Source organism: Ctenocephalides felis, unplaced genomic scaffold, assembly GCF_003426905.1.
Source record: "Ctenocephalides felis isolate EL2017-DRISC unplaced genomic scaffold, ASM342690v1 CF-g0.4_SCAFFOLD_03573, whole genome shotgun sequence".
NCBI lineage: Eukaryota > Metazoa > Arthropoda > Insecta > Siphonaptera > Pulicidae > Ctenocephalides > Ctenocephalides felis.
In genome coordinates, this window is record NW_020539727.1 from 20,664,475 (window position 1) to 20,736,563 (window position 72,089).

General features: G+C 26.5%; 1 protein-coding gene across 1 annotated transcript; it reads right to left on the bottom strand.

The window, feature by feature from the left end:
• Positions 1–17,012: 17,012 nt before the first annotated feature.
• LOC113389229 (tachykinin-like peptides receptor 86C) lies at positions 17,013–43,166 on the bottom strand. The gene is made up of 7 exons (XM_026626288.1): positions 43,034–43,166; positions 41,326–41,437; positions 29,222–29,323; positions 24,142–24,276; positions 22,246–22,320; positions 20,016–20,166; positions 17,013–17,213 (listed from the first exon to the last, which is right to left on the bottom strand). Exons 1-7 carry the CDS (start codon positions 43,128–43,130, stop codon positions 17,013–17,015), a joined length of 873 nt encoding a protein of 290 aa, XP_026482073.1. The 5' UTR covers positions 43,131–43,166.
• Positions 43,167–72,089: the final 28,923 nt, after the last annotated feature.

The following is a 72,089-nucleotide window of genomic DNA, read 5'->3' on the forward strand; positions in this document are numbered from 1 at the left end:
AAACAACTTTTATAAAAAATATAACTCGTTCAAAAAGTAATTTTTAAAAAAAATTCTATCCTATCTCACCTTTGTTAAATCTTTTTAAAAAATACTTTAAACAATAAACATTAATTTTCTGGAAAAATTTCATCACATTTCAACAATTTTTCTAACAAATTTATTATTAATACAAATCAAAACACATTATTTGCCCGTTGCAAAAAATACGATTCATCACAAAAATAATTTTTGAAAAATATTTTTATCCTATCTTACCTTTGTCAAATATTTTTAAAAAATACTTCAAACCCCAAACACTAATTTTTCTTAAAAAATTCAGCACATTTTAACAAGTTTTCTAACAAATTTATTATTTTTGCAAATCAAAACATGTTGTCCGCTCTTCTGTGCGTTACCGACTGACCAGAAAAATAATTCTACCTACTTATTTATCGCATAATACGATCGTAGTACAAAAAAAGATCTCTATTGGTATTGACATTGAAAAAATATTCGTATTTGGGGATGGTTTGTGTAGATAAATTTGTAGATAACAGGGCTGAATTGGGGGGAAAATGATAATAGAAAAATACTAGGGCGGAAATTAATAAGAAATAAATAGAAAATTCGGGACATTTTTTTTTCGGTTTTTGTCAAATAACTCAAAAATTTCATATGAAACTACCCCTTTTCAGTTAGATAGGGTGAAACTAGATACAATTTACAAGATTTCCTAAGAAACACTTTTTTACACTCCGATATAAAAGTTTTGAATAAAACGACTTTGAATTCGATATTACATTCTTAAGCAATAAATATTAGGTTGTCAAATATCTCCCTTCCGCTTTTTTGCTCTTGGTTTATAATACAAAAAGGCGGAAGGGAGATATTTGACAACCTTATATATAAAATTCAGGACATTTTTTTTTGGTTTTTGTCAAATAACTCAAAACTTTCATATGGAACTACTTTTTTTTAATTATACAGGGTGAAACTAGATAAAATTTACTAGATTTCATAAAAAACACTTTTATATACTCCGATATAAAAGTTTTGAATAAAACGACTTTGAATTCGATATCTCATTCTTTAGCAATAAATATAGAAAATTTGGGTCATTTTTTTGGTTTTTCTAATATACATAATATATACATTTTATTTTAGCTCCCAGAATTAATTATATATTTGATATAAATATAATTGCTCATTAACTTGAACTAAAAATAAATGTGTAAAATTGAATAACAAAATAATAAAGATATTATAACAAAAATAATGTCGCCAGAAAATCAATAGAGAGAAAAATTATTATATAGGATTTTAAAACAAAAAATAATATAGGTAGCTAAATATTAAATGTATTTAAATGTATTGATATTTTGCGATAATTATATAGGGGATGATAATAAAGCCAAAAAATGACCTTGGTGAAAAACAATTATTTGTAAAAGCATAATATTGGTAAATGAATAATTAAATTGGGTGTAAGTGGCATCGGGCTTTGAGGAAAGTTGCTCAAATCAATGACAATAATACTTGAGATTTAGTAAATTTTCATCAATTAAATTTGTATAATATTATTATATATTATATATTTTACGCATTAAAAAAAATATTTATAATATTTTTAACCACCTTAATTCTTATCAAATATTTTTAAAAAATACTTTAAACTATAAACACAGATTTTTTGCAAAAATTTCAGCTATTTTTGCAAATAGTATAGATATTTACATTTATTATTCGTATAAAAAATAGCAAAACACTCCTTGAAGTTTTTGGGTAGATTTTGGTGCAAAAGAGAGAATTCTTTAACAATAAATAGAAAATTCAGGACGTTTTTTTTGGTTTTTGTCAAATAACTTAAAAATTTCATATGAAACCAACCCTTTTCAGTTAGGCAGGGTAAAACAAGATACAATTCACAACATTTTCTAGAAAACACTTTTATACACTCCTATATAAAAGTTTTGAATAAAACGACTTTAAATTTGATATTTCATTCTTAAGCAATAAGTATAGAAAATTCGGGACATTTTTTGGTTTTTGTCAAATAACTCAAAAATTTCATATGAAACCACCCTTTTTGAGTTAGATAGGGTGAAACTAGATACAATTTACAAGAATTCCTAGGAAACACTTTTATACACTCCGATATAAAAGTTTTGAATAAAACGACTTTGAATTTGATATTTCATTCTTAAGCAATAAGTATAGAAAATTCGAGACATTTTTTTTTGGTTTTTGTCACATAACTCACAAAGTTTATATGAAACTACCCTTTTTAAGTTAGACAGGGTGAAACTAGATACAATTCACAACATTTTCTAGAAAACACTTTTATCCACTACTATATAAAAGTTTTGAATAAAACGACTTTGAATTCGATATTTCAATCTTTAGCAATATAAATAGAAAATTCTGGACATTTTTTTTGGTTTTTGTCAAATTACTCACAAATTTTATATCAAAGCACTCTTTTTTGGTCAGTTTAGAAGAAACTAGATACAATTTAATAACTAGAAAAAAATTTAAACCAATTAAATAAAACTGTTTTGTTTAAAATTTCTGGACAAAAAAACAGAATAAATGTCAAACGCATCCCATCGTTTACATTTTTTCCAATAAACAAAAGAACAAATACATGCAAAAATACACATAATTTTTTTATTTACTTACCAAATTCAGCAATCCTTTACAAAATCCTTTAAAAAACCACACAAACTACACTCGTATCGTCTTCCTTCGAATTCGATGTAGTTCTAAATACTTTTTTCAAGTAAGTTCCACATTATATATTTCTTGTCAAAAAATACTAAATAAATATTCACAGATAAAAAGACTCGTTCTTAAGTCTTTCGAATTAGATAATAAATTCTAGATAATCTTAACAAATAATTTTTTGCAGTTGTAAAACAAAAAATTGGCAGGAATTGACATTTGGGTTTGGGAATTAATTTTGGCTTGGAAAAGTTTTAATAGAAATAAAATGGATATATATTAATATTGTGTGTGTTATGTAATTTTATAAATGAGGAGTTGGTGAGGTAAATATTAAGAGGAAAATGGATTTTTTCCTAATGATAGAGCTTATTGCCTAAAGTAACATGTTAAAATATAATAGTCCTACAAAATGTGTTTTTTTTAATTAATAAAATTTATTAATGTTTTTATTAATAAGCAGAGAATACAAAAAATGCAAAATTTTGAGGCAAAAGTATTTTTTTTGAATACTTTGGGTCTATGTGTCAATTTACAAAAAAAATATGTAAAAATGTCATTTTTGGCCTTACAAGTTTATAATTTGGATATATGATACATAAAATAATGTTTTAAATTTAAAAAATATAAACTGTGCAAAATTTGAAGTCAAACATATTTTTTTTAATATTGTATGCTCATATGTCAACTTCACTATTTGTCATGAATTTTACAAAAAAATTATGTGAAAATATCATTTTTGGCCGGTACATGTTTGTAATTTGGATATGTGATACATAAAATACTGTTTTAAATTTAAAAAATATAAACGATGTCAAAATTGAATCCCAAATATTTTTTTTAATTTTTTTTAGTACTTCAAATCTTCACCAAATTATTTTAATACTTGTTGTTGGTGAAGTGAAGTAGAAAAAAATTGTTAAAATCACATTTTTGACTATAGAAAGCCACAAATTCGAAACGTGATACCTAAATTATTGTTTCAAATTTAAAAAATATAAACAATGCAAACTTTTGAGTCCAACATATTTTTTTTGCTACTTTAGGTCCATACGTCAATTTTACTATTTGTCATGAATTTTACAAAAAAAATTATGTAAAAATGTCATTTTTGGCCGTACATGTTTGTAATTTGGATATGTGATACATAAAACACTGTTTTAAATTTAAAAAATATAAACGTTGTCAAAATTGAAGCCCAAATATTTTTTAAATTTTTTTTAGTACTTCAACTCTTCGCCAAACTATTTTAATACTTGTTGTTGGTGAAGTAAAGTAGAAAAAATCGTTAAAATCACATTTTTGGTTATAGAAGGCTACAAATTCGAAACATGATACCTATATAATAGTTTCAAATTTTAAAAATACAAATAATGCAAAATTTAGAGACAAAAGTAGTTTTTTTCAGCATTTGGTAAATACTTTGGTTCTTACGACAAGTTTACTATTTATTTATCATAATATAGATGAAATTTTATTTAAAAATGTTATTTTTAGTTGTAGAAGATTGCAATTTGGATATGTGGTAAATAAAGCACTGTTTTAAATATAAATAATGCAAAATTTTGAGACAAAAATATTTTTTTTAATATATTGTATGTTCATACGTCAATTTTACTATTTGTCATGAATTTTACAAAAAAAAATTATGTAAAAATATCATTTTTGGCCGTACATGTTTGTAATTTGGATATGTGATACATAAAATACTGTTTTAAATTTAAAATATATAAACGATGTCAAAATTAAAGCCCAAATATTTTTTAAAAATTTTTTTAGTACTTCAAATCTTCACCAAATTATTTTATTACTTGTTGTTGGTGAAATAAAGTAGAAAAAATATCGTTAAAATCACATTTTTGACTAAAGAAGGCTACAAATTCGAAACATGATACCTAAATTATTGTTTCAAATTTAAAAAATATAATTAATGCAAAATTTTGAGACAAAAGTAGTTTTTTTCAGCATTTAGTAGATACTTTGGTTCTTACTTCGAGTTTACTATTTATTTATCAAAACATTGATAAAATTTTATTTAAAAACTTTACTTTCGGTTGTAAAAGGTTGTAATTTGGATATGTATTACATAAAATACTGTTTTAAATTTAAAAAATAAAAACTGTGCAAAATTTTGAGTCAAACATATTTTTTTCAATATTGTATGTTCATATGTCAATTTTCCTATTTGTCATAAATTTAACAAAAAATTATGTAAAAATGTCATTTTTGGCGTACATGTTTGTAATTTGGTTATGTGATACATAAAATACTGTTTCAAATTCAAAAAATATAAACGATGTCAAAATTAAAGCCCAAATATTAAAAAAAATTTTTTTTAGTACTTCAAATCTTCATCAAATTATTATAATACTTGATGTTGGTGAAGTAAAGTAGATAAAATCGTTAAAATCACATTTTTGACTATAAAAGGCTACAAATTCGAAACATGATACCTAAATTATTGTTTCAAATTTTAAAAATATGAACAATGCAAAACTTTGAGACAAAGATAGTTTTTTTCAACATTTAGTAGATACTTTGGTTTTTATGTCAAGTTTACTATTTATTTATCATAACATTGATAAAATTTTATTTAAAAATGTTATTTTTGGCCGTACATGTTTGTAATTTGGATATGAGATACATAAAATACTGTTTTAAATTTGAAAAATATAAACAAAGTCAAAATTAAAGGCCAAATATTTTTTTAAATTTTTATTTAGTACTTCAAATCTTCACCAAATTATTTTAATACTTGTTGTTGGTGAAGTAAAGTAGGAAAATTCGTTAAAATCACATTTTTGACTATAGAAGGCTAAAAATTTGAAACATGATACCTTAAGTATTGTTTCAAATTTAAAAAAATATAAACAATGCAAAATTTTGAGACTAAAGTAGTTTTTTTCAGCATTTAGTAGATACATTGGTTCTTACGTCAAATTTAATATTTATTTATTATAACATTGATAAAATTTTATTTAAAAATGTTATTTTTGGTTATAGAAGGATGTAATTTGGATTTGTGGTACATAAAATACTATTTTAAATTTAAAAAATATAAACAATGTCAAAATTGAAGTCCAAATATTTTTTTTTAAATTTTCTTATCTTTGCCAAATACATTCCAAAATTTATCGTAATAGAGATAAAGTAATTATTAAAAATTGTTTAAAATTAAATTTTTGACTACAGATTTGACTGTGACATACTTACAATTAGGCATTAATTGTCTAAATTTCTAAAATTTTGGTACATAAAATTTATCCTGAAAAGCTCTCAAAAAACACATGTTTGTCTTCATATTAATCGTGATGTGTTATATTTTATTAGCAATTTCTTGAAATTTTTGTATAAAAAGTTATTAATTTTGTTTTGCAATTATGGTATATACATTAAAAAATGAGTTTACGAATTTTCACAATTTTAGTATATAAAGTTTGTCCTGAAGAGCTCATTAAAAACACATACATTTGATAGTGATGGATTGTAGGTATTTTATGTGGACTAATAGGAATTTCTTGAAAATTTTGTATAAAAAGTCATCAGTCATTTGTCATTTTAGTACCAATATTTCAAATGAATAAAATTTCTTAAATCTCAAATTTAGAATAACTTTCAGTTATAATTATTTAAAAAATCTTAGATCTCTTTATTTCGCTATGAAAATTTATTAGAAAAATTATAATAAGTTTTTAATGATAAATATATAAACAATTATTTATATATATATATATATATATATTATTTAAATATATAATATTAGTTCAACTGTTTGAAAAAATTATATACGCATTAGTATTTATTTTTATAAACAACTCTGTATTTGATTTTAAATATTTATCATAAAATTTGCAAAATAGAGGTAATTATTACACAAAACAAATTCATAGAATTTAAATATATTTAAAATAAAAATTTCAAATAGTTTTGTATTACTATTTATTCTAAAAAATATTTTATTGGAAATTGATCAAGCTTTATTATGATTTGCTGAAAAAAACTATTTTTGACCTAAAATTTTGTATTGTTTATAATTCTTAAATTTGAAACAATAATTTAGGTATCTTGTTTTGAATTTGTAGCTTTCTATAGTCAAAAATGTGATTTTAACGATTTTTTCTACTTTACTTCACCAGCAATAAGTATTAAAATAATTTGATGAAGATTTGAAGTACTAAAAAATTTTTTTTAATGTTTGGGCTTTAATTTTGACATCGTATATATTTTTTAAATTTAAAATGGTATTTTATGTATCACATATCCAAATTACAATCTTCTACAACCAAAAATAATATTTTTAAATAAAATTTTATCAATGTTATGATAAATAAATAGTAAACTTGACGTAAGAACCAAAGTATCTAATAAATGCTGAAAAAAACTACTTTTATTTCAAAATTTTGCACTGTTTATATTTTTTTAAATTTGAAACAATAATTTAGATATCATGTGTCGAATTTGTAGCCTTCTAAAGTCAAAAATGTGATTTTAACGATTTTTTCTACTTTACTTCACAAAAAACAAGTATTAAAATAATTTGGTGAAGATTTGAAGTACTAAAAAAAATAAAAAAAATAATTGGGCTTTAATTTTGACATCGTTTATATTTTTTAAATTTAAAACAGTATTTTATGTATTACATATCCAAATTACAAACATGTACGACCAAAAATGACATTTTTAACTTCCCGTAGGGTAAGTTATTGTAATGGGCCGAAAATCGGAATTGAAAATTTTTACATTTCTCGACGTTTTGAAGGTTTCTGAACGTTTTGGCATACCTCAGAAAAAATGGATGTGTGTGTGTGTGTGTGTGTGTGTGTGTGTGTGTATGTATGTATGGATACAAATTTTCGTCCACGTTTTCGGGCGTACGGATCAACCGATTTGAATGGTTTAAAAAACATTCGATTCCTATTAATAAGGAGAAGAGCTGATTAGTTTTTGGCAAAGACAGGTCCAGCAGTTACGGAGATAAGGAGCAAAGAGTGCAGAAAATAGAAATCGAGTTTTTGAGAGAACGGAGCATCCGATTTGAATTATCTAAAAACATTCCATTAGTAATGATTGGGAGAAAGGGTTATTAGTTTTTTCGCAAAGGCAGGCCCAGCCATTTCGGAGATACAGAGCTAAATGTACAAAAAATGGCAGTTTTTGAGAGAACTAAGCGTCCGATTTAAATGATTCAAAGAACTTTCTGCTTGTCTTAACAAAATAATTGATTTTGGAAAAAAAAATGTTTGTACCATATTTTTTTTTTTTTTTTTTTTTTTTTTTTAAATTTTTTGTATATCGAAAATAATTCAGATTTTATTTTTAATTCTGACTATAGTTCTAATATACTTCAAACAAATAATTTCAACTCTGCAATTCAGTTTAAATAATTATTATAAATATTAGACAATAATACAATATTTATAATAATCTATTTGAAAACATTCAATATTCCTCGAACGTTTCGTTACGGTACGGGAAGTTCCAGCAATTTGCCTTAAGGCACGATGCCACCCACCCCACTAGTTACGTAATTTTTTTGTAAAATTCATGACAAATAGTAAAATTGACGTATGAACATACAATATAAAAAAAATATGTTTGACTCAAAATTTTGCACAGTTAAATTGTAAGCACTATTTTATGTATCACATCTATAATTATTTTTTTATTAGAGAATAATTTTAATTGTTAAATAGTAAAGAATCAATTTTTTTTATTTAGTTTTCAATATTGCAAACCATATTTCAAAATAATGATTGAGAAAATGTTCTTCCACAATTTTCATACATTTTTATGTATTTCATTTTTATATATTTATTTTTTAATAAAGTGCAGCAGTAAAAAGTATATAATTTTATTATCTGATATCTAAAAACCTTGTTTGAATTTAAAAAAATATAATCTACCCCTAGTTTTACCCAAAAATATTTTTTTTGAATTAAATGTTTCAACAGTAACAATTACCTTGATGACTATTTTTTACAAAAAAAATGCGTAAATAAGTTCTCGTTAAAACCAAAATTACATATTGCAATTTTTTTACAAATGCAAATTTCCAAATCGTCTTTAATTTTATTATCAATATGCAAAATGTTTTTTGAAGAAATATTTTTTAATCTTTCACGATTTTCACAACTTGTAATCAGAGTCGTTAATTATTTGTTAAATTTATCATGAAATTTTATTTATGTTAATTTTATGTCGACGAAAACATGTATATAAATTATTTTTATCTTTTGCAAAATTATGGTAAAAAATATTTAAATTTCAACAGATACGATTTTTAAATGGATATATTTATCATTGTTATTGTCTTGTAAATTATTCTGAAATTGGTAAATGAATTTTATTTAAAATTTTAATCCTGAAGGGAAAATTATGTTTTATTCCAGTCAATGGAACGTTTTGGGTTTGAATTTTTTTACTGTGCTCCAATTTGCATAAAATTTTGGAATTAGTTTTATCTTACCCTCAAGTTCAAAAAACACCCCTTCTCAGTTGTGTAATTTCATTTTTCCAAAATAACGTCTAAGAAACTAATTATAAGAAAAAATGTCTTTTAAAGTTTTTCAAAAAAACTAATACTTTTCAAGTTACTGGCAACTAAAAATTCATATAATTTTGGCGTTTTTCTTCGTTTTTTTGCAAATATCTCCAAAAATATACATTTTAACGAAAATCATGTAATGAACAAAATAATGCCAATAAAAATCTTAATAAATCGGTGTTTTATAAAGTATTCTAGGAATAATATTAAGCAAGATTTGAAAGAGCAAAGTCGTTTTTCATTTCGTTCCAGATTTAATTGTTGTATTTAAAACCATCTAGTGGCGAGGTTTTACATTTTATGCATTTCGGTGAAATTGGATTTTATAATGCTTAATATAAGCTTTAAAATGATTGTTGTTACAAGTTTTGTTCGTGTAAAATGAGTGAGCTATCATTCAAATAAGAAGCATATACGATGTTTTTTTCTTTTGAATCATATGGTTTAATGAGCGCCATTTCCACCAGAATTAAAGTAATTTACATTCCATCTAGAATTCACTTCATTATAGACATCTTGATGGATTCTTGCAGATTCACTACTTTAGTACAAACTATTTTCAGAAAATTCACGATTTTGTAAAAATATTTGTTAAAAAATCGAACTTATTTCATTATATCTCAAAAAGAATTACAAAAACGTATAAAAGCATATAAATAAAAATCAAAGCAATTTTTCTGGTTTATTATTGTTTTTTATCATTTTTCTTTCACACAAAAACTGACAGAGTTATGATTGTTTAAAGAGTGCGCGGCCGCGCAATCAGAGTCTCTCTCGAGCCCTTTAACCCTTCGCCGTTTCAAAATGAGAGGAGTTACAAAAAAAATTATAATGACAAAAGTTTTAGCCCTTTTATTTACCTTTCAAATGGTATATTACAAATTGTGATGGAGTGAAAATTGAAGGAGTTATGACCCGAAAACTAATCGCATTTTTGTCGAATTGTGTCCATATTTCGAGCAATGTGTAAGTAAGCAGTATTTGGTGCCCAAAACAATTGACTTATATATATATATATATATATATATATATATATATATATATATATATATATATCTAAATATATGTATATATTAATATATATGCTTATGTGTATTAATAATAAAAACGTATATTTTGAAATAATATGAATTTAAGGGTTTAACAAATTGTGGGTATGGTAATTATTTTCGAGAAAATGAAATAACATTCATATCATTTTGAATTTCTTAATTTTCTTTCAATTTCAAAATATTTTTTACCAAATTAATTTCCAAAACAAGTTTTCATCAAGGGTCTAAAAAGGGTTAAAAATTTGATAATCAGATAGAAAACATAAAATATTATTTACTTTATACGTAATTCTTATTATATCATACCGAAAATTATTTTTAATTTTTTCTTTCAATTTAGAAGTTGTTTAAAGGGTTTTAGGGTGTTCACGGATTTGAAAATGATTTTATTGCAAGGTAAATGTATTAAAAAATATTTTTTAATTGTATCCTTTAATATTAAAAACGTTTTCTAGCGATAAAACGGCCCAATGTCCACTTATTTATTAAGGGGTCGCAAATACAAATTGTTTTTACTTTTGAACTTGAGGTTAAGATAAATCTAATTCCAAAATTTTTGCAATTCGGATCACAGTAAAAAAATTCAGAGGTAATACCCTTACTATAATATAATAATTACTTAATATTTTTACTCTATTTGCAAAGATTTGGAAAACAAGAAACTTCCGTATATCTCAAAATATCTTTTAATTTATTGTTTAAACAATTTATAACCCCCAAATTTTTTTATGGGGCCATAAAACAATAATTGACAAAGTTAATAATTTAATTCCCGACACACGACCAAATAAATTTATTATCTTATGATAAGTTTAATCTTTTACTTAAATTGTTTAAACAAATCTTAAAGTAATAAAAGTAATAATTGACACTAAGTTGCAAAACCCAGATTTTTTCGCTTTTGGATTTTATGGAATAATTTTTATTATCGTCGTTATCACTTAAATTTTTGCGCAACAATTTAGTATAAAACTAGTGGTGTATGGCATCGTGCCTTAAGGCAATTTGCTGGAACTTCCCGTACCATAATGAAATATTCGAGGAAACGTTTCCAAATATATTATTACAAATACTGTAACTTTCATTATTTTTGCTATCTTGTTATAATATATGAGCAAATCAAATGTAAATCATAAATAAATCAATTTATCTCCGGAACATTAACAATCGTCATTTCATTTCGAATTCAATTTCAAAGAAAAAAATAGTTGCCTAATTTGCACAAAATTGAAAAAGTGCTCCCCGTATAGTCACAGTCTAAACGCATTTGCAAATAATTCTGTGCGACATTTTCACTTGTACTGTGCTTAGCTTGGCGGCATTTTCATATTTTTCAATAGTTTACACAAAATTGGAAAAGTGCTCCAGTACATAAAAAGCCTGAACACACTTGGGTAAGCATTTATACCAGAGTGGCGCTTAGACTGTGCTTAGACTGGGTAATTTTTTGAATTTTTGATCCAAAATTACAAAAATATTTTATGGAAAATAAAAAAAGATGTAATAATTTTTTATCCTCAAAAGCAATTGTTTTGTCAATACGAACAGAAAGTTTGTTTAGATCATTCAAATCCGATACTCCATTTTCTCAAAAATTCGATTTGTATTTTCTTCACTCTTTGCTCCGTATCTCCGTAACGGCTAGACCTGCCTTTGCCAAAAACTAAACAGCACATCTCCCTATTAATAGGGATCGAATGTTTTATAAACTATTCAAATCGGTTAATCCGTGCGCCCGAAAACGTGGACGAAAAAATGCGAGATGTGCTGATTAGTTTTTGGCAAAGGCAGGTCCAGCCGTTACGGAGATTTGGAGCAAAGAGTGCAGAAAATAGAAATCAAGTTTTTGAGAGAGGATTATCCGATTTGCATGATCCAAAAAACATTCAGTTCGTAATGATGGGGAAAAGTGGTTATTAGTTTTTGGTAGGCCCAGCGGTTTCGGAAATACAGAGCTAAATGCGCAAAAAATGGCAGTTTTTGAGAGAACTAAGCGTCCGATTTAAATGATTCAAAGAACTTTCTGCTTATTTCAACAAAATAATTCCTTTTGGAAAAAAAAATTTTTGTTTCTAATTTTTTTTTCAAAAAATATTTTTGTAATTTTGGATTAAAAATTCCAAAAATCACCCAGGCTAAGCACAGTCTAAGCGCCACTCTGGTACAAATGTTTACCCAAGTGCGTTAAGACTGTTCATGTACAGGAGCACTTTTCCGATTTTGTGAGAAAACTATTGAAAAATGTGAAAATGCCGCCAAGCCAAGCACAGTATAAGTAAAAATGTCGCACGGAATTATTTGTAAATGCGTTTAGACTGTGACTATACGGGAGCAGTTTTTCAATTTTGTGCAATTTTCGGCAACTATTTTTTTAAAATTGAATTCAAAATGAAATGACGATTGTTAATGTTTCGGAGATGAATTGATTTATGATTTACATTTTATTTACTCAAAATAGCAAAAATAATGAAAGTTACAGTATTTGTAATAATATATTTGAAAACGTTTAAAATTCTTGGAATATTTCATTACGGTACGGGAAGTTCCAGCAACTTGCCTTAAAGCACGATGCCGTACACCACTAGTTTTATTTTTCTTTTTCGTGTAAAATTTGTTTCAGTTTCTATTTACTAATTAATAACCAAATCATAATTTATAAAAACACCACAACTAAAATAATCAAATATTTATTAATCCCCGAGACAAAAACATGAATAAAATCATTTACAAACAAACCTTTTATTTTTTATCAACAATGAAACCTTTATCATCACAACCACTTATTTCCTCGGTCATAATTCCGTCTGCATCTTTGTAAGATTTTTCTCCAAGCAAACCGCAATTGTGCCATCACTGCTGTCCGATTTCAATCGATCTTTGGCCAGAGTTATGTCTCTGCTGAAATACAAGTCGCCATCCTGCGGAGTTTTGCGAAACCTCGAACTGCCCCGGAGATAGAAACGTTCGCTAGATGGCGACTCTGATTTTCCATTAGGGAAGAAACTCTCACGGTTGTGCAGATGCTGGTGCACATTATGACGTGGTGTATGGTTGAAATGAGGGTTGAAAATTGCTTCACCACCTGGGGAAAAAAACACAAAGATGGATTATATATATATATATATATATATATATATATCTTATATATATATAAATGGAGCTCTCGGTCAAATGATCCGCTAAAACTCGAAAACGGCTAAACCGATTTGGCCAGTCTTAGTCTTGAAAAATTCGTGTTAATCAACAGGTTGTCGGAAAGGTGAGATATTATTTCAAAATCGCGTAGACATTTTTACATTTTTAATTTGAACATTTTTGTAGAAGCGTAATTTGAATAAAACAATGAACGGTGGCTAATACGTCAAATGTCAAATGTTTTTGATCATTTCGTTTAATAGGATGTTTTACGTGAATTTTATTTGATCATGATTAAATTGTAGTAAGTAGTTTTGTTTGTAGCTATATTTATACACAAAAACGTTAGTAAACGTTTTGACGCAAAAAAATTGACGGCTTAAAATATATATTAAAAATATAAAGCGTTGTAATACAGTTATGAAATTATAGTATGTTATTTCTTAATATTCGTACTAAATTATAAAAATATAAAATCAATTATATTTCTAACAAAAGAAACTAAAAAATTGCAATACACACTTGCATACTCTATTTTTATTAGTTGCGAAACGACGGTTGGATATGATATGAGAAGTACTTTTGAAAAATGTTTTAAAAATATACAATATTATACTAGAGCTATAAAATTTTAGTATGTTGTTACCTAATATGAGTACTCAATTATAAATATATAAAATTACATATGTTTCTAACAAAAAAGCTATAAATGTGCAATTTTGTAAACAAATACGTAAATAAGTCCACTGTTTGATGGAAATATTTAAAAACATAAAACGTTATACCAGAGTTACAAAATTTTAGTATGTTATTTCTTAATATGTGTACTAAATTATAAAAATATAAAATCACACATGTTTCTTACAAAAACAGCTATAAATTTGCAATTTAGTAAAATCATGTAATAGGGCTGCAAGTGTTACTAGAAATTCAAATTATCAACTTTTTTGAAATGTTAATATGAAAATGCACTTTTTGGCGTTGTAGCACTCTTTTTTTGCAAATCATATTTTTCTCAAACATAATGCTCTGAAAGATCTCATTTGTATAATTATATACTCAATGGCATTTAAAAAACATTTTCTATGTTATTTTATTTTTGAATTGTGTTATTTAAATTCAGAACCTAAACTTGGTATCGATCAAAGAGACATTTTGTCGAATAACCTTTTCCCAGTTATATTTTCCCAGAATTTATCGAAGAATGGATAGTAATATATGAAGGTCCGGAGTTAAAAAGGTCCACCACCGATGTGTCAAAAATCAGTAAAGCTATAAGCATTGTTTAACAACATTATTTGAAAGTAGAGGGAAAAAGATGTATAACCAGCTATAACCTTGATTCTTATGATTTTGATATCGGGATCCCGAGATAAATGGTAATTTTTTAAAATCCATAATAAAAATATTTTCTTCCGTTGGTAGTTTTTTAGCATTAGTTAAAAATGTAATTATTTTGTAAAATACCTTTAAAATTAAATTAAGACATTAGACCTCTTTGCCACCTGGTCGTTCTAAGTTACTCCGTCTATAGCGTAAAAAAGTCTAGAAAACAAATTTTTGAAAGACATCAATGATGAAGTAGCTGGTAGTTTTACTGAACGTAGTCAGATAATTGTTTGTTTCATATGTGTTATTTGTTGTCATATAACTGTTATGGTTTTCACAATATAGTTTATATTTGCTTAAAGTCAAATTGGACCTTTATACATATACACTTTTTATTAAATTTACTTTAATTCATCGAATGTTACTTGAAACTTTTCAAAAAGCAGGTCAAAGAAGAAATACTTAATTCATTTTCTATCTCTCCTCGCAGAAATTTGAAAATTTTGTATAAGCTCAGTAGTATTATTTACAATTATACACAAAATCCAGAATCCAAAAAGAATCTGAAAAACTTGAAACGTAATCAATAAGTCGAAAGACCAAAAAAGACTTGGATTAGATTATACCATGTTTTTGATAGAAAGCGTATAAAACTTCCAGTTTGATTGTATTAACAAAATATACACAAACTAATGGGGTTTATTGTTTTTATAATACCTAATTGTATATATCATTCAAACAGCATATCGTTCTTATACACTTAAAGTATTAATATATTTGATTCTCTAGAAATTGTTTAGAATATACCTTACTTAGCAAAACAACGTTTGCCGGGTCAGCTAGTATATATATATATATATATATATATATATATATATATATATATACTAGCTAAATATATATATATATATATATATATATATATATATATATACATATATATATATATATATATATATATATATATATATATATTTAATTCTTTAATTGCTTACTTTGGGAGTACGAGTGAGCCCTGGCAAGTCCTCCAGGACTATCAGTATTACCAGGATCTGCACTTGTCAATCTGCACACCAGCAAGGGCCCACAAACAGCCCTTTTGAAATAAGCTCGAAATCTGTAACAAAAATTACATTAAATTCCCTCATTGTAACGACAACCTTCAATTCTTATATAATTCTTTGTGGTTACTAGGGTTTGTCAGTTTCCAAAAACCGGTTTTAAAAACCGATTTTTTGGCGAAAATTATGCAATTCGAAAACCGGTTTTTTAGTGAAAAAAGTCGGTTCTCACTGTATAAATGGAAAATGACAAATATAGCCAAATATAAAAGATAGATGAAAGCGTTTTCATTCTTAAAATCATATCATTTCTATAGCATTTGATATCTTATCAGTCTGCAATGGTCCCAGAAAGGTTTTGTATATATTAATTTAGATTTTTATACCAGTGTATATATTAATTTAAATCAGTGTGACTCCTTCTTGAAGAAGTAACTTTCTCTACTCAAACTAAAAAAAGAGTTTTAAACCCTAGAAGCCACAAATTAAAGAACAAAAAACCTAGAATTATTATATCAGGCTTTAAAAACAATTAAGCATAATTTGGTCGCAAGTATAAGAGTATTTTATATTTCAGAAAATTTTGTGAGTAAACGAAGGACACGTTTAAGAAGCAATTCGATAGACGTTCTCAGATTTTTTAAATCATATTTTATTAAACAAAAAACAATTAGAATGTTTAAAATTAATTAATTAAAACTGCTCGGAACAGAAATAAAAGGTTAGCTTAATTGTTTTTAAAACTAAAATTGATATTAACAAGTATGTATCAACATGTATCTAATATTAATTTAATGGATGTTTTTTATTTAGAAATGTAATATTTTTATTTATTCGAAAACTTTCCTTTCACTACCATGAAAATATTTTCATTTTTATATGTGAAAATGATGCATGAATAACGAATAATTATTTTCAAAGTTTTTTAATCAAGATAAACTATTATTTTTAGTTTTACTAATTAAAATTAAAATAATTTTGTTTACTATCTACAAAATTGAACAATAAATAATTTCAGTCAAATACTGCTCTAAATTACACTAAATTTGCGGATAAATTACAGAATATTCGAGCAAAAATTTTACTTTCTATATAAAATTCGAAAACCGGTTAAAACCGGTTTTTTAGTAAAATTAAAATTCGAAAACCGGTTTTCTGAAATGTCGGTTTTTGTATAAACCATAGTGGTTACCTGTTGTTCATCCAGTAATATATTATCGGATTAACCATTGCATTACCCATGGCTAACCAGTAGAAGCTCAAATACATTTGCTGGGTATAAGGCCAGTACATCAGCGATTTATCCACATGCATGTAGACAAAATAGAGCTGATAAGGCAGCCAGCAAACTGCAAAAATGCCCACGACGGCTGCGAACATCCTGACCACCTGAAAAAAAAAATAAAACGTGGTAAAATAGACACAGATTTTGTATATTTATTAACATTCCGTAGGGTAAGTTATTGTAATCGTCCAAAAATCGAAATTGAACATTTTTACATTTCTCGACGTTTTGAAGGTTTCTGAACATTTTGGCATACCTCAGAAAAAATGGATGTGTGTGTATGTATGTATGGATACAAATTTTCGTCCACGTTTTCGGGCGCATGGATCAACCGATTTAAATGGTTCAAAAAACATTCGATTCCTATTGATAGAGAGATGTGCTAATTAGTTTTTGGGAAAGGCAGGTCCAGCCGTTACGGAGATCCGGAGCAAAGAGTGCAGAAAATACAAATCGAGTTTTTGAGAAAACGGAGTATCGGATTTGAATGATCTAAAAAACATTCAATTTGTAATGATCGGGAGAAGAGGTGATTAGGTTTTGGCAAATGTAGGCTCAGCGCTTTCGGAGATACAGAGCTAAATGTGCAAAAATGGCAGTTTTTGAATGAACTAAGCGTCCGATTTGAATGATCTAAAAAAGTTTCTGCTTGTATTGACGAAACAATTGCTTTTGAGGATAAAAAATTATTACATCTTTTTTTATTTTTCATGAAATATTTTTGTAAATTTTGATTAAAAACTCAAAAAATTACCCAGGCTAAGCACAGTCTAAGCGCCACTCTGATACAAATGTTTACCCAAGTGCGTTTAGACTGTTTATGCACTGGAGCACTTTTCCAATTGTGTGAAAAATGTGAAAAAAAAACAATTTACTGACGAGCAATGTAAAACTTAATTTTTATTTTAAAAAAGGACTCTACTGACGAGCAATAGGATTTTTAATTCTCGTTTTAAAAAAGGACTCTACAGTCGAGCAAAGTAAAATTCAAATTAAAATACAAGAAAATGGACTCTACTGACAAACAAAGTGAAATTCAAATAAAAAGAGAACAAGAAAAAATACAAGAAAAGGAACCTTACTGACGAGTAAAGTAAAATCCGAACTAAAATAGAAAAAAGGGACTCTACTGACTAACAAAGTAATATTGAAATTAAAATAGAAAAAGGGACTCTACTTAAGAACAAAGTCAAATTCAAATTAAAATAGAAATGACTCTACTAGCAAGCGAAGTAAAATTAAAATTCAAATATAAAGTGAAATTGGAAATAAAAATAGGAAAAAAGGACTCTACTGATAGACTAAGTTAAATTTAAAACAGAAGAAAGGACTCTACTAACAAGCAATGTAAAATTTAATTCTCATTTGAAATAAAACGACTCTACTGACGAGCAATGTGAAATTCTAATAAAAATATAAAAGGGACTCTACTGACGAGCAAAGTGAAACTCAAAATTGAAATAGAAGAAAAGAACTCTACTGAGGAGCAAAGTAAAATTCAAATTGAAAACAAGAAAAGCAACTCTACTAACGAGCAACGTAAAATTCGAATTGAAAATAAGAAAAGCGACTCTACTGACGAGCAATGTGAAATTCAAATTCGAATACAAGAAAAAGGACTCTACTGACGACCAGAGTAAAATTCAAAATAAAACAGAAGAAAAAGGACTCTACTGACGAGCAAAGAAAAATCAAATTGAAAATAGGAAAAAAGGAAGTTAAATTTAAATTTCTTTTTAAAAAGGACTCTACTGACGAGCAATGTGAAATTCAAATTCAAATACAAGAAAAAGGACTCTACTGATAAAGTGAAATGCAAATTAAAATAGAAGAAAAATGACTCTACTGACGGGCAACATAAAATTCGAATTAAAATAGAAGAAAGGGGACTGTACTATCGAGCTAAGTAAAATTTAAATTTCTTTTTAAAAAGGACTCTACTGACAAAGTGAAATGTGAATTAAAATAGATAAAGGACTCTACTTACGAGCAAAGTAAAATTCAAATTAAAATAGAAGAAAAGGGACTCTACTATCGAGCCAAGTGAAATTTAAATTTCTTTTTAAAAAGGGCTCTACTGACGAGCAATGTGAATTTCAATTTCAAAAACATGAAAAAGGAATCTACTGACGAGCAAAGTAAAAACCAAATGGAAAATAGGAAAAAGTGACTCTACTGACAGGCAAAGTAAAAATTAAAATACAAGAAAAGGGACTTTAATGATAAATTGATTTATGATTCATATTTGATTTGCTCAGATCAATAACAAGATAGCAAAAATAATGAAAGTTACAGTATTTGTAATAATATATTTGAAAACGTTTAAAATTTCTCGAATATTTCGTTACGGTACAGGAAGTTCCGGCAATTCGCCTTAAGGCACGATGCCATAAACCACTAGTTTACATTAATTTCTACAATATTGCACATACATACCACTACTTTACAATCGTATACATCCTAGAAAATTTCCTTAACAAACTTGAGAAAGATTTATCAAAATCCGCATAATCGTTTAGAAGGAGTATACAGTGAGTGATTGTAATTTAATATGAACTTTATATAAGAGCAGTAAAGCTCAAATTAACTCTACGTTTTGTATGAGAAAAAAAGGGCTGTTTTTAGGCTTTTCCCGTCAATTAGTCGATTTTTTCTAGCCGTAAGAACCATCCTTGGACTTCAACGAACATTTTAAAAAAAGAATTGGCCAAATCGGTTCAGGTGTTGTTGAGTTATGCGCTTACCAACACATTTTGCGATTCATTTTTATATATAAGATCCACAAAACTAATTTTTTACTATCACAAGATGTTTTTTTGGGATTTTGTGGATATCTCGGCAACGCCTTAACCGATTTTTATGATTCAAAAATCATTAGATTTATCAACATTTCTATTTTTTCTGACCTTTCGTTTTCTGCAAATGGCATCAGCCTGTCTTTGTGTGTGTTCCCCAATTGACCTGCTGCCCCACAATTCTCTGCCCATTGCCCAGTAGCATCTGGACATCCCTGCTATAGGCATTAGATAAGTCACAATAAACAGGACAACCTGATAACTAGAAAAATTACCAAAAAATAAGATAATAAATATAATAGACTGATATAATAAAATAATAAACAAGATGCGGAACGATCATGCGAATTTTGATAAATCTTTCTGAAGTTTGTTAAGGGAATTTTCTAGGATGTATGTGATTATAAGGAACTGGGATGTATGTGCAATATTGTAGAAATAAAGGGAAAAAATGTAAAAAACGACATGCCATTGTTTGCATTTAAAACAGATGAAAACTATCATCTGCCAAAAATTTCAATTTACTTATGAACCTAGACAATATTAGAATTAGGGTTTGTCGGTTCTCAAAAACCGGTTTTAAAAACCAGTTTTTTGTCGAAAATTATGGAATTCGAAAACCGGTTTTTTAGTGAAAAAGGTCGGTTTTCACTGTATAAATGGAAAATGCCAAATATAGCAAAATACAAAAGATAGATGAAGGCGTTTTGATTCTTGAAATCATATCAGTACAATAGCATTTCACATCTTATCAGTCTGCAATGGTCCCAGAAAGGTTTTGTATATATTAATTTAGATTTTTATACCAGTGTATATATTAATTTAAATCAGTGTGACTTCTTTTTGAAAAAGTAACTTCCTTTACTCAAACTTAAAAAAAAAAGTTTTAAACCCTAGAAGCCACAAATTAAAGAACAAAAAACTTAGAATTATTATATCAGGCTTTAAAAACAAATTTAATTTGGTCGCAAGTATGAGAGTATTTTATATTTCAGAAAATTTTGTGAGTAAACAAAGGACACGTCTAAGTATTAATCCGATAGACGTTCTCAGTTTTTTTAAATCATATTATATTAAACACAAAAAACAATTAGAATGTTTAAAATTAGGTAATTAAAATTGCTCGGAACAGACAATACCCGAGTTTAGCTTAATTGTTTTCAAAACTAAAATTGATATTAACAAGTATATATAAACATGTATCTAATATTTTTTTTATTTTTTTTATTTAATGAATTTTTTTTATTTAAAAATGTATTATTTTAATTTATTCGAAAACTTTCCTTTTACTATCAGAAAAATATTTTTATTCTTATATGTGAAAATGATGCATGAATAACGAATAATTATTTTCAAAGTTATTTAATCAAGATCAACTATCATTTTTTAGTTCTACTAATTAAAATTAAAATAATTTTGTTTACTATCTATTAAGTTGAACAATAAATAAATTCAGTCAAATACTGATCTAAATTACACTAAATTTGCGGATAAATTACAGAATAATCGAGCAAAAATTTATTTTCTATATAAAATTCGAAAACCGGCTAAAACCGGTTTTTTAGTAAAATTAAAATTCGAAAACCGGTTTTCTGAAATGTCGGTTTTTGTATAAACCCTAATTAGAATATGTATAATAAATTTATGATTATGAATAAGAAAAATGAAATGCCTACATTATTATTGAAACATTAAGAAAAGATTTTTGTAAAATCTAAACTTTTAATGAAACAAAATTTTATTCGCTATCATTTAGCAAATTTTGCATATTTTTTTCCCATAAATGACAATTTTATATCCTACGTGTTTTTATCGCCTCTATGATGCAAAAAACTTTTTAATTTTCCAATTCATAAAGTTTTCTTTCACTAAAGAATAATGTTCGAATACTTTAAATGCAAATTTTTAGCAAAATGTGCGAATGCTTGACAATGGAGCAAAATTTGCATTGATTTAGCTTTTAAATATGGAGATTGTTAAATAAAACTTTTGTTCTGGAAAAGACTTTTCACAGACGAAAAATTAATCTATGTAATTAGTTATTGACAAAACTTTTGATAGGGGATGTATATATTTTTGGGTAATAAATAATTTGCTAATTTTATGTATTCCTGACGTTACAAGTAAAAATATTGATGTTTTTGTGCAGATTTAATGAATTTTTCAAAAAGCAAGTTTTGTGGTAAAGGGTTACTCATTTTTTTGAGAATAAATCCTTATTACATCTTCTAAAGCGTCAAATCAATTTGAACATAATTTATATGATTGTTTCTAGGATTAAATAAAATTAAATTGTAATTTTTAGTTTAATTCAGTTTAGTTAGGATTTTATTATACTTACATATAATCCATTTTCGAGACATCTGAAGATCCATCAGGCCAAACTAGTATACAGGCTGTTAAATGGTATTTTTCACTAAAAATATAATCATAATTAAAAAAATATATATTATAAATATAATAGTTCAAAAAAATTGTTAAACTTTGACATTAAAATCTTTGTATGCTGTCCAAATGGCTTTAGTTTCAACGCTTTGGTTTAAAGTTTTATTTATTTTATTCTAGTTTTTTTGTGTTCCTATATGTTATTATATATCGTTGGAAAGTCTATAAAATTATCTACAAATCATGTAATAATAAGTTAAAAAATATATATTACAAATATAATAGGTTCAATACTAAGTTCTAAAAAACTTAAACTTTTTAAATATAAATGAGTCTAGCAAAAACCTAAAAAAAATGTAATAGGAAGCTTATAAAAATCTATTAAGAACTTCAAAAGAATCTTATAAGAATTTAGCTCAAATTAAATAAGAATGTAGTCAAAAAATATTATTTTTTGTAAATATATTACAAATATAATAGTTTCAATTCAAAACTAAGAAAATAAAACTAATACAAATTGAATAGAAATCTTATAAAAAACTATTAAGAACTTCAAAATAAACTTATAAGAATTTAGCTCAAATTAAATAAGAATCTAGTCAAGAAATAATATTTTTTGTACATATATTACAAATATAATAGTTTCAATTCAAAACTAAGTTTAAAAAAACTTAAACTTTTTTAATATGAATGAGTCTTGCAAAAGTCTAATAAAAATTTAATAGAAATCTTATAAAATTCTATTAAGAACTTCAAAAGAATCTTATAAGAATTTAGCTCAAATTAAATAAGAATCTAGTCAAAAAATGATATTTTTTGTAAATATATAATTACAAATATAATAGTTACAATTCAAAACTAAATTCAAAAAAACCTAAATAAACTTGTTAAATATAAATGAGTCTAGCAAGAACCTAATAAAATTTAATATGAATCTTTTAGTTTTTATAAAAGCAAACGCACGAAAATACAACAAGAATCAAAAGTAATGTTGCAATATTTTTTTAACATTTTTTCAATATTTTTTGTATTAGAATTTTGAAATAAACATAAAATAAAATGCAGTACCAAATAATTGGTATCTAGTACATTGCAAAATTTATAATAATATTAATAATGAAATGCTCTTGCAAGTTGTTTTCTTTGTATAAGAATATGAAATTTGTTATGTCTATTTTAATGATTTTTTATTTGAAGCTGATTAAATTATCAGCAAACTATGTAATAAAAAAATAGTAAAAATGTATGTAATTTAAATTTATTGCCCCGGGTGGATTTTATCGGTTACATTTTTCATATTTAGTATAATTATGCTCCGATTTATGTACGGTCTTATACATTGCAATATATAGTTGAAAAGTCTATAAAATTATCTACAAATCTGTATCTAAAACCATATAACTGTTAGAACAAAATTATGTAATAATAAATTGTTGAACTTTAAAATTGAAATCTGTAGCGTTCACATTATTTTAACTTTAATGCTTTGGTTTGAAATTATATAAATTTTGCTATAATTTATATAAAAACATTAATGGTGTTATATATCTTTAGAAAGCTGATAAAATTATCTATAATACAGTGTATACAATTTTAAATATATTTTTTTAAAATAAACTTTTAAATATAAATAAGTCTTGCAAAAACCCAATAAAAACTTAATAAAAATCTTATAAAAATCTGTTAAGAACTTTAAAAAAATCTTATAAGAATTTAGGACAAATTAAATAAGAATCTTGTCAAAAAATAATATTTGGGCTGATGAGAATCTTTATAAGAATCTTATAAAAACACAAAATATACAATTAAAGTAATTACATATTTTTTATGTTTTTTTGTTTTTTTCTCTTACTTGTAAACTACAGTGCTAGAATACATAAGACAGGGTATTCCCAAAATCATTCCAGCAAACCAAATTGCAGCTATGGCTAATAAAGAGCATTTTTTCGACATTCTTGGTTCTAGAGGCCTCACTATGGCCATGTACCTAAAAAAATAATATATTTTTAGTACTAAATATTTTCTTATAATGTGTAGATTATATGTATTATATAACTTTTGTGGTTTCGGTGCAAATACATACAATAATTTACCTAAAGATAACATGTGCAACGTATTGAAATTTGTGGGCAAAGTTTGCACATTTGTAGATGATTTTGTATTGATAACAATGTGCTGAGTTTTGGAATTAATGGGGATGATAATTTCAAAAGTTGTTAGATGTAGATGAGAAAATTGTTGGGATTTTAATATTTATTAATATTTCAGTTTCATATTAGTTTTATCAGTTGCACTTTATTTATATTCACGATTAATTTGTTAAAAATATTTGTAATATAACAATTGTATTATATATTTTTAAAAAGCTTATAAAATTATTCACAAGTCTGTATATAACGTTTTTAAATTTTTGAAAGAAAATTATTTAGGAAAAATAAGTGAACATCAAAATTTGTGTATCTAAATAGATTTCAAAGGTTAAATTTTTTGTATTTATCAATATTTTATTCTAATTTTTTTGTGTTCTTATATGTTGTTATATATCGTTGGAAAGTCTATAAAATTATCTACAAATCTGTGTATAACAATTTGTATATGTTAGATCAAAATTATAAGGAAAAAAATCGTTAAACTTTGACATTAAAATCTTTGTATGGTGTTCAAATTGCTTTAGCTCCAACGGTTTGGTTTAAAGTTTTATTCATTTTATTCTAAATTTTTTGTGTTCCTATATGTTGTTATATATCGTTGGAAAGTCTATAAAATTATCTACAAATCTATGTATAATAATATGTTTATGTTAGAACAAAATTATATGAAATGAAATTTTAAACTTTGACATTGAAATCTTTGTATTAAATAGAAATTAAATTGCTTTAGCTGCAACGCTCTGGTTTAAAATTTCATTTATTTTGTTATAATTTTATTAAACTTATTATGAGTATTATATATGATTAGATAGCTAATAAAATTATCTACAATCACGTATATATTTCTTTAAAATTCTTGGAATAAAATTGTCTAGAAACAACTATTCAGTCATTTGCGAAGTCAAGAAAAAGAATTTTTTTTTATGTTTTTTATCCAAAGCCTCAGTGCACAATCTCATCCAATACCTAAATATGATTTTATTCTATTTCAACTTCAATTTTTCAGACAATCGTCTAATTCTTTGTGTATAAAAAATATTTTGGCAAAGTAAACAAAAGTCAAAGTAGTAAATAATTTTATACAAATGTCTTATCAAAAATATGATAGAAAAATAAATTGTTGTGCAATGTGAAAACTTTCAATATTGAAAATGATAACATAAGTATTAAAATAGCATTTTGTAACCTGAAGAATAGGAAAATAATCACTTTAGATAAAAAGTCGGGTAGATATGTCAATGAAGACAAAAGTACCATCAAATAAAATTGCTACTGTGTTATAGAAAATTGTCAAAAAAAATCTTAAAAGCAACTAGAATCTTATACCAGAAGTTTGTGCTTATTTGCATAACAAATGTATATTTCAGACAACCCAGTTAAATATTTAGTAATTTTAAAATTTGCTGTAAAAGTAGACATATTAAAGTACACTATAACCAAGTTACAGCATTTTAGCAAAACCAGTGCAATTTTAAAAAAATATTCAACATGATATCTTCATCTTCTGATACTCAAACATATATGTACAGATCTATATATAAATGTCTGGATATATTATTAAAATAATTTACAACATGTTCTGAGATGTATATGGAGTAAAATGTGCGTTAAAACTTTTCAAAGACACTTTTACATATGTTAGCAACTCCTTTATATAAGTAAAGTGCTACTTCTCATACATCTAACTTATTTTCAACTTCAACAAAATATAATATTCTGTTTGCGACAGTAAAAGTTCTTGGAAAAGTTAAAAGACGTGTGCGCAGTATAAAAAACCTATTTGAAATGTGTGAAAATTGTTTATATATTGTAAACTGAGTTGATAGTAATATTTCTTGTGACGTCAGATAATAAAATTAATGAAAAATTTATAAAAAAGTTCAAATTGTGTTAGAATATTTATTTTAAATTATGTTGTTTAAAAAATATATTTTATGTATAGTGTTAATAATAATAAAAATGCATTACAAAAGTGTCCAAAATAATTTTTTATAAAAGCAAATGTACTCATGAAAATACAACAAGAATAAAGAGTAATGTTGCAATCTTTTTTTTAACATTTTTTCAATATTTTTTGTACTAAAATTCCAAAATAATAATAAAATAAAATGCAGTGCGATTTAGTATGTCCAAATAATTGGTATCTAGTACATTGCAAAGTTTAGAATATTATCAATAAAATTACAGTATTTTTATGTATATTACAGTAATTTTTGATTTAAAGCTGATAAAATTATCAGCTACATTTTATTTGTAATAAAATAAATACAAAAATATATAAATAATTGAAAAAAATGTATAAAATTTAAAATTAGTTGCCCTGGGTGTATTTCATCGATTACATTTATCATATTTAGTATAATTATGCTCAGATTTATGTACGATTTTATACATTGCGATATATCGTTGAAAAGTCTATAAAATAATCTACAAATCTGTATCTAAAAACATATAACTGTTAGAACAAAATTATGTAAAATAAATTGTTAAACTTTAATATTGAAATCTGTATATGTGAGCGCCTGATTTTAACTTTGAAATTATATTTATTTTGCTGTTTATATAAATACATTAATGGTGTTATATATCTTTAGAAAGCTGATAAAATTATCTATAATACAGTGTATAAAATTTTGAATATTTTGGAACAAAATTGTCTAGAAAAGTGGTTTAAACTTTTGTACTAAAGCAGAATTATATGTTTTATATCAAGCCCCAAATAAGCATTACCCTGTCCACAAATGATAAAAAATCATTTAATCCAACCAAGTGAATCACAATATATATTATATTACCTATATACAAGTTATTTCCCATAGAAAGTGTTCAATCAGGCAAAAAATTGGCCTATTGGCATAGAATAAATCCTTGTATATACTTTTCTTGTTTATTTTACGTGTTTTCGATATTTAATCAATAAATACACTTAATTAGATTTGTTTGATGGACTTTTGTTTACTTTGCCAAAATATTTTTGGTACACAAAGAATTTGAGGATTGTCTGAAAGAGGTTGAAATAACATAAAATCATATTTAGGTGTTAGATGAGATTGTGCACTGAGGGTTTGGATAAAGAACATAGAAGGAAATTCTTTTTTTTGGCTTCCCAATTTTTTTCTAGAAAATTTTATTCCAAGTATTTTTCAGAATTATATACGTGATTGTAGATAATTTTATTAGCTATCTAACGATATATAATACTAATAATATGTTTATTAAAATTATAACAAAATAAATAAAACTTTAAACCAAAGCGTTGAAGCTAAAGCAATTTGGACGCGATACAAAGATTTTAATGTCAAAGTTTAAAATTTTTTTTTATATAATTTTGTTCTAACATATACAAATTGTTATACACAGATTTGTAGATAATTTTATAGACTTTCCAACGATATATAACAACATATAATAATACAAAAAAATTAGAATAAAATAAATAAAACTTTAAACCAAAGCGTTGAAGCTAAAGCAATTTGGACACCATACAAAGATTTTAATGTCAAAGTTTAACTATTTTGTTTCATATAATTTTGTTCTAACATATACAAATTGTTATACACAGATTTGTAGATAATTTTATAGACTTTCCAACGATATATAACAACATATAAGAATACAAAAATTTAGAATAAAATAAATAAAACTTTAAACCAAAGCTTTGAAGCTAAAGCAATTTGAACACCATACAAAGATTTTAATGTCAAAGTTTAACAATTTTTTTCACATAATTTTGTTCTAACATATACAAATTGTTATATACAGATTTGTAGATAATTTTATAGTCTTTCCAACGATATATAACAACATATATACAAGATCGCCAAAAAATTAGAATAAAATATTGATAAATACAAAAAATGTAACCTTTGAAATCTATTTAGATACAAAAGTTTTGAAGTTCACTTATTTTTCCTCAAGAATTTTCTTCCAAAAATTTAAAAACGTTATATGCAGATTTGTGGATAATTTTATAAGCTTATCAACAATATATAATACTATTGTTATATTATAAATATTTTTAACAAATTAATCGTGGAAAAAAACTGCAACCGATAACACTAATATGAAACTGAAATATTAATAAATATCAAAATCCCAACAATTTCCTCATATATTTTATATAAAAATATATATCATTCAACACTTTGTATCCCATACAATATCATATCTCTCATATAAGTTTTACGATTCCTAATAAAACCCCTTAAACCTTTCAACCCTTTTTAGGTCAATAGAATAGAAAATCTCATAGTACATAAGTTTAAATATTATTTATTGACAAACAGAAAAATTGGTCTTTGAAATTCTGGATTATAAAATATTATGCATTTGATATTATATATTGTATAAAAAGGGTTTAAAGGATGTTATTTACATTTTTTTCAACCCTTGTCATATGCATTAAGGACTTTCATATCAAAAACGTAAAAGATTGCTTAAGAGTGAAATATCAAATTCAAAGTCGTTTTATTCAAAACTTTTATATAGGAGTGTATAAAAGTGTTCCTTAGGAAATGTTGTAAATTGTATCTAGTTTCACCATATCTAACTGAAAAGAGGTAGTTTCTTATAAAATTTTTGAGTTATTTAACAAAAACCAAAAAAAATCCCAAATTTTCCTCCATCTATTTTCCTCCGTATATCTTCACCCCAAATACATAAATCCTCGCCAACATATATGCACACATACGTCAAATTCCCATTACATAATATGTCATATAATTTTGTGAAATATTTTGAAATTTAAATGCAAAAATAAATATAAATTCAGAAATGTGTCACCTGTCGAATGAGATGCCTGTGAGTGTGAAAATGCTCGCAGCTACCGTCACGTTTGCAATAAAGTTGTTTATTGTGCAATACCAGTCGCCGAAGATCCAGTCGCTGGAAAAATAAAAAAAAAATAGTTTTAGTTGAAAATAGTGGTTAAAATTGAGGGATAAGATAGTTGAATGTTTGTTCTAAATTCTAAAAATATTTGCTGCGCAAAAAGTTGGTTTTTAAGACCTTAAATATTAAATACAAAGTGGTAGTTACAATTGTTGGAAAAATAAAATGCTGTAATGACTTGCGTCAGGAATTATTAAAATTTAGCAAAAGTTTTAATGAAAAAATTTACCAAAACTTATTGTAAATTTTAGCTAAGATTCTAGTATAATTTATAAAAATATTTGCCTTGACAAAATGTGACTGTAACAAATTTAAAAAAATATAATAAAATTTTGAGTATTTTTTTATACATTGTCTCATATTTAAGACTAATTTAAAAAAATACCGGGTTGCCATAAAATACTATTTTGTTAGAAAAAATTATAGATTACACAATTTTCAACATATTTTTTAAAAACACGATGAACATTTAGCTCTTAGTTTGAAAGTTAAAAAAGTTGCATCGGAAAAATGTCCTATTTTGTTACGAGTGATATGTAACAAGAATAAAGACATTCTACACGATTTTAAAGTATACCGAGTTACTTTAGAACATTACTATATCAAAAAATAATATAGATTATTTAATTTTAAACAAAATTCTTCAAATGCACTATTTACTTATCACTTTTAGTTCAGAAGTTACACGTAGTGAAACAAATTATGTTTTTTTTCAAGTGCTCTATTAATAAATTCACAAATACGTTTTGTGTACTATAAATAGTATAAATTTATTACACCTATGCATGTATTTATACTCGTATATATCTCTATATATAATTAAATTTCCCCAAAGTGCCAACTTTTCCCTTATTTTCGCCCTTTGTATAAGTTTGATTGGAAAACTAAGAAGTTTTCGCGAACGATTAATTTGTTTTCTGTTTCTGGAATGTTTCTTTCAATGTTCTCTTAAATAGATTAAATCGGTAAGTCGCTTCTTTTGTTAATTTATTAATTGCATCTTTAGAAAATAACTTTTGAAAAGACATATAAAAAAAACAAGATTTCTGAGTGCAAAAATATTTTGTTATAAATTTTATATTAGGTTTTTTGTATAGATTTCCAAGAGCAAGTTGATGTTTTTCACATAATTTTGAGATATATTTGGTTACTAAAATATAATATAAATATAAAGAAAGAAAAAATATAATAAATATAAAGAGGAGAACATTATATACATACTAAACCAGGAAAAAACACAAAGAATATATATAATATTATCTATATAAAAATGGAGCTCTCGATAAAATGATCCGCTAAAACTCGAAAACGGCTAAACCGATTTGGCCAGTCTTATTCTTGAAAAAATCGTGTTAATCAGTAGGTTGTCGGAAAGGTGAGATATTATTTCAAAATTGCGTAGAAACTTTACATTTTTGTGGAAGCGTAATTTGAATAAAACAATGGACGGTGGCTAATACGTCAAGTGTCAAATGTTTTTGACAGATGTTGTTGAATTACGTTTAATAGGATGTTTTACGTGAATATTATTTAATTATGATTAAATTGTAGTAAGTAGTTTTGTTTGTAGTTATATTCATACACAAAATCGTTAGTAAACGTTTTGACGTAAACAAATTGACGGCTTAAAATATATTTTAAAAATATAAAGCGTTGTAATACAGTTATGAAATTATAGTATGTTATTTCTTAATATGTGTACTGAATTTTAAAAATATAAAATCAAATATGTTTCTAACAGAAGAAACTAAAAAATTGCAATGCACACTTGCACACTCTATTTTTATTAGTTGCGAAACGACGGTTTGATATGATATGAGATGTACTTTTGAAAAATGTTTTAAAAATATACAATATTACACTAGAGCTATAAAATTTTAGTATGTTATTACCCAATATATGTACTCAATTATAAAAATATAAAATCACATATGTTTCTAACAAAAAAAGCTATAAATGTGCAATTTTGTAAACAAATTTACTCTCGCATATCTAGTTTCCAATAGTTGCAAGTCCACGGTTTGATGAGTATTTTGAAAAATATTTAAAAATATAAAACGTTATACAAGAGTTACAAACTTTTAGTATGTTATTTCTTGATATGTGTACTAAATTATAAAGGTATAAAATCACACATATTTCTTACAAAAACAGCTATAAATTTGCAATTTAGTAAAATCTTGTAATAGGGCCGCAAGTGTTACTACAAACTCAACAATATCAACTTTTTTGAAATGTTAATATTTTTTTGATTCTCTAGAAATTGTTTAGAATATACCTTACTTAGCGAAATAATGTTTGCCGGGTCAGCTAGTATATATATATATATATATATTTATATATATATATATATATAAATATATATATAAATATAAATATGTATATATATATATATATATATATATATATATTATTTACAAAGTACAAAATTAAATTCACCCCATACGTTATTCGAGACGATCTCTCCACCATTTTTACTTTCATATATAAAAAGCGCTCAATAAATATAATAAAAGTTTTATTTGAATACTTTAGTACTTTTATTCTTCTAAGAAAGGAAACACTCTGGAAAAAAGTCGAAAAAAGTCTTTTGAAGCACACATGCCAGAAATTCCATTAACTGGCGACGGTAGGAGCCAAAAAAAGGAAAAAAATATTAAAAAAATATAAAAAACTAATAAATAGTTAAAGTCCTACAAAAATTAAGAAATGATACCAAATTTAACCATTACCCTATATTTATTTATTATTTAATTATATAGCCCACAGATTACTCCAAGAGGACTCAAAAATACAGTTATTTTACATAATGAATAACAATTAAAATATATACAAAATTACAATATATAGTTATTAACATAAAACGCTTAACATAAAATTACATATAATGCAGAATGTAACAATAATATTTATAAACAGAATAAGATAAAATAATGAGATATTTGAAAAGAAAATAAAAAGGTTAACTTGTGCACATGGAGATTATTTGATTAGGTGAAGTGTTGTGAATATCTATTTCATTATTAATTAAGTTAAAGTTAGAGGACATAAGTAAAATAGGCGAATTTAAGAGAGAATTAGATTTAGGAGTAGGATAATCGAAAAATAATTGTGAATATTAAAGGATAGTTGGTTAAGAATAAGAGGACAGTCTATAGAATTATTGCAAAATTTAAATAAGAACATAATTGTACAGATAAATCGACATGGGGCAAGGGAAGGAATACCAATAATAAATATATAATAAAATATTATTACAAATATTCAATAACTATCTCCATGCAACTATTATCCCCAAAGGTGTGTTTTTCCCCAATTTCGTTGCCGAAACGTGACTTTTTCCTTTCGTAATATTCTGATTATCCGATGGGACGTCCCTGGGACATCCCAAGGACGTGCATAGGACGTAATTTGTGTACTTTTGTTATGTCTTTGTCGGGGTCAGCATGATGACAATTGTTAAGGGACAGGGACAGGGACAATTGTCGAGAAAATAATTTTTTTATTGTCGCAGAAAATAAAGGAGAAACGTGCTTTTAGGAAAGGATAGATTTACATAACTTGCAGAAAAATAAGAAAATTATGAAACGTTATTTACATGTACCGAAAATAATCTTTAACGATCTAAAATAAATTATTGACGTGGAATGAAATGATGTTTTGTAACTTCTACAAAGTTCGTCTGATGTAAATGAAATATTTTGGAAATTTGTTCAAAATTTAATACTGAATAAAATTAAATTCTCTACAATTTTTATTAATATTCTAAAACCGTAAAGTAACTAGGTGTACTCTAAAATTACATTTGAAAATTGCATGAATTAATTTTCATAGATCGTGCTTTTAACAAAAATAGTGTTTTTGTTTACTAAAGCTTAAATAACTTTTTAAATTGTTCAGCAATACTAAATGGCGTATTTAGTTAACTTTTACAGTATTAAATTATCTATGATTTTTGTTAATATTCCAATGGCCTACAGCAACTCGGTATACTTTAAAATCACATTTGAAATCTGCATAAATTTTCTTGCACGCACTTGTAACAAGAATAGTGTTTTTTTCTACTACAGCTTCAATAACTTTTTAAATTGTTCGACAATACTAAATGGCGTATTCAGATAACTTCTACAGTATTAAATTATCTATGATTTTTGTTAATATACTAATACCCTACAGCAACTCGGTATACTTTAAAATTGCATTTGAATGCATGCAATTACTTTTACATATCATTTTCGAAGTCTTGTCTTTTGCATGGGTTTTGAGTACATTTTAGGCTACCAAACCTTAAAAACTAGCTCTATTACTATTTATTATTTACAGTAGGCTTTCTAAAAGTCTAGCCGATTCAATTTAAGCACTTTAAAATTTGTCCAGACAACAATTTCAGGCAATTCATCACATTTAAAGTCGAAAACTGACCGAAAGTTTCGTCTCTGAAAGTGAAAGCCTCTTATGGTAACATACTCGTATTTTGCATATTGGGGGATCCTTTGCAATTTGTCTGGGAAATAAATTGAGATATAAAGGACTTTGTATTTATTATACACACGTATTTGAATATTAATTTATTCGTAAATTAAAATGTCATTTTGGCTCTGGCATGAATATAAATGATAGCAACAGTAATAATATAAATGATAGCAATAGTATTAAAATAAATAATATTTTTTTTAGTTTTGGAGGCAATTTTAGAGTTGCTGTAGGTCATTATAATATTTGACAAAATTATTCATAATTATATATTAAATAAATTTTCCTAAAATTATATTTAAATTACACCAACAGTTTAGAATTTGCAGCCAATATAAGATGTGTATGTGCAAATAAATCGACAATTAGAGTATTAAAGTTTGAAACACGTTTTAGAGTATACCGAGTTGCTGTAGGTCATTACAATATTCGGTAAAATTATTGATTATTTTATATTCTAAAATTTTTCTTAACACTGTATTTAAATTACACAAATAGTTTAAAAATTATAGAAGATATAAGATGTGTAGGTGCAAATACATTGATAATTAGAGTATTAAAGTTTACAACACCTTTTAGAGTATACTGAGTTGGTGTAGGTCATTACAATATTTGGCAAAATTATTTATTATTTTATATTCTACAAATTTTTCTAACATTGTACTAAAATTACACAAACTCTTTAAAAGTTACAGATGATATAAGATGTGTAAATCATTTAAACTGTTTAAGACTTGCATGCAATTTAACAAGTAACTACATTCTAATCGTGTTTCGAGAAATTTTGTGTTTTTAATTACTATTTTGAAGTATACTAAGTATAGTATAGTTGCTGTGAAGTTTTATGTTATAAACAAGCTGATTGATTTTTTAATTTTGTACAAATTTGTCAAATATTTTATTTATTTTAGACAGACCGTTTAGAAGTTACAAGAGATATAATAAATAAATACACAAGTAAATTGTATTGAATTTATACATATATACATATATATATATATATATATATATATATATATGTGTGTATGTATGTATATATATATATATATGTGTGTATGTATGTATGTACATGTATGTATTTATCTTGATCTATTCTCAAAACAATTTAATTAAATCTGAGACAAACCGCCGAGTAATTGAGAAATTCTCAAAAGACCACTAAAGTCCATTTCACACTTGACAATTTCTATTCATCGTCGAACAAAAGTTGAAACGATTTACAAAGAGAATCACAAAAGAAAAGACGGCTTTATATTGCAGATGAATTGGTCGAAGCAAAGGGCCCTATGGGCCAATTTAGATGATTAAAAAACATTAGTTTGGGAGATTTAAGTGGATTGGAATGGATATAGAATTTTAATTTGATTATTTGTAGTATTTGGCTAAGATTTAGTATTTTTTTGGGGATTATATGGGCCCTAAGAAGGACCATAAACTTACACAGAAGTAATTACTGGCCCAAAAGTCAATAAAACTCTTATTTTCCTCAAAATTTAGAAATTTGTTCTAAAATTACGCCGCAGGACATTAATATGACTTGGAGGACATTAAATGGGCCCTGATTAAGGCCATAAATTTTGACACAAATTATTACTGGGCCAAAAATTAAATAACGATCCAAAAATTCTAATTTTATTCAAAATTTAAACATAACTGAATAACAACTTTACAATTGTTTTTTTTTTAATTTAGAAATACTAAAGTTACAGGGCAGGACATTAAGTGGTCCCTTAATAGGGCCATAAGCTTAGACATAAGTAATTGCTGGCCCAAAAGTCAACAAAACGTTTATTTCCTTCAAAATTTAGAGATTTGTGCAAAAATTACGACGCAGCACGTTAATGTGACTTAAATGGGCCCTGAATAAGGCCATAAATTTAGACACAAGTTATTATTGGGCCAGAATTTAAATAAGTTTAACAACAATCCAAAAAATTATTATTTTCTTCAAAATTTAAACAAAACTGAATAACAACTTCACAATAGTTTTTTTCAAAATTTAGAAATACTAAAGTTACAGGACAAGATATTAAGTGGGCCCTAAAGAGGGCCATAAACTCGTACATAAGTAATTACTGTCCCAAAAGTCAACAAAACTTTCATTTCCCTCAAAATTTAGAAATTTGTTCTAAAATTACACGCAGGACATTAATGTGATTTAAATGGGCCCTGAATAAGACCATAAATTTCGACACAAGTGAATACTGGGCCAGAAATTAAATAAGTTTAACGACAATCCAAAAAAATTTTATTTTCTTCAAAATTTAAACAAAACTGAATAACAACTTCACAATAGTTTTTTTCAAAATTTAGAAAAACTAAAGTTACAGGACAAGATATTAAGTGGGCCCTAAAGAGGGCCATAAACTCAGACATAAGTAATTATTGGCCCAAAAGTCAACAAAACTTTTATTTCCCTCAAAATTCAGAAATTTGTGCAAAAGTTACAGTGCTGGACATTAATGTGACTTAAATGGGCCCTGAATAAGGCCATAAAATTAGACATAAGTAATTACTGGGCCAGAAATTAAATAAGTTTAACGACAATCCAAAAAAATTTTATTTTCTTCAAAATCCAAACAAAACTGAATAACAACACTACTATTGTTTTTTTCAAAATTTAGAAATACTAAAGTTACAGGACAAGATATTAAGTGGGCCCTAAAGAGGGCCATAAACTCAGACATAAGTAATTATTGGCCCAAAAGTCAACAAAACTTTTATTTCCCTCAAAATTCAGAAATTTGTGCAAAAGTTACAGTGCTGGACATTAATGTGACTTAAATGGGCCCTGAATAAGGCCATAAAATTAGACATAAGTAATTACTGGTCCAGAAATTAAATAAGTTTAACAACATTCCATAAATTCTTATTTTCTTCAAAATCCAAACAAAACTGAATAACAACACTACTATTGTTTTTTTCAAAATTTAGAAATACTAAAGTTACAGGACAAGATATTAAGTGGGCCCTAAAGAGGGCCATAAACTCGTACATAAGTAATTACTGTCCCAAAAGTCAACAAAACTTTCATTTCCCTCAAAATTTAGAAATTTGTTCTAAAATTACACGCAGGACATTAATGTGATTTAAATGGGCCCTGAATAAGGCCATAAAATTAGACATAAGTAATTACTGGTCCAGAAATTAAATAAGTTTAACAACATTCCAAAAATTCTTATTTTCTTCAAAATCCAAACAAAACTGAATAACAACTTTACAATTGTTTTTGTCAAAATTTAGAAATACTAAATGTACTCGGCAGGATATTAAGTGGGCCCTAAATAGGGCCAAAAACTTAGACAAAAGAAATTACTGGCCCAAAAGTCAACAAAACTTTTATTTCTCTCAAAATTTAGAGATTTGTTCTAAAATTACGACGTAGGACATTAATGTGTTTAAATGGGCCCTAAATAAGGCCATAAATTTAGGCACAAGTAATTACTGGGCCATAAATTAAATAAGTTTAACAACAATCCAAAATTTCTTATTTTATTCGAAATTTAAAGATATTTTTAAAATTACAGGTCAGGATATCAATGTGACCCATATTGGCCCTAAGCAGGGCCATGAATTCAGACATAGGTGAGTACCGACCCAAATATAAATAAAAAACTTTTTTTCTGTAATATAATATATAAATAAAAATAAAAATATAAATAAATAAATACGTAATTTCTAATATTTTTTCTGACTGAAATTAAAAAAATATATTTTTTTTTAATTATTTCTTTAAAATCTGTATTTTTATCTTTCACATCGACTTTTCATCAATTTTCCTCAGCCCCATAGTGGCATTCAAAGAATTATAAATGTAAAAATCGCAAGAAGCTTTTCTTAGGAAAATTCTTCAACGTCTTTGAGTGAAAAAGAGGAAACCGGTTTCTCGGTTATTTATGGTTTCTGAATAATTGTTCCCTCTTTTTGAATAAGGAAATTCCTAAAGAAATTTCCTTTCTCTGTACCAAAAAGGACGACAATGGGGCTATTTTGGGATGAAAGTAATTGCTAATGCTCTTAGGTAATATATATATATATATATATATATATATATATATATATAAATTATTTCCTCGGGCATATAATTTTATATCGATTTAATTCTACTAATGTACATTTAAACACTGTATGTACATTTTAATTCCATGTTGTTTGTTTTATCCAAAGTATAATTATATACATATATATATATATATATATATATATATATATATATATATAATTATTAACGCCTGCAGCAACTTGCCAAAAGTAATTAATATTCTAGAATTATGTAATTAGTTAAATTAGTCGATAGCCCAAACAAAATTTTATTAGTTTAGTAGTTTCTTGTTTGATTTACAAACATTAATGGTAGACAGAGATCTGGGAGTAAAATTGTAATGAGATAATTTCAGAAGCGATTTTAGAGTATACCGAGTTGCTTTAGAGCTTTTGAATGTTAACACAAAAAATAGATCATTTAATTTTGAAAAAGTTATCTGAATATATTGTTTAGGGTTGTTGAACAAATTAAAAAGTTATTGAAGATTTAGTCAAAAAAGGCAGACAAAATTTTATTAATTTAGTAAAGTTTCTTGTTTGATTTACAAACATTAAAGATAGACAGAGCTCTGGGAGTGAAATTGTAAAGAGATAATTTTCGAAGCTATTTTAAAGTATACCGAGTTGCTATAGGGTAAAAGTATATTAACAAAAATTGTTGATAATTTAATATTGAAAAAGTTATCTAAATATATTGTTTAGGGTTGTAGAACAATTTCAAAAGTTATTGACGATTTAGTCAAAAAAGGGAGTACCAAGTTGAAAATAGAGTAATTAAGCATTAAGAATAATTAAGCAGTAAGAATAATTAAGCAGTTTTCAAATGTGATTTTAAAGTGTAGCGAGTTGCTTTAGGCTTTTAAAATATTAACAAAAATCATAGATAATTTGATTTTGTAAAAGTTTTCTAAATACACCATTTAGTATTGTTGAACAATTTAAAAAGTTATTCGAGTTTCAGTGAAAAAAATTATTATTGTTAGATAAAAAATCATGTCGTTTTCCAATGCGTTTTTAAAGTATACCGAGTTACTGTAAAGTCTTAGTATATTAATAAAAATCGTAGATAATTTGATTTTATAAAGCAATATATTCGTCTAAGACCGATTCAACTAATTATAACCCTGTGAAAAGTTATAACACAAACAATCAATCAAATGCAAACTTGGAAATAGACTATTACTTGTTGTAACTTTCTGAAAAAACTCACTTGATGTTTGCAATGAAAACAAAATGTAGGTGTAAGGTTTCAAAGAAAAATGTATCTAGTTTTTACCCTTTTAAGACAATTTTATCAAATTTCATCTCTATAAAAAGTTTTTTTAACAAAAACTAAAAATTTATCGTCACCATCATATCCCATAATATACATACATAGGTAATAGGTATAATTCTTAGAATTCGACTCTAAATTATTCAAATTTTTAGTATATTTTTAAAAATTGTAGAGGATTTAATTTTGTAAAAGTTTTCTGAATACACCATTTTGGGTTGTCAAACAAATTAAAAAGTTATTAGAGCTTTTGTAGAAAAAACACTATTTTTGTTACAATCACGGTGTATAATTTTTTTTGCAGTTCTCTAAATCAATTTTAGAGTATACCGAGTTGCTTTAGGGTAATAAAATATTAACAAAAACTTCAGATAATTTAATATTGTGAAAGTTTTCTTAATACACCATTTAGTGTAGTTGAACAATTTAAAAAGTTATTGAAGCTTTAGTAAACAAAAACACAATTTTTGTTAAGAGCGCGATATATGAAATGAATATGATATATGAAGAATTATGCGCGTTTTCAAATGTGATTTTAGAGTATACCGAGTAGCTATAGGGTTTTAGAATATTAATAAAAATCGTAGATCATTTGATTTTATAAAAGTTTTCTAAATACACCATTTAGTATTGTTGAACAATTTAAAAAGATATTGGAGTTTTTGTAGAAAAAACACTATATTTTATATAAGTGCGGTGCAAGAAAAATTATGTTTTTAAATGCAATTTTAGAGTATACCGAGTTGCTGTAGGGTCTTAAAATATTAACAAAAGTCATAGATAATTTAATAAATAATAAATAATTTGCAAAAGTTGTCTAAATACACCATTTAGTATTGTCAAACAAATTAAAAAGTTATTGAAGCTTTAGTATAAAAAACACTATTTTTGTTATAAGCGCGATGTATGAAAAATTATGCAGTTTTTTAAACCAATTTTAAAGTATACCAAGTTGCTGTATGGTCTTAGTATATTAATACAAATCGTAGATAATTTATTTTATAAAAGTTTACTGAATACACTAGTTTGGGTTGTCGAACAATTTAAAAAGTTATTGAAGATTTAGTTAACAAAGGCACTATTTTTGTTACAAGCATTGAGTATAAATAAATCACGCAGTTTTCTAATGCGGTTTTAAAGTATACCGAGTTGCTTTAGGGTTTTCAAATATTAATAAGAATTGTAGAGAATTTAATTTTATAAAAATTTTCTAAATACACCATTTAGTATTGTTGAACAATTTAAAAAGTTATTTAAGCTTTAGTAAATGAAAACACTATTTTTGTTACAAGAAATTAAACTAAATATATAATTATATTAAGCACAATGTATGAAAAATTATGCCAGTTTTCAAATGTGATTTTAGAGTTTACCGAGTTGCTTTAGGGTATTAAAATATTAATAAAAACCATAGAAAATTTATTTTTGTAAAAGTTATCTGAATACACCATTTAGTATTGTCGAACAAATTAAAAAGTTATTTGAGCTTTTGTAGAAAAAAACACTATTTTTGTTACAATCACGGTGTATAAAATCTTTCGCAGTTTTCTCAATCATTTTTAGAGTATACCGAGTTGCTGTAGGTTTTTAGAATATTAACAAAAATCGTAGATAATTTAATACTGTAAAAGTTTACTGAATATACCATTTAGTATTGTTGAACAATTTAAAAAGTTATTGAAGCTTTAGTAAAAGAAATTTATATTTGTCGTATAAAAAATTATAACGTTTTTCTATGCAATTTTCTATGCATGTTTATACCAAGTTACTGTAGTTTTAGAAAAAAAAAATTCATCAGCTCCCTGTCTATTAATGTTAATATATGAAAAGCAGAGCAGACGTTCCAGGCCACAAAATTTGAATATTCAAAATATGCGGTCGTCTTTTTGGTTTAATGGAAATTACGTCTAGAATTTATTATGACTTAGTCATAAATTAATCATCTTAGAAAACCCACTGTACTATATATAGTATAACTACAATTTATATCGAACCTCATCTCTACAAATTTATAAAATATTCTATTATTTTTTTAAAACTAATTCAAGTTTAACTCTATTAACAAATAGTATGAATGTAATATAATTTTTTACATTTTTGGGTAATATATTTTATATCTTCTAAAATATTTGTCAAAAGTTAATGGAATATTCGAGAAATTTGTTCAGAATTAAATAATTTATTGAGTTATATTTTTTTTACTCACCTCTTAAGCATGTATATAAAATTAAAAAGACAATTCAGCACAGACATCAGCAAATCTGCAAGGCTCAAATTTACAAGAAAATAATTTGTTACTGTCCTCATTCGTCTATGAGCTGAAAAAATGGAAAAAATTAACAAAATATAATAAAAAAATTATTAAAAATATTTTTAAATAAATAAATACACGAAAATGTAATATATAATGTATTAAAAAACTGTGAGCTAATTTTGGATTTATTAAGAACTTGAAAAAACATGACCTAAGAAATGAACTTTAATTTTTATATTTTTATAAAAAAGTTGTTAAATAAATAAATAAATTTTGTAAATAGTATAGTTTATATTAAGACAGCACATTTTAAAATAATTTTTTATATAATTTTTATGATGAAAAAATAATTTTTATATATTTATGTTGAGAAATTTTTGACTAGGAAAAATATTTTTTAACTTGCATGAAAATTTTAATTAAAAAATTATATTTTTTTTTCTTAGGTCGATCTTCAGACATCTATTATCATAATGATAGTCTAAAGAAAAAGATTTTCTTAATTTTTTTCACATAAGATTTTCATTTTCATTTGTCTTAATGCGAAAAATTACTTCAGGTTCATTTAACAGACGAAAACGTTTTTATATGAATTTCTGGACTATTAAGCAATTATCTAATTAGATAAAAGATAAAATCATACGAAAAATAATTATGCAAATACTCAATGTCTATAATTATATATAAGCTTGATATCTAATATTAATTATTAATATTAAAAAAAATATTACATTTTATTTTTGCAACAGCAGTATTTTTTGTATAAAAATTTTGTATGAAGATTGATACGGTTTTAAAACGTTTGTTTTGCTTTAAAGTTAGTGCAAATTTGTACAAAAATTGCTTAAACGTGTTATAATATTTTGACACTAATAGTAGCTAAAAACTGCTCTACCGATCTCAACAAAAAAAAGTTTTTGCGAGTCAACTCGTTGCACGCTTTTTAAAATTTTAGAGCATGACCAGTGCTTTTTGTCACTATTATGCAAATAATTTAAAAACGGCTTGACTGATCTGAACAGAAATTTAATCAGCACAAGTCGACATTCACACCTATCGAATGATGTTGGAATTTTTGAAATCGAAGCACGCATTCAAAATTTGTACTACCACAAACTCTATTTACAGTCTATTTAGCACACGCGTCGAGTGCCTTATGTCACTATTATGTAAATATTTTAAAAACGGCTTGACCGATCTGAATAAAAATTTAACCAGCTCAAGTCAACATTCATACGTATCGAATGGTTTTTAAATTTTTAAAATCGGAGCACGCGTTCAAAATTTACACTCCCTCAAACCCAAAAAGTGCAAAACAGTCTATAGTTGCAACGCTCTCAAAAATGTTGAATACGTCCTAACAAACGAGTGCGTTTTGTTACTATAATGTAAATAATTTAAAAACGGCTTGACAGATCTGAACAAAAATTTAATCAGCACAAGTCAACATCCACACATATCGAATGGTGTTTAAATTTTCAAAATCGGAGCACGCGTTCAAAATTTATGCTCCCCCAAACCCAAAAAGTACAACTTGGTCTATTCATTATAATTTCTTAGAAACCGTTCGGCAGATCTCAACAAAAATTTGTATCCCAGTACTCAACATCTACATGTATGAAATGGCATCAAAATTTTTCCAAAATTTTGGTTTTCTCACCTATAACTATCCACATAACTATGGCGTTTCCTCCGACTGCTATAAAAAGCATGAAACCAAAGGCCGAACTCCAGGCTGCTTGGGCCGAATTCGACATGGCCCAAGGTGGAGGGCCATTGGCCACATCTGTATTTGTGGCAGAAATGTCTAAAAAATCCTTAGACAAGTTGTAGACGTCTGGGTAAAACTGAAAAAAAAATAGAAAATATGAGTAAAATAGTATCTTTTGGTAATACTGTTTTCAAATGCTGGTTTTGATTATACTAAGTTGTTTTAGGTCATTTTGATATAAAAAGCTATTAAGGACTGTTTAATTGGCTACAAATTTTCCATTTTTACATCATTAATATTCGGTTGTCAAATATCTCCCTTCCGCCTTTTTGTATTATAAACCAAGAGCAAAAAAGCGGAAGGGAGATATTTGACAACCTAATATTAAATGCCTTACTCACATTTTTTTCTTTTTTATTACAATTTCAATAAATTTACAAAACAATTAGATATGTACATCAAACCCAAAGAATTAAAACAAGTATTCACGATTTTCCGTTTGATTTTTTGTAACTATTTTGAATTCAAACAAAAGAGTCAAATATGAATAGAGAACATAAATAAATGCCATTAAAAAGCTTAATTATCGATTTTATCAATTTATCAAACCGATGTTATCTTAATTCAACCTAAAAAGTTCGTTATTTTAAATTTTAAAAATTACTAAAAGCCAAAAAAAATACTACTGAAGAGTTTTATTTTTACATATATTTAGTAATGTTGTCAGAAATTATTCCATATTTCTCTCTTTTTATTAAAATGAATAAAAATATGATACTGCATATAATTGAATTGCTATACCTAAAATGATTTACGAGTTACAAACGATTTTATACATAAATGCACTTCAAAAAAGTATGTATGATTACATTTTATTCTTCGACGTCGATTTTATAGTGTACTTATTGCTACTAAAGAATGAAATATCGAATTCGAAGTCGTTTTATTCAAAACTTTCACATCGGAGTGTATAAAAGTGTTCCCTAGGGAATTTTGTAAATTTTATCTAGTTTAACCCTATCTAACTAAAAAGGGGTAGTTCCATATGAAGTTTTTGAGTTATTTGCAAAAACAAAAAAAATGGCCCGAATTTTCTATATTTATTGCTAAAGAAGAAAATATCGAATTCAAAGTCGTTTCATTCAAAACTTTTATATATGAGATTACATTTTACTCTTCAACGTCGAATTTATAGTGTACCGAGTTGTTCTAGAAACTTATGATGAGAAAGAAAATCATAAACTATACAATTTTGTATATATTTTCAAAATATGTCTTTCATATTAATCAAAAATTTAAAAAGTTATAAAGCATCTATTAAACAAACAAATCTGTGGAATAGATAATTACAATATTTATTATTATATATTTATTTATTATTATATACTTATGAGTATACAAAATTAATGTAAAGTATTTTGGAATTATAAAAAAAATCGAGATTACTCTATTTTGTAAAAACTGTCTCTAGAAATAATATCAGAAAATCAGAAATAATCGAATGATTTTAAAGTTAACAATGATATATTTAAAAAATGCATTTATTTTTATGAGTATTATATGTAAGTTCCAAAAAACTTGGTATCAATCCCTAGAAAATCAATTTATTTTTTGCAGGATATAAATATAAAATTATATATATATATATATATGTATATATATATGTATATATATAAAAAAAATCTCCGATATATAATTTATATTTATGTTTTCTTTTATATCCTAAGAAATGGGCAGCATTTTAAAAGGAATCCATAAATTTATTTATATACATTTATATATATATATATATATATATATATATATATATATTTATAAAAAGGAATTCAAAAACAATAAATTTGAGAACAAACACATAAACTTTACATAATTCTTACATTTTTTTATTTCATAAATTTATCTTAACTGTAAAGAAAAAAATGTAAAATTAGCAAAAAAATTAAATTGTTAATTTAGTCCTTTAAATACTCACAATAATAAAAATGTCGACATATTTTTGAATATAGTTAATTAATCATCTGAATTTTAGTGAGTGTTTAAATAAAAAAAAACAGAGTTAAATATATATTTTTTGAAAAAAAAAAATCACTAAAATAAGATTAAAGAGGATTACTCGACAAAATGTCCCCTTATATTTATTCCAAATTTAGAATTATAATTTAAATAACCTAAATAACATAATAAAATCTAAAAACTTCATATAAATACAAATGAATTTAAAATTATACAAACGACTTTCAGAGCACAGAGTTTGGAAAAAATATCAGTTGCAAAAGCCAAAAAGTGTATTTTTACATTAACACATCAAAAAAGTTGATATTCTGAGTTTCTACAAATAAAACTACTTACTGTAGTCACATATTTACCTAAAACATGCTAAAACATAACCTGTCAAAACCATTGGACTTTTGACGTATGAGCCGACTTCCATTGTTTCATTTTAGATTAGACTTCCACGAAAAATTTTGAATTCAATATATAAAGTTTCTACGCGGTTTTGCAATAATTTCTCGCCTTTCCCACAATCTCTGGAGTAACACGAATATTTCAAGACTAAAACTGGCCAAATCGGTTCAGCCGTTTTCGAGTTTTAGCGAATCTAACATAATATCGAGCACTATTTTTATATAAAAGATTATAAATTTTTGGTATTTCTGCAAATAATCGACTTAATCAATAAAATATCTATCTGTATCATATTCAAAACAAATTATTAAATTATTATTAAATACATTTCCTCTTACTAAAGATTTTCATAAGGATTACACCCAAAATTACTCTTTTCGGGAATTACAAAAAATTAATTGCGCCCGCCGTTATGGAAATGATAATTTCATATTTCCTAAAATGGGAAAGGGTTCCAAAAGGTTTGCAAAGGTTCAGAATAGCTTGGATTTTTTTATAAAAATATAAACCTCTCCTTCGGGAAGTTAATAACTGCATTTATTTTTATGAGTATTATATGTAAGTTTCAAAAAACTTAGTATCAATCCGAAGAAAATCAATTTATTTTTCCGATTTAAATAAGTAAATATTATATTTTGTATTCATAAAGATATTTTTTGCGTCTTTCTCTTGAATCTGACAATATTTCAAAAGAAAAGTACTATTGTGTAGTATAATATTGGCAGCAGATGTTGGTCGGGTCGAAATGGCATCAAAGTGCTTCTTATATATATTGAACGATTCATCATGGAAAATCCTTGAAAATGGGCAGAGATTCTAAAAAATTGTTCTAGATAAAATAGAATTATATATATATATATATATATATATATATATATTTATATATATACAAATATATACATATATAAATTGAAATGACAAAACTCTATTACCCTCCGTAACATAATCCTTTGCTCCACCGGCAAAGATGTCCCAATTAAGGGCATAAATATCTCCCAAAAGGCAAAGTGTTCGACTATTATTGTCGCCTGTAACACAATATCAAGACAAGGGTCTCACCTTTGCAAACCTTTTGGGACCCTTTCCCATTTTAGGAAATATGAAATTATCATTTCCATAACGGCGGGCGCAATTAATTTTTTGGGATTCCCGAAAAGGGTAATTTCGAGTGTAATCCTTATGTAAATCTTTAGTAGAGGAATGTAATTTGTTTTGAATGTGATACAGATGGTATTTCTTTTTGAGGCATATTCAGAGATTTTATACATAATGTAAAAGTTTATTGTTGTATACATATCTCATTTAAGTCGATTATTTGCATATATTAATAAGTTCATACAACTTGCTTTGTTCCAAAGGCATTTGGTTAGTATAAATACGAAAAATTTATAATCTTTTATATAAAAATGGTGCTCGATATTATGTCAGGTATGCTAATACTAAAAAACGGCTGAACCGATTTGGCCTTGAAATATTTGTGCTAATCCAGAGATTCTGGGAAAGATAACAACTTTATATTTTTAATATAAAATTTTTGTAGCATCATAATTTAAAACAATGAACCGAGGCTTACATGCCAAATGTTAAATGGTTTTGACTGATTCCACTAAAATAAAAAAAAGTAATTTTGTTAAGTTCATTTCAACTAAATTGGCTTAACGTATTTTTTTTAATTTAGGTAGATATAATTTAATATCTTTTAAATATTTATGTTTTTTTGTGGATGAATTATATGTAGTTGAACACCAGTTATGTTTGTTTATAAAAACACTTTTATTAGAATGTAAATTAGAACCTTATTTAAATGTAATTAAACATTTTCTGTGTTTATATAATAGTTGTTTAATTAATATTATTATTTGAAATAGTGATTTTAGATTCATTTTTAAATATTATTTTGAGGTGAACATTCCCCCGGACTTGAAATTATGAGAATTTCAAGTATATATGTTGTTAGTATAATTCATAAATGTAAGTTTAAACAATGCTCATAGAATTTAACTGAGCTATTGATATGTTTTTTGAAATATTTGTTACTTATTTAGATTAATTTACAATTTTTTGGCTAATTTATATTGAAACAATTTAAATAACTTTTATTTAAGTCTGTGGATTTTGCTCTGTTTTTGTCTCAAAATTTGTTTTTTATTAATATATTATACCCGCAGGTATTGTAATCGTTCAAAAATCAAAATTGAAATTTTTTACATTTCTCCACGTTTTGAAGGTTTCTGAACATTTTGGCATACCTCAGAAAAAATGGATGTGTGTGTGTATTTTGTATGTTCGCTATTTTTCGTCTACGTTTTCGGGCGCACGGATCAACCAATTTGAATGGTTCAAAAAACATTCGATTTCTGATTCGATAGGGACATGTGCTGATTAGTTTTTGGCAAAGGCAGGTCGAGCCGTTACAGAGATACAGAGCATAGAGCGCAGAAAATACAAATCGCGTTTTTGAGATAACGGAGTATCCGATTTGAATAATCTAAAGAACATTAAATGAGTAATGATTGGGAGAAGAGGTGATTAGTTTTTAGCAAAGGCGGATCCAGCCATTTCGAAGATACAGAGCTTAATGTGCAAAAAATAGCAGTTTTTAGAGAACAAAGCGTCCGATTTGATTCAAAGAACTTTCTGCTTGTGTTGACAAAATAATTGCTTTTGGAAAAAAATCATTTCAATTTTTTTTGTGTATTGAAAATATTTCAGATTTTAATTGTAATCCTGACTTAACTTCTAGTATATTTAAACAAATATTTTCAACTTTGCAATTTTATATAATTTCTATAAATATTAGACAATGTTACAATAATTTATAAAAATTTATATGAAAACATTTAATTTTCCTCTATCATTTTGTTGCGGTACGGAAAGTTCCAGCAATTTGCCTTAAGGCACGATGCCATACACACCACTAGTTTTTTTATTATTTTGGCGTGAACATTCTCCCGGACTTGAAATTATGTAAAATTCAAGTATTTAGTTAGTTTAATTCATCAATGTGTGTTAAATCAGTGGTCATCGAATTTTGCTGAACTATTTATATAGTTTTTTAAAATATTTGTTAAATATTTAGATCAATTTATATATTTTCTGGCTAATTTATATTGATTCAATTGGATTCAAATTTAAGCGGCATACCTAGTGTGACAACCTAAATAAAGGTCATTTATGGGAATTAAAAAATAAAAAAACTAGTGAATCCATCTATTTAAAATTTTGACGGTACATTTATACATGTTTTGAGAATACACAGTAAAATTTTTGAGATAAAATATTAAATACTTTTGAAATGACACGCGATCTCCGGCGGCGCCAAAAAAAAAGATCCTACGCTACTGGAGTAATTGCAGCCTTTTCCTTTGATAAAATATAAAAACAAAAAATTCTCGTTAAACTAGAACATATTGTCTGTACGATGACCCTCAGACAAACAAAAAAATAAAAAATTGACAAAATGGCGGCAAAAAAGTTAAATTTTTCCCATAATTTAAGTCATTTTTAGCTGCCAAAATTCGATTTTTGCTCTGTTTTTGTCCCAAAATTTGTTCATTATTAATTTCTCTTTCGTCCAGCTCCATGTCTATAAGTAATGTGAACTTTACAAAGAAAAACGAATGCATCTAGCAATTTACTGACAGATGTTCTGGAGAGTTTATCTTTATACCAAAGAACATTCTGACATCCTCGAAATAAAATAAAATGTTCTGAAAGTACGGTGAAAGAACAAGAATTTCGATTCAAATAAATTGTTTTGGCGTAACAACATCTTTGGAATAAATGTAAATAGAGAAATAAACTAGTGGTGTATGGAATCGTGCCTTAAAGCAAATTGCTGAAACTTCCCGTACCGTAATAAAATATTCGAGAAATTTTAAACGTTTTCAAATATATTATTACAAATACTGTAACTTTCATTATTTTTGCTATCTTGTTATATCTGAGCAAATCGAATGTAAATCATAAATAAATCAATTCATCTCCCGAACATTAGCAATCGTCATTCTATTTCTAATTGAATTTAAAAAAAAAAAAATAGTTGCCTAATTTACACAAAATTGAAAAAGTGCTCCCGTATAGTCACAGTCTAAACGGTCTAAACAGTCTAAGCATTTGCAAATAATTCTGTGCGACATGTTCACTTACACTGTGCTTAGCTTGGCGGCATTTTCACATTTTTCAATAGTTCATCTCGCAAAATTGGAAAAGTGCTCCTACATAAACAGTCTAAATACACTCGGGTAAACATTTGTACCAGAGTGGCGCTCAGACTGTGCTTAGCCTGGGTAATTTTTTGAATTTTTTGAATTTTTTGAATTTTTAATCCAAAATTACAAAAATATTTTATGAAAAATAAAAAAGACTATTATTCCAAGTAAAATTGATATCACTACTACTCGATATCAGAATATCAGGAATGTAATTTGTATAAAATTATATTTCATTGTAAAACTAGCTGTAAGTGGAATTCTATTTTAAGGCAATTAGGGCATCGTGCCTTAGGGCCAATTGCTGGAACTTCCCGTACCGCAATTCAAAATTCAAGTAATTAAAAATAATCAATAATAATCAATAAGAGTTGATCAATGATTTGAAACTTTCAATAAAAATTCGAACCATATTAAATCATTCTATCTTAAATCATTTATTTTGAAGTATTTTGGAAATTCTGAACTTTTTTTCAAAGCAATCGTACTGCTTTAACTGCATAGAGACAAAATATAAAGCGCGTAAGCGCCGCGTCGCTGTCCAACGGATAAACACTGGTACGGAACCCATAGGAATGTAAACAAAATTTATACTTATTGTTAAAATCTCTATAAAATATCTGATAATTTGATGTGCATATGTCTAACGATCATTTTTGACGACCAAATGGCATTTTTTTAAATTTTTGCACTAGATCTCCGAAACCGCTAAACCTGCCTGCACGAAAATTTGATCAATTATTTATCTTGTCAATACAAGTAAAATGTTTTTTGAATTATTCAAATCGGACGCTCAGTTCTCTTAAAAACTGAGTTATCGTTTTCGGCACTTTTTGCCCCGTATCATCGGAACGGCTAGACCTGCCTTCGCTAAAAACTAATCAGCACGTATCCTTATCAATACGAATCGAATGTTTTTTGAATTATTCAAATCGGTTGATCCGTGTTCCCAAAGTCGTCGACGAAAATTTGTATCCGAACATACATACATACACGCACACACACACACACACACATACATCCATTTTTTCTAAGGTATGCCAAAATGTTCAGAAGGTTTTGAAACGTAAGGATCTATAAACATTTTCATTTTCGATTTTTTGCGATTACTATAACTTTCCCTACGGGAAGTTAAAAATCGTAAAAGTGAAATAAATAAGATAAATTGTTAATTATAAAAGTTTTTTATAAATGATTTATGTATATATATATATATATATATATATATATATATTCATAATTTATGATGCTAAGCAGATATGGACTAAAGGCTCAAATCGAGAGCTGTATATATGTATATATATATATATATATATATATATATATATATACAAAGTCGACTGTCGTCTATCTGATGACATGATCATAAAACTTTATGACAATGCTTTCCCCATCACAAGTGACACGACACCAGATACTGTGTAAAGGACAATTTTCTCAAAAAGTACATCCCTTGGCACCAAAATCGTATTATATATACATATATAGATATACTAGCCGACCCGGTGCCTTAAAAAATATTTCTAGTATGAAATGTGTGCGAGTTATTTGACAAAAAACAAAAAAATGTCCCGAATTTTCTATACATTGCTAAATAATGAAATATCGAATTCAAAGGCGTTTTGTACAAAACTTTTATATCGGAGTGTATAAAAGTGTTTCCTAGGAAATGTTGTACATTTTATTTAGTTTCACCGTATTTAACTGAAAAGAAGTGGTCCCATATAAAATTTGGGAGTTATTTGACAAAACCAAAAAAAAATGTCTCGAATTATATAACGGTTGGTCCATCTAGTAGTCCTAGTGATCTAGTGATCTTACGGTTTAAATATTTCTGTAAAGAAAACATATGAAGTATCATACATCGTTAGAAAGATCTCAAAATTCTTAGTTTTTTCTTCATATATTGCAACTTCGAATTCCGAACGGTGTGGCCTACAGGCAAGTTGCTATCGATAAATTCCAATTTTTAAATGGGCCACCCTATATTTATTGCTAAAGAATGAAATATCGAATTCAAAGTCGTTTTATTCAAAACTTTTATATCGGACTGTATATAACTGTTTTAATGGAATCGTAGTAAATTTTATTTAGTTTCACTTTATTAAACTGAAAAATATATAAAATTTGTGAGTTTTTTGACAAAACCCAAAAAAATGTCCCCAATTATCTATTTATAATTCAATATAATACAGTATTAATTCTATATTATACAAAATACAGAATGCAAAAATTATTGCCAAAATAATAAAAAACTAATACAAATGACAAAAAAATAACTAATAAACTAACAATTCATGCATTATAAATAATAAAAATGTTATAATTAATAAAAATTGTGCAAAGATTATCAAACAGTTGCAAAAGTCATAAAAAATACAAAAACAAGATTATTGCAAAAATTAGTCAAAAAATTGTAAATAAAAAATCACAAAAAATTTATTAAAAAATTGAATAAGAAGAGTTTAAAAAATATTATTGAAAATATATATATTGAAAACCAAAAAATGTCCCGAATTTTCTACAAAAATTTGCGAAGAAAAAAATGTAATAAATGTAATAAATAAACACACGTACAAAAGATTTATATATATATATATATATATATATATATATATATATATATAAGTATGAAACTTTTATAAGCCTTAAAGATTTCAGAAACCACAGAAAAATTCCGAACTCTCAACTCTTACAAAAACATGTCTTATCGAAGAGTTCTTTTTTCCTAAGTAGGATTTTGTAGTCAAAGAAATGTAAACCGCTTATTGAAAAAACCTTGTAATAAAATATTAAAAAGGATTTATCGATACAGAAAAACACGCAAAATAGATATAATATAAAACTAGTTGGTATTGGTATTTTGCCTTGAGGCAAGTTACATGAACTTCCCGATATGTGTAAATAATCGACTTAATCAATAAAAAATAAATTAATTTATGAGTGATTAAAAGTATTCCGAGTGGATTTATTACACATTATTGAAAATGTAGGAACACGTTAACTCGGAGTATTTTCTAAAAGCAAATTTTCAAAAATCAATAATTTTTATAATTGAACCAGTTTCCGTTGGACTTTAATGGTTTAGTATGTTCATTAAGACCAAGTACTAAGTAAATCGTCTAATTTCAATTTTAACAAAACTACTAATTTTCTCAAGCTTTGATGAATTTTTAAAATTAAACTACTTGTCGCAAGGCCGTAATATTTCAGTAAGTTCTATAAGACCATGATATATGTGGCAAAAAAAAGTTCCATAAAAATCGGCCTAATTTTTTTTCAACAGTTAATTACAAGAAAACGACTCGGTAGATTTTCACCTAAAACTAATCAGTAGCATTCCCAACGAATATCTTTCGAACAGTTTTTGATTTTTTGAAATCGATTCGGTAGTATGAGCTTAAATGTGGACGAAAAGTGTAACACTTTTTCCAAATTACAAAGAAACGGTTCGGCAGATCGTCGCTCAAAACTGAGAAACGATAGTTCTCATCGAGATACATCAAATGGCTGTTGAATTTCTGAAATCGGTCAAGCCGTTTTTGAGCAAACATCGATTTACGGCAAAAAATCTGTTCACATGAACTTTCTCCAAATTTGGTCTCATTCGATTCAGAATGGCTTGAAACGTCGAAAAAACATAAAATTAGCGAATCGGATTTTTTAATGAAAACATAAACATTTCCTTCTAGTGCAGTAAACGGAGCGTTTTAGGTCTGAATTTTTTTACTGTGCTCCGAATTTCATGAAATTTTGGAATTAGGTTCATCTTACCCTCAAGTTCAAAAGTGAAAACAATTCGGGTTGCGCCATCACCCCCCGGGGGGATGACACCCCCTCTCAATTGTGTAATTACATTTTTTCAAAATAATTTTGCGCGGCCAATTTGCGAGGCCGCGCAGTCTTTAAACATTCATAACTCTGTCAATTTTTGTGTGAAAGAAAAATAATAAAAAACAATAATAAGCCAGAAAGATTCCTTTGATTTTCATCTATAAGCTTTTATACGTATCTTTTATTCTTTTTGAGATATAATGAAAATAATTTCGATTTTTAAAAAAATTGAAAAAAAAAGTTTTTATAAAATCGTGAGTTTTTCTGAAAATAGTTTGTACTAAAGTAGTGAATCTACTAAAATCCATCAAGATGTCTATAATGAAGTGAATTCTAGATGGAATGTGTATTACTTTAATTCTGGTGGAAATGGTGCTCATTAAACCATATGATTTAAAAGAAAAAAACTTCGTATATGCCTTCTTATTTGCTTGATAGCTCACTCATTTTGCATGTAAAAAACTTGTAATAGCACTCATTTTAAAGCTTATGTTGAGCACTATAGAACCCAATTTCACCGAAATGCATAAAATGTAAAACCTCGACACTAGATGGCTTTAAATACAACAATTGAATCTTAAACGAAATAAAAAACGACTTTGCTCTTTCAAATCTTGCTTAATATTTTTCCTAGAACACTTTATGTAATACCGATTTATTAAGATTTTTATTGACATTATTTTGTTCATTACATGAATTTCGTTTAAATGTATAATTTAGGAGATATTTGCAAAAAGACGAAGAAAAACGCCAAAAATATGTGAATATTTAGTGGCCAGTAACTTGAAAAGTATTAGTTTTTTTAAAAAACTAAAGAAGACATTTTTTTATTATAATTAGCTCCTCTATCGATTTCCGACGTTATTTTAAAAAAATGTAATTACACAATTGAGAAGGGGGGTCATCCCCCCGGGGGGTGATGGCGCAACCCGAATTGTTTTCACTTTTGAATTTGAGGGTAAGATGAACCTAATTCCAAAATTTCATGAAATTCGGAGCACAGTAAAAAAATTCAGAGGTTATACCCCTTTTTCCTCTCCGTTTAATGCACTATTCGGAAAGTTAAAAATATATATGTGTGTGTTTGTGTGGATGCAATACTTCGTTTGCCGATTTCAGATGTACGGATCAACCGATTTGAATGATTTAAAAAACAATCGATTACTATTGATAAGGAGATGTGCTGATTAGTTTGTAGCAAAGGCAGGTCTAGCCATTACGGAGGTATGGGGCAAGGAGTGCAGAAAATACAAATCGTGTTTTTGAAAGATCGGAGTATCCAATTTGAATTATCTAAAAAATATTCAATTTGTAATGATTGGGAAAAGAGATGATTAATTTTTGGCCAAGGCAAGTCTAGGCGTTTCGGAGACACATAGTTAAATGTGCACAAAATTGCAGTTTTTGAGAGAACTTAGCATCTGATTTGAATGATTCAAAAAAATATGCTTGTGTTGACAAAACAATTACTTTTAGGGAAAAACAAATTTTATGACAAAATTTTAATTTTATTTAAAAAAAAAAATATTTTGTATATGAGAAATAATTCGGATTTTAATTTTAATTCTGACTAAACTTATATACTTTATATAAAATAATTTTAACCTTGAACTTCAGTTTATATATTTCTTATAAATGAGATATAAAGTATTTCATTCTAACTCCGCTTGCTTAAAATTTTGTTTATACACTTTTCAATTAACTTATATAAACGTTGTGAATCAATTCATTAGCTCTCATACTTCGTCTATAAAATACGAATAATGAAAGTTAAAGAATTTATAATAAAATACATCATATAAAAATTTTGAATAATGTTTATTAGTAATGTGGTAACACTCGTGATGCACACATTTATTAGTGTCGTCAATCATTATACACATTTATATAATGTGCAAATTATAAACTATATATTTATGATTACATTAAAAATATGTATAATATTTACAAACAATAATGTAATCAAAGTCGTACTTGAAATATGACATGATCGTTTTAAAGTAATTGCTGATTAATAAATTCTATAATATTCATTCACACAGTGGATTATGTTAAACAACGCCTAAACAAATATTGTTTTTGCAAATTAACTCATCCTGTAACAATTGTGTTTGAAGAACTTCATGTAATTAAAATTAACATACATTCATTTACTGTTTGTATTTTTTTACTTTTTCGCTGACGATATAATCTCATTCTTTGAACAGCTGTAATATCTGTCTCGAAGCCATACTTTTATATTTGTTTTATTTATCAAGGCCTGCACATAGCTTGATCTATGAATCATTTGCTTTTTTATGTGAACGTAAATGCAATGATCATCATCAATATTACGAGGTAATATATTTGAAAACATTTAATATTCCTCAAAGATTTTATTATGGACAAGAAGTTCCAGCAATTTGTCTTAAGGCACGATGCCATACAACACTAGTTCGTAATAACTTCTGTGAATATTCAGCAATTTTAATCAACTTAATCGCTTTTTGAACAAAATTTTACAAAAGTTTGATACAAATTTACATAGAGAAAATCCTGTCTTAAAATAACTCGCTTCTACAACTTTCTTGTACTTTTAAATAAAATTAGCCAAAAATAATTTTATAAATTAAACTTCAATTTCCTAAAACTTGACATAATTTTATGTCTCTCCACCGGTTCCAAAATTACGTTCTGATCCTTAAATAACTCAAACTCGAGCATATTCTTATTACCTTAAAATAATCCCTAAATTAAACTTTTCCTAACCAGGTAAGTAAGTATCATCTTTATTCATCCCTTTCTCTAAGGGATGAATTGATCTTAGATAATCCTACTGAAAGCATTTTGCTTTCTTCGAACAAAACAAAACAGCTTTCGATTTTATGTTCATTGAAGTACTTAAAATACCAAAGGAAGGGATGAATTGATTAGCTGGGGAAAAGTGGGTGAGTTTGAGGAAAATTTTGGGAAAAATATAGGAAAGAACTAGTGCATCGTGCCTCAAGGCAAATTGCTGAAACTTTCCGTACCGTAATGAAATATTCGAGAAATTTTACAAGTTTTTAAATATATTATTACAATTACTATAACTTTCATTATTTTTGCTATCTTATTGTTATATCTGAGCAAATCAAATGTAAATCACAAATCAATTCAATTTATCTCCAGAACAATAACAATCGTCATTTCATTTCGAATTCAATTTCAAATAAAAAAAAAATAGTTGCCTAATTTGCACAAAATTGGAAAAGTGCTCCCGTATAGTCACAGTCTAAGCGCATTTGCAACTAATTCTGTGCGACATTTTCACTTACACTGTGCTTAGCTTGGCGGCATTTTCACATTTTTCAATAGTTTTCACAAAATCGGAAAAGTACATAAACAGTATCAGCTTCAGTACATAAACAGTCTAAACGCACTTGGTTAAACATTTGCACCAGAGTGGCGCTTAGATTCTGCTTAGCCTGGGTATTTTTTGCAATTTTTCATCCAAAATTACAAAAATATTTTATGGAAAATAAAAAAAAGATGTAATAATTTTTAACTTCCCGTATGGCAAGTTATAGTAATCGCAAAAAATCGAAAATGAAATTTTTTATAGATCTTTATGTTTCAAAGCCTTCTGAACATTTTGGCATACCTTAGAAAAAATGGATGTATGTGTGTGTGTATGTGTGTGTGTGCGTGTGTGTGCGTGTATGTGCGGATACAAATTTTCGTCGACGATTTCGGGAACACGGATCAACCGATTTGAATAATTCAAAAAACATTCGATTCGTATTGATAAGGAGATGTGCTGATTAGTTTTTGGCAAAGGCAGGTCCAGCCGTTACGGAGATATGGAGCAAAGAGTGCAAAAAAATAGGAAGCGAGTTTTTGAGAGAACGGATCAACCGATTTGAATGGTTTAAAAAACATTCGATTCCTATTGATAGGGAGATGTGCTGATTAGTTTTTTGCAAAGGTAGGCCCAGAGGTTTCGGAGATACAGAGCAAAATTTAAAAAAAATGGCTGTTTTTGAGAGAACTAAGCGTCCGATTTAAATGATTCAAAGAGCTTTCTGCTTTTTTCAACAAAATAATTGATTTTGGAAAAAAAAATTTGTTTCTAATTTTTTTACCAAAAAATTTTTTTTGTAATTTTGGATTAAAAATTCAAAAAATCACCCAAGCTAAGCACAGTCTAAGCGCCACTCTGGTACAAATGTTTACCCATGTGCGTTTAGACTGTTTGTGTATTGGAGCACTTTTCCAATTTTGTGAAAACTATTGAGTGAAAATGTGAAAATGCCGCCAAACCAAGCACAGTATGAGTGAAAATGTCGCACAGAATTATTTGCAAATGCGTTTAGACTGTGACTGTACGGGAGCACTTTTTCAATTTTGTTTAAATTAGGCAAATATTTTTTTTTCTTGAACTTGAATTCGAAATAAAATGACGATTGTTAATGTTCTGAAGATAAATTGATTGATTTATGATTTACAATTTGCATTTGCTCAGATTTAACAAGATAGCAAAAATAATGAATGTTACAGTATTTGTAATAATATATTTGAAAACGTTTAAAATTTTTCGAATATTTCATTACGGTACGGGAAGTACCAGCAATTTGCCTTAAGCCACGAGGCCATACACCACTAGTTCTTATATTTTTGTGGCATATCTTTAAAATCATCGCATTGTCCTCTGCCTTTTCCTTTTCCTTGACACAAGAAGACCCATTTCATTTTCGTTTTCTTAATGCAAAATGCTAATTTCTTCAATAATACGTAGGCAGGCTGTTCAAATACCCATTTACCCATTTTAAGGTCTTTTGCATACCCATGAATTGTTACGTAAGACCATTCATTCATTCATTCATGAGAAGTAATGAAGCAGAAATACGGCGAAGGAATAAAATTTCTATGCAAAAGTGAAGGTCGAGGTAAAAATATTGAGATTTTAACTTCCCGAAGGAGAAGTTTATGTTTTCATAAAAAATCCGGCCGTTTTTTTGTAATAAAGTGTTAAAAAAAATCGACAATTTTTATGATATTTTTGACTGTATTTACCATAGTCTTATAGATCATACTAAAATATTACGGTCCTATGACTAGTAGTTTAATTTTAAAAATTCATCAGAGTTTGAGAAAATGAGTAGTTTTTTTGGCGCTTGTTAAAATTAAAATAAGACAATTTACTTTGTATAACGATAAGGTACTTAGTCTTAATGAACATACTAAACCATTAAAGTCCTACGAAAACTGGTTCAATTATAAAAATTATTGATTTTTGAAAATTTGCTTTTAGAAAATACTCCGAGTTAACGTGTTCCTACATTTTCAATAATGTGTAATAAATCCACTCGGAATACTTTTAATCACTCATAAATTAATTTATTTTTTATTGATTAAGTCGTTTATTTACACATATCGGGAAGTTCATGTAACTTGCCTCAAGGCAAAATACCAGTACCAACTAGTTTTATTTTTATTTTTACAAGATATATTTTATCTAAATCTTCGTCCTCGTTCTCGTCCACTCTGTCTTTTCTCAATAAGCCGAAATTGCGGCAAATTTACGACTGGCTTCAACCTAACGCAAACAAATTGCGTTGAATATATATATATATATATATATATATATATATATAATATGTATATATATGTAGTATGTACTGTCATTCTGTTCCACGGGGTTAAAAATTTGCGTCAAATTGAGCAAAACCGTCATGTTTCATGATCAAGAAAATATTTAGGAAAAAAGATATAAATTGTACTTTGTTCCTTAAAAGCTTCATTCATATTAATCGAATGGTTGATGCCCTTTAGCTGGTACCAAGTAATTTTTTTATATTAAATATTTATATGAATTCCATATTTGTTTATTTCAAATCAAATTATACAAATATTTCATTCATAATAGAATATTTTTAACTTCCCGTAGGGTAGTTATAGTAATGGGCCAAAAATCGAAAATAAAATTTTTTGCATTTCTCGACGTTTTGAAGGTTTCTGAACATTTTGGCATACCTCAGAAAAAATGAATGTATATGTGTCTGGTTTTTACATTTAAATATGATGTCGAGTTAAAAAAGAATCTTTAGATTGCTGCAATAACATCAAAAAGTCAAAAGAATGTTGAAAAAATATTACTTCTACTGGGTTTGCTTTCTAATATCCAACTGTTAAAAATCACTTTAGTTGCTTTTTTATATGTTTAGTTTCTTCAAGAGTTTGCGTACAAAAAAAATCCGGTTTGATTATGTTAAGATTTGGCAAAGTTACATCCGTGGCGCTAGGGTACGAGCTTCGGTCTCGCAACCATAGGGACCCGCGTGTGTTTGGACAAAACACGTGTGTTTTGTATGTCCGCATTTTTTCGTCCACGTTTTCGGGCGCACGGATTAACCGATTTGAATGATTCAAATAATATTCGATCCCTGTTAGGGAGATGTGCTGATTAGTTTTTGACAAAGGCAGGTCCAGCCATTACGGAGATACGGAGCAAAGAGTGCAGAAAATAGAAATCAAGTTTTTAAGAGAAAGGAGTATCGAATTTGAATGATCTAGAGAACATTCAATTTGTAATAATTGGGAAAAGAACTCTACTGACGAGCAAATGGAAATATTAGGGAAAAGGACTCTACTGACAAGCAAAATTTTTGCTTGAAAGGTTTTGAAAGAAAAAGGGACTTTACTGACGAGCAAATTAAAAATATTGTAAGAAAAAGAAACTCTACTGACAAGGATAATGAAAATATTAGAAAAAAGAAACTCTACTGACGACCAAATAAAAATACAAAAAGAAAAAAGGGACTCCACTGACGAGCAAATGAAAATATTACGTAAAAAGGACTCTACTGACGTGCAAACTGAAGATTTGTAAAATGACAAAGGAGTTTTAAGAAACTTCAAGAGAAAAGAAACTCTACTGACTAACAAATGAAATTTGGACTCGGGAAAATTTGGCAGAGACAGGTCCCGCCATTTCGAAGATACAGAGCTAAATGTGCAAAAAATGGCAGTTTTTGAGTGAACTAAGCGTCTGATTTAAATGATCTAATAAAAAACTTTCTGCTTGTCTTGACAAAACTGATTGCTTTTGAGGATAAAAAATTATTACATCTTTCTTTATTTTCCATAAAATATTTTTATAATTTTGGATTAAAAATTAAAAAAATTACCCAGGCTAAGCACAGTCTAATCGCCACTCTGGTACAAACGTTTACCCAAGTGCGTTTAGACTGTTTATGTTGAAGCACTTTTCTAATTTTGTGAAAACTATTGAAAAATGTGAAAATGCCGTCGCGCTAAGCACAGTATAAGCGAAAATGTCGCACAGAATTATTTGCAAATGCGTTTAGACTGTGAGTATACGGGAGCACTTTTTCAATTTCGTGCAAAATAGAAAACTATTATTTTTTTTTAAATTGAATTCGAAATGAAATGACGATTGTTAATGTTCTGGAGATAAATTGATTTATTATTTACATTTGATTTGCTCAGATATAACAGGATAGCAAAAATAATGAATGTAATAATATATTTGAAAACGTTTAAAAATTCTCGAATATTTCATTACGGTACGGAAAGTTCCGGCAATTTGTCTTGAGGAATGATCCCATACACCACTAGTTTTATATTAAATAACCATAACTTTGATATAATTCATAAATAGTCTAATTATCAGAACGTAACAATAACGTAATCCCTACGCAACATACATCAAACGAAAGTTTTTTATAAACTGTGCCCATCTATTTATCCCTTAAAACACGACATCTCCTTTGTCCTTTACAATAGATTTTCCACAACAAAAACTATCAGAAATAGATAATAGTCCCTTTTCCCCAATATATTACATTCTATGGACGACATTTGACTGAAGACATTAAGGAAGCTAAGGGCCGCCTGAGGGCCCTAAGGCCATTATTACTTTAGTTGGAGTAATGTTGAACATAAATCATACAAGGACAATATGGATGACAAGATAGCTATCAAGTCATTTAGTATATATATATATATATATATATATATATATATATATATATATAATATATATGTTCGAAACTCTACAAAATATATATATATATATATATATATATATATATATATGTTCGAAACTCTACAAAATATATATATATATATATATATATATATATATATATATATAAATATATAAATCTCGTGTCACGATGTTGGTTCGTGATGGACGTCCAAACTACTGAACCGATTTTGAATTTTATTGTCTCATCGTGTGCATATATATCCAACTTAGGTTATAGGAAACTTTGAAAAGTAAATTTGAAATATAAATATATAATTTTTATACATTTCTAAAAATTTTGACAGAAAATGACCAAAAAAAAACAAAACACTAAAATGACAAATGTCAAAATTTAAGGAAATTTTGATATCAAATTGTTGAACATTATTTTTTGACATTTCAAAAAATAAAATTCAAAAACATGTATATATATATAGAAATATCCAACATTTAAATCCAAATTTAGTGAAATGCTATATTTAAATCACTGTTTATAGTTTTATATCTAATTAAAAATCAATGCTTAAAAATTTAAATAAATGTTGACATGTGAAAAAATTAAATGTCATTTGTCAATATTTATGAAAATAATTATATAAATAGATTTACGATTTAGATTTAATTAATTAGCTTACCAAATTATTTCGGAAACCAAAACTTCATCAAAACATTATAGATCAGAGATCACAATAAAAAAGCCGCATATTGAATTTAAAATTAATCATAAACAAAATTTTGACATTTCACAAAAAAATGTTTAACGACTTACTTCAATAAGAAGCAAATAAATTAATTATTCCAAGTTATGTTATAGGCAATATTGCCAAGCAAATTATAGATACAAAACATTATTGTAAAATAAATATTATCATATTATATTAATTTTGGACCAAGAAGGAAATATTTTGACATTTATAAATTTAGTGCATATTGGATATATAAAATTGACATTCACTATTTTTCAATTAAATGCAAATGTAAAAAATCAAATATTTATATAAAAAATTGTATATTTAGATAAAGATAATGCGTTGATTTAGACTAAAATTTAATTTATTCTTTAATATAAAAAAAATTGACATAAACAAAGTTAAAATAAACAATACATTATGATGCGTCGGAATTATTTCTCTGTGTAAAGAAATTTGTGTAAAAAATATAATATTATTATTAATATATCAATTAAGATACATTTTGATTGTCATCGCAAATGCTAATCTTACAGGAAATTGTAACCTCTTAAATGGAATAATACAATCTGAGGGTATCATTGGAATCTGACAAAAACAAACTAGACAAACTAAATATTATATCATATTATATCAAATTTTGACCGACAAGAAAATATTTTGACAGTTTATTAATTAATTTGAAATAAAATGCAAATGTCAAAAATCAGATCTTTATGTAAAAAAATATTTATTTCCACAATATTCCTGTGTTGATTTAGCCAAACTTATGAATTTAACAATTATATAATTATTCATTGATGACTTAAAATAATTATTAATTTATTAACAAATAAATAATATTAGAAAGATGATGATGCGAGTGAATTAATTTTTGAAGCATGAAATGTCAAATAATTTTGAAAATTATAACAAGTTTTTAACTATTTGTCAAAGAATCAGAGTCCAAATCTATTAAATATTTGATTGTTGGCACTTTTATTAATTTTTTATCAATTTAGGCATATTTTTTATGGCAAAACAACGTTTGCCGGGTTAGCTAGTATATATATATATATATATATATATACATACATACATATATACAAAATTTCTGAAAATAATCATTTTTATTAATAATCCTTCCATTGTGTGATATGACAATTACAAATGACGCGTTAGAATAATTATGAGGATTAAAATCGAATTGATTAATGATTTAATCCGAGTCTTACTCGCATAAATCCACCATTTATAAATTCGTATGTGTAAATATATATATATATATATATATATATATATATAAGTGGGAGTTACAATTATTTCAGAGTTTATCTTGTGCGAGTCATTATTAAATATAAACAGAGCGCTGGTGTTAAAAATAATTTCCACGTTTTCCAACATATTTTTAATTTAAAAATGTTTGTTTTTTTATTGCAATTAGTAGTTTGTAAATATTCATAAAATAATTAAAAACGATTTTTGAAGTAAAACTTATTTAGGCGCAACTAGGGTGTAAATCCGTACAAATGCAACGGAAGTGCGTTACGCCAGATAAGATAAGATAAGAGTCGAGTGCCAATGATTCGTCATTCGCTCTCGATGATATTTCTATACGGGCCGATTGTGATTAATCGTCGTGTATGTGAATGGAGATCTGTCCTTTACCTTTAAAAAATTACACAGGCTAAGCACAGTCTAAACGCCAATCTGGTACAAATGTTTACCCAATTGCCCTTAGACTGTTTATGTACTGGAGCACTTCACCAATTTTGTGAAAACTATCGAAAAATTTGATTTTATTACACAACAGTAATGAATTTATTTCGATTACAAAAATGAAGTGTTTTTTAGTTGAACTTCTCTGAGTAAATGAAAGTGAATCCGCAAATTATCCGTTTCATTAAAGTTACATCTTTGGTAAACCACATTTTTTGTTTTTTGGTCTGACGTTAACACAAACAAAGCGGCTGGTTTTCCAACTCGTGAACAGGCAACGTTTAACTGCCCATGTGAAAAACAATGATTTTCTAAATAATCTATTTGAAATTTATCCCGCAAACACTAAGCGACTTGTTATTGCAAACGCAAGGCGAACTGGAAATTGCAATCGTTTGAAGTCAAACGGAAGACCAGTCGGAATCATTGGTATGTCACCAAATCGCCAGCAATTTTTGATTGAATGGTGAAATTCAGGGCGTGTACATCATTATTCTTTGCGGCGAGAATTGCTCGTTGACTTAACCAAGCATAATTCTGGTAATTCTCACTAATGTCATTACTCGAATTTTTAATTACGGTGCGTGAAGTTCCAGCAGCTTGCATTAAGGCACGATGCCATGCACAACTAATTTTCTTAGCTATAAACCTTGCTGAGCCCGAGACATTTCCAACGAATGCAAAATTGTCGAAATCGGTTCGTGCGTTTTGGAGTTATTTCGCCAGAAAGAAAAACCCGACTTATTTTTATATATATAGAAGATTACAACTTATCTCCCAGCTCTCTCACTATCACAGTAACATTTGATTTCCCGTCAAGTGAAGCGTTGCACAATTTCAATGCAATTCGCGTTTCCTACAATAAACGAAAACCGTCATACGCTTCATCTAAACTTATGTCACTATTGTGCAACATATACGTAACATTCTGTGTCGTACGACAACTCGACTGGCATGTACGGATATGTCAGTCGGTCGGAGTGCAGATTCAGGAAAGGTTTGTTAATGGACAATTTAAGGGATAGTCCAGAAAAAAAGATAAATTATAAATTATATATTTATATTTGCATTAAAAATATGTATAATATTTAAAAATAATATTGTAATTCAAGTCATATTCAAATACGACATGATCGGTTTGTCATTGTAATTAGCATTTAGAAATGAACCTTCATTGGGGAAATAAAGTAATTGATGATTAATAAATTCTTTATTATTCGTCAATACTGAAATAAGAGACAAATAGGACTATAAGGACGAGCAAACTAAAATAAATTAGTAAAGGCACTCTACTGACGAGCAAAATTAAAATAAACTGGTAAAGGGACTCTACTGACAAACTAACTAAAATAAATTAGTAAAGGGACTCTACTGACGAGCAAACTAAAATTAATAAGTAAAGGAACTCTACTGACGACCAAAATAAAATAAACTGGTAAAGGGACTCTACTGACAAACTAACCAAAATAAATTAGTAAAGAGACTCTACTGACGAGCAAACTAAAATTAATTAGTAAAGGAACTCTACTGACAAGCTAACCATAATAAATCTGTTATGAATATATAGTGAATTATGTCGCCTAAACAAATATTGATTTCGTAACTTCACTCATCATGTAATAATTGTGTTTGAAGAACTTCATGTAATTAAAATTAACATACATTCATTGACTGATGGTATTTTTTGTTTACTTTTTCGCTGGCGATATAATCTCATTCTTTGAACAACCTAAAAATTTGTAAAAGAAAAAAATTGCAAAATTACTTAACAATAATAATAAAAATGATAATGATAATATTATTAATAATAATAAAAATTAATAATAACAATAATATAAGACTCTTAAATTCGTTAAAATATCATAAAATAAAATTTGTTAAATAAAATAATTATCTTGTAAAAGTATTGTAAAGATTATTAAAATACTTATTAAATTTAAAAAAAAATACTTGCAACAAACAAACTAGTTATATTTAAAAATAATTAATATTAACTTAATTTAAATAAGTTTATAGTAAATCAATTAAATAATAAATAAGTAATAAAATAGCTAATAATTAATTAAATTATATTAAACCTATAAAAATATTGACTTAAGCCTTATTATAATATTATTATACCGACGGTTGTAAAATTATTAAATAAATAAATAAATAAAAACTGTAATATCTGTTTTGAATAAAAAATATTTTCCATTTCAATAACTTCAAAGATTTATAGAAACTACGAATAATATAGAAATAATTTCTAATCAATAAACTTACGTTTAGTATATGGCACAAATGTTTAATTTGTTTTATTATTTGTAAGGAACAGGGTAAAATATTCTTCTGATTCAGGCATTTTTCATTAAATCAAGATTTGTACTACGATGTAACTTTAAAATGTTCATTTATCTATGCCGATTTCTTTGTTGATATTGGTACGCATACAACGACAGATCTCTATCCACGACTCTCTATGCACGACGACTAATCCCAATCGACTCGTTTAGAAATGATATCATCGAGAGCGAATGACGAATCATTGGCACTCGACTCTTATCTTATCTCATCTGCCGTAACGCACTTCCGTTGCATTTGTACAGATTTACACCCTAGTCGCGCCTAAAGAAGTTTCACTTCAAATTTTTTCTGCTATAAATACAGAACCCTCATGTAACTTCTGCCCTTGAAATAATATTTATTAATTTCCTACAAAACTTTTTACTACAAATAGAAATCATAATTCATGCATTATCTTTTCTCTTCAAAACTTTTACGATCGTGTACGGACGGAGTTAATAAATCTAGGTAACTGCTATGTAACTTTTTACGTAACGTTCACGTAACACGAAACATAAACGACTTGTCGTTAAACAAGAACTGCAACTTAATCGTAAAATTTATGTTGCAATTCGGAACAAACTCGTCATGATGATGGAAATAGTTTTATGGAAGTAAATTTTGTTGGAATTGGAATAACTGAGAATAAACTAGTGGTGTATGGCATCGTGCCTTAAGGCAAATTGCTGGAACTTCCCGTACCCGTAATGAAATATTTGAGAAATGTTAAACGTTTTCAAATATATTATTACAAATACTGTAACTTTCATTATTTTTGCTATCTTGTTATATCTGAACAAATCAAATGTAAATCATAAATCAATTTATCTCCTGGGACATTAACAATCGTCGTTTCATTTCGAATTCAATTTCAAAAAAAAAAATAGTTGCCTAATTTACACAAAAGGGAAAAAGTGCTCCCGTATAGTCACAGTCTAAACGCATTTGCAAACAATTCTGTGCGACATTTTCACTTATACTGCGCTTAGCTTGGCGGCATTTTCACATTTTTCAATAGTTTTCACAAAATTAGAAAATTGCTCCAGTACTTAAACAGTCTAAACGCACTTGGGTAAACATTTGTACCGGAGTGGCGCTTAGACTGTGCATAGCCTGGGTAATTTTTTGAATTTTTAATCCAAAATTACGAAAATATTTTATGGAAAATAAAGAAAGATGTGATAATTTTTTATCCTCAAAAGCAATTGTTTTGTCAATACAAGCAGAAAGTTTTTTAGATCATTCAAATCGGACGCTTAGTTCACTCAAAAACTGTCATTTTTTGCACATTTAGTTTCGAAATGGCGGGACCTGTCTTTGCCAAAAATTAATCACCTCTTCTCCCATACTAAACACACACACATCCATTTGGTTTCTGAGGTATGCCAGTAAAATGTTCAGAAACCTTCAAAACGTCGAGAAATGCAAAAATTTTCATATCAGTTAATAAACTTGATATTTTTAAAACGTACGTTTTAATAACGTTAATGTTACGTTATGAGGAACCAATAAACCACACATGTTTTAGTGGTTTTATATTTGTTTTATGATTATTTTCCGAACATTTGAAATTAAATTCTAGATTTAATTACTGTATGGACTTTATTGTATATATATATATATATATATATATATATATATATATATATATTCTGTTGGAAAACCACATCTGTCGCGGTTTTGCTGTAACAGATGGTTCTGCACGTTTGAAAATTTAATATGAACGAAAATTGGACTTATATACATTATACGTATATATATATATATATATATATATATATATATATACATTTACTATCCCTTCGATTTTTTACATTTTCGAATATTTCATGAGATAACCACCGTAATCCCGTCCTATCAAATTCAATATAAAATGAACTAGGAGAAAATCCAATAAAACTCGCAGGTGAAAAATCGTATCACCTGATTTTTGGGATTCACCTGATGTGATGTGACAACATATCACTTGGGGGATTGATGGGGACATCATGATATGTTTGGGGAAAATCGAATTTAAAGGGTTAGTCTTTAGCAGGGTTGCAAAAAGTTATGGATATTTGTAGATAGTGGACTTGATTGTGATAGTGATAGTGGTACTCGTAACTTGGAAACTGTTCGAGTTATATGAATGATGTTTTCGGCAAAATTATGCAAAATTTCATAATCTAGAACATTGTCTAACAACATAAAACTCTACAGCAACTCGGTATACTTTAAAATCACATTGGAAAATACACTAACACTCCTGTACCAACTCGCATTGGTTTGTACTTATTTACTATATCTCTTGTAACTTTAGAACGGTTCGATTAACATAATTGACGTTTTTGGCAAAATTATGCAAAATTCCATAATCTACAATATTTTCTTACAACATAAAACTCTACATCAACTCGGTATACTTTAAAATTAATTTTGAAAATACACCAATGCTCCTATACTAACTCGCATTAGTTTGCATTCATTTACTATATCTCTTAAAACTTTAGAACAATTCGATCAATATGAATGATGTTTTCAGCAAACTTTAGAACAATTTCATTAATATGAATGATGTTTTTGGCAAAATTATACAAAATTGAATGATCTACAACATTGTCTAACAATATAAAACCCTAGAACAACTCGGTATACTCTAAAATCACATTTGAAAATACATTAACGCTCCTATACCGACTCGCATTAGTTTGCGTTTATTTACTATATGTCGTGTAACTTCTAAACCATTTAATTGATACGAATCAAATATTTGGTGAGTTTGTGCAAAAATAAACAGTTTATATTATTCTTCAACAACATATAATCCTACAGCAACTCGGTATACTTTAAAATCAATTTTGAAAATACACCAATGCTCCTGTACTAACTCGCATTAGTTTGCGTGTATTTACTATATGTCGTGTAACTTCTAAACCATTTAATTGACACGAATCAAATATTTGGTGAGTTTGTGCAAAATTAAACAGATTATAATATTGTCTAACAACATAAATACCTACAGCAACTCTAAACACTTTTAAATTAACTCAGAACACAAAAAATATATTTTACAATTCTCGGACAAAAATATGTCTAAACAGCAATTTGCCAATAGGACAAATCGAATATAATCTTTCACCATTTTTCAAATTAGCATGATAAAAGAGTTTTCCCAAAATTATCTTCTGAAAATAAACGTAAATGCCAAAAAAATTCAAAGAAACTACTTAAAGCATCATCATCAATCATTTTTCTATTCATGGTAAATTATTTACGGTGACATCAAATATTAATTTTCGATAATTCTGGTAGCGTGATGATAAATTTATATATATATATATATATATATATATATATATATATATATATATATATATATACAGAAATATATAAATCATGGAAATCGAGAAAAAGCAAGAAAATTTATGAGTTTTCTAAAAAAAGATGTCGTAGAGTTGTTATTGGAATTATAGACAGAAAGCTGAGGGAAAAAAGCATTTTTGTAAAATATTTCGTAAAAAAACATATATAAATTTTATGAATATTTTGTAATTTAGTATAGAAAAAGCTCAATGAATTCATTAGTTCAAAATTTATATTTTTTTAATTATTTCCGTAATAAATATACAAAATTAATATTTCAGAGAATTTCTTGATAAAAAGCTGAAGAAAATATTTAGTTATTTAATAAGTAGCTGGAGAAATAGAGTTTGTGAAATAAAATATATTTTTTAATTTATATTTTTTTAAGGCAGATCTTTAGTTATTATTTCAGTAACAAATTGCTAAAATTAAAAAACAAAAACAAATGTATTTTTTTCGATTTTCTACACTAAAATCTATGGAAATTATCAAATTTATTTCAGTCTTTTTATGTTTTGGTTATTATTTATAAATTCAATATAAATTCAGATGAGTATAGAAATATACAAATTTAAAGAATTCAAGACAGTAAGAATATATTATTTATTTCATATTTTTTTAAAAAAAATTGCAAATAGAAAACAATTAAATAATAAATAAATTCTTTAATCAAGGATAATATCGCACACCGTTTTTTTCGTGCAACAATTTTCATTGCACTTATTTATTGTATCACTTGTAACTTTAGAACAGTTTGTTTAATATGCATAAAATATTTGACAAATTTGTTTAAAAATGTATAATCAATAATATTGTCTAACATTATATGACCCTACAGCAACTCGGTATACTTTAAAATTGCACTTGAAAGTATTATATTGATCTGAACGCTTGAAGATGTAGTACGACTAAGTTTGAACATAGATTGTTCATTTATTAAAACTCTTGTAACTTTTAAACCGTTTGTTTAATATAAATAAAATATTCGACAAATTTGTTTGAAAATAAATATTCTAATATATTCTCTAATATTATATGACTCTACAGCAACTCGGTATACTTTAAAATTGGATTAAAAAGTGCTTCAAAAATATTACTTCAAAATTTAATATGAATTGTAGATATTGATTGATTAAAATTCTAATCACTTTTTGCTCAAATTTAATATCATAAATTTGTCCTTATAAAATAAATTTTTACATACAATTTTTCTCAGAATTCTATCTACTAATTTATGTTGTTTTTTTTAGTTTTTTCCAATTTATTTTTAGGGCACTCATAAATTTCAAATATAAAATATGTTTTTCAACTGTGTATTAAATCACAAACTGTAATAAAGTTTTAATTTTATATATTTTTTTTGCAACTTATTTAAAAAAAATGGGATTTAAAAATATTCCTCTCAAATAATTTTTAATTTAGTACATTTCTACATTTTCTGGAATTAATACAAAATACTGAAACTTTATTGTTGTAAATTAAATAAATTTGTGCTAAATGAATCTTCTCAATCATCTGTCTGATAAAATTAAGTAGTTACTCCTTAATTTTATAAAATTGTATAATTTACCATTAGTTTTACTAAATTAAATATACAATAACATTAATATATTAAAACATACATTTTTCACTCCATACGATTTTATTATTGAATTTTCTCTCAGCGCTCTGTCTATTAAATCACTAACCATTCCTTAATTTTGTATATTTTTATATTTTCGCAATTTATTACAAGAAATGCTAAATAATGACTTCGTTTATAGAAAAACGACGAAGATAAATATATACATATATATAAAAGAAATCTATTACAAAATAGATAAATACGGTGGAGCGACGCAAACTTATTTCACTCTATATTGAAAATAGATAGAAAATGGGTTTCAAATCGATTCTGAAATAAATATAAATAGAAATAGATGGTAGAGAATTATATATATATATATATATAAGAATTTTTTTCTGTATATATGAAAAATCTTGTAGTTTTGTTTGACCTTGACAACAAACACATTAATCAAATAAAAAAATGTAAAAAAATTTTTTTACTATGCAAATAGTAAAAGATTTTCTCACCAAGAATCCTTTTCCAAATCCTTTCGACACGAAAAGATTATAAATTTATAAAAGCTCTCGACAGCTTTCGTATCGAATTTCTGCACTATCCGATTTCTCCAAGAAGAAGAAGCTTTAAAAGCTCACATTTCACAGACAGACATTCAATGACCTCGGATTATAATATTGAAAAATACAGAAAAATACAGAAAAATATTACGCATTTCTATATCGAAATAAATTTATTACAAAGTAGACTTTTCTCTAAAGGTTGCGGCGAGAAGCTTTTTTATGTTTTCTATTTGTTGACGAAAAGCTTTTGTAGGAAAATTGCTGCAAGGATTCGTTTTAAAGTAAAATTATTGAATAAAAATAATTTTAGTATTTTATTGTTTAGTTCTTTATATTTTTTTATAAATCTTGATTTTTTTTTA

What these genes read in the sequence shown, in the direction of transcription:
- LOC113389229 (XM_026626288.1), bottom strand. Translation starts at nt 43,130, where the DNA reads ATGTCGAATTCGGCCCAAGCAGCCTGGAGTTCGGCCTTTGGTTTCATG. An exon ending in ACAGGCATCTCATTCGACAG is followed by an intron (nt 24,277 to 29,221) that starts GTGACACATTTC and finishes TTATTTTTTTAG; the next exon opens with GTACATGGCCATAGTGAGGC. An exon ending in GTCTCGAAAATGGATTATAT is followed by an intron (nt 20,167 to 22,245) that starts GTAAGTATAATA and finishes TAATTTTTCTAG; the next exon opens with TTATCAGGTTGTCCTGTTTA.